The sequence below is a fragment of the Saccopteryx leptura genome, chromosome 8 (assembly GCF_036850995.1).
Source record: "Saccopteryx leptura isolate mSacLep1 chromosome 8, mSacLep1_pri_phased_curated, whole genome shotgun sequence".
In the NCBI taxonomy this organism is placed as follows: domain Eukaryota; kingdom Metazoa; phylum Chordata; class Mammalia; order Chiroptera; family Emballonuridae; genus Saccopteryx; species Saccopteryx leptura.
In genome coordinates this window covers 38,324,570-38,395,830 of record NC_089510.1, presented here as the reverse complement: position 1 = coordinate 38,395,830, position 71,261 = coordinate 38,324,570, and the positions used below count along the sequence as shown (strand labels likewise).

At 42.9% G+C, this 71,261-nt stretch overlaps 2 protein-coding genes, 1 non-coding gene and 1 pseudogene across 3 annotated transcripts; 3 read left to right on the top strand and 1 right to left on the bottom strand.

Annotated features, from left to right (window-relative positions):
- Positions 1-1,174: 1,174 nt before the first annotated feature.
- LOC136379510 (C-Jun-amino-terminal kinase-interacting protein 1-like) lies at positions 1,175-10,941 on the bottom strand (annotated as a pseudogene).
- A 3,081-nt stretch (positions 10,942-14,022) lies between these two features.
- On the top strand, positions 14,023-26,803 carry DPPA4 (developmental pluripotency associated 4). The gene is made up of 7 exons (XM_066347316.1): positions 14,023-14,093; positions 16,495-16,636; positions 19,877-20,037; positions 20,124-20,174; positions 20,402-20,666; positions 22,551-22,746; positions 26,057-26,803. The coding sequence occupies exons 1-7, from the start codon at positions 14,070-14,072 to the stop codon at positions 26,085-26,087; spliced, it is 870 nt and encodes a 289-aa protein (XP_066203413.1). The 5' UTR covers positions 14,023-14,069; the 3' UTR covers positions 26,088-26,803.
- An 11,281-nt stretch (positions 26,804-38,084) lies between these two features.
- Positions 38,085-38,160, top strand: TRNAV-AAC (transfer RNA valine (anticodon AAC)). The gene has a single exon. It is a non-coding gene; the product is annotated as a tRNA-Val (tRNA).
- Positions 38,161-49,088: 10,928 nt separating this feature from the next.
- DPPA2 (developmental pluripotency associated 2) lies at positions 49,089-67,415 on the top strand. The gene is made up of 8 exons (XM_066347619.1): positions 49,089-49,121; positions 51,519-51,666; positions 53,812-53,957; positions 54,046-54,099; positions 54,511-54,775; positions 57,829-58,024; positions 61,008-61,125; positions 67,340-67,415. The coding sequence occupies exons 1-7, from the start codon at positions 49,089-49,091 to the stop codon at positions 61,117-61,119; spliced, it is 954 nt and encodes a 317-aa protein (XP_066203716.1). The 3' UTR covers positions 61,120-61,125; positions 67,340-67,415.
- The last annotated feature ends 3,846 nt before the right edge of the window (positions 67,416-71,261 follow it).

The window sequence follows — 71,261 nt, the reverse complement described above, 5'->3', positions numbered from 1 at the left end:
ACTCAGCACTTTAAAAGTCCTAGCTTAAATCACTTCTTTAAAGATCATTATTTATTTAAGAGGAAAACTACAGAGAACAGCATCTCGTTTCTCTTTATTTTATTTTTATTAATTTATTTTTAATTCTAATTGGCATACAGTGTTGTATTAGTTTCAGGTGGTTCAACATTAATATACCTTACAAAGTGATCACTGCAATAAGTCAAGTCACCATCTGTCAGCAGACGGAGTTATTGCGATGTTATTGACTCTGTTCCCAACTCTGTACAGTACATTGCCCTACTTATTTTATAACTAGAAGTTTGTACTTCTTAATCCTGGTTGTCTTTTCAGCCCCTCCCTTCACCCCATTTTTCTCGAGTTTTCTAAACTTGGAGCCTTAACAAGTTGTTATTTTAAAATCTATCTCCTGACAACATGTTAGCAAAAGTATTTAAAACGATCTTTGAAAAATCACAGCAAAATGGTCACTTTATGAAAATGCGAATTTCACTGACAACAAATATAAAAATAACTACATTGGGAGAGGACTGAAAATTTAAGACGTATTTTCTTTACTAATGATAAATATGAATATTTATTGACTAATAGCACAAAAAATTAAAATATATATTTTTTAATTTTTTTTTAGATTTTATTTATTCATTTTAGAGAGAGGAGACAGAGACAGAGACAGAGAGAGAAGGGGGGAGAGAAGGAAGGAGGAGCAGGAAGCATCAACTCCCACATGTGCCTTGACCAGGCAAGCCCAGGGTTTTGAACTGACGACCTCAGCATTCCAGGTCGACGCTTTACCCACTGTGCCACCACAGGTCAGCCTAAAATATATTTTGTGAAATATTTTTGCTATGCAGGGCTTTAAAAAAGAGAGAAGAGTCCTGGCTGGGTAGCTCAGTTGGTTGGAGCACTGTCCCATACACCATGTTGGCAGGGTTCAATCTTGTGTTAGGGCACATACAGTAATCAACTAATGAATGCATGAATAGGTGGAACAACAAATCAATGTCTCTCTCTCTCTCCCTCTCTTTCTCTCTCTAAAATAAAAAAAAGTTTTAAGCAAAAAAACACAAATCAAAAAGAAAAAATAAAATAAAAAGGAGATAAGGGAGTCAGAGTTGTTACAAGCCATTGCTTTTTACAATGGTGACACTATAGCATGCCTTCTTCCTAATGTTCACACCGTGAAAAATATTCTACTCTTTGAGTCCATTTGGATGGTGTTCTTATGTTGGCTTTGAGTCTAGAGCAAGAGTAATTGGAGTTAATTAAGGAATTAAGCTCATTCATGCTGTATCATCCTGGCCTTTGTCAATCCACCTTGTTTATTCTTGCAGTCACATGGCAATCACCAGCACCACTCTGGGATACTTTGAATTTAATTCCCCTCCTAAAAACTAAGTTCTCTACTGCTAGTAATGTCATCTTAAGCATAACAATGCAATCAGTTAACTTCATCACATTTTCTTTGCTTTGTTCCTGATCAAGTTTATTGCTGCCCTAGGACCTTAGCACTGGATCTGCCCTCTGCCTAGAACGTTCTTGCCTCAGTGTTTTCCATTTAATTCTCAGTTCCTTCCTCAGAGAACCTTTGCCTGACCACCCAATCTAAAGTAGTCCCCCAGAGACTTCTATCAGGTTACCCTATTTATTGTCCCCCACCAATGGTCACTGCCAGAAATGATTTGGTTTCGTTTTTGTTTTTGTTTTTGTCTCTCCTGACACTAAGACAGGGCTTCCTATACTTGGGCTCTGTCTACTTACAACTCTATCCCCAGCACCTAAAGTTGTAACTGAGACATGACGGCGCTCAACTATTGCTCACTACTTTTCAGAAAGAGATGTGGAATTTTTGTTATCATTTCATCCATTTGTGATAACTGAAATAAACCAACATAACTCATTACTTTTTTTTTTTTTTTTTTTTGTATTTTTCTGAAGCTGGAAACGGGGAGAGAGAGACAGACTCCCGCATGCGCCCGACCGGGATCCACCCGGCACGCCCACCAGGGGCGATGCTCTGCCCACCAGGCGGCGATGCTCTGCCCCTCTGGGGCGTCACTCTGCCGCGACCAGAGCCACTCTAGCGCCTGGGGCAGAGGCCAAGGAGCCATCCCCAGCGCCTGGGCCATCTTTGCTCCAATGGAGCCTTGGCTGCGGGAGGGGAGGAGAGAGACAGAGAGGAAGGAGGGAGGGGGGTGGAAAAGCAAATGGGCGCTTCTCCTATGTGCCCTGGCCGGGAATCGAACCCGGGAATCGAACCCGGGTCCCCCGCACGCCAGGCCGACGCTCTACCGCTGAGCCAACCGGCCAGGGCCTAACTCATTACTTTTAATGCATCAGAGAGACAACAGAATTTTTTCACATATTATTACTTTTTTGAAAACTCGAAAATTATTATTCATTAATAATGAAACATCAAATGATGGAGGTAGAGTCCTGGCTGGATAGCTCGGTGGGGTAGAGCATCATTGTGAAGTGCAGAGACTGCCGGTTCGGTCCTGAGTCAGGGCACATACAGAAGCAGACAGATGTTCCTGTCTCTCTTTCTCTTTCCCTTCCTCACTTGCTGAAATCAATAAAGTAAAAAAGAAAAAATCATGGAAGTAGAATTGCAAACCTGAGTTTCTTCCCCCACTCCATCCTTCAAAATCAGAGAATAACAACAAAAAAAGATTGTTTATTTGATGCCATTTTAATCTCTGTCACTGTGACTAAAACTCAGATCAGATTCACTGTCTCTGAAAGATATCGGTCCTGGCCAGGGAGCTCCTCGGTTGGCTGGGGTGTTGTCCTGGCATGCCAAGGTTGCAGGTTTGGGGCACGTGCCGGAATCAACCAATGAGTGCTTGGATAAGTGGAACAGAAGTTGATGTCTCTCTCTCTCTCTCTTCCTTCCTCTCTCTAAAACCAACCAATAGCCTGACCTGGCAGTGGCGCAATGGACAGATCATCAAACTGGGATGCGGAGGACCCAGGTTTGAGACCCCGAGATCGCCAGCTTGAGCGCAGGCTCCTCTGATTTGAACAAAAGCTCACCAGCTTGGACCCAAGGTTGTTGGCTCAAGCACAGGGTTACTTGGTCTGCTGAAGGCCCACGGTCAAGGCACAAATGAGAAAGCAATCAATGAACAATTAAGGTGTTGCAACGAAAAACTAATGATTGATGCTTCTCATCTCTCTCCGTTCCTATCTGTCCCTATCTATCCCTCTCTCTGACTCTCTCTGTCACTGTAAATAATAATAATAATAATAATAATAATAATAATAATAATAATTAAAACCAACCAATAAAGAGAAATTTAAAAGATGTCAGACAATGGTGATATAGAACAGAGAGAGAGGATTAAAAAAATCTTATTGTGAAAGCCACCTTAATAATATTGATAGCTCATAGAACATTTTATAAATAAATTTATCTCAGAGGAAAGTATTTTTATAGTCATAAGAGACTGTAACTGGTTACCAATATATTGTTTTGTTTCTAAAAAACTATTTATATATTGTAGCCCAAAAAAAGGACCCCATACTAAACCTGGCCAACTACCTGGGGCAGAAGGGGGCCGGTTCTTACAAACACAGAGACCTAAAGTAACCATAGAATGGTCTGAAATGAAAACATTTTCACTAAAAGTGGGTCATGGCAGGTTGTCTAGTACCTTCCTTGACAAAGATCCATCCTTACCTTACCTGAGCCGGTCTGTTGTTTTTCTGCATCTACAATAACATACCTTTGGAATGTCAGAGTAATCCCTTTTTCTCCAGACCCCTCAGGGCACAATCTCCCACCAGAGCAGAAGACTGTGGAATCTCTCATTGTTATCTTGTTCCTCTGCATACCATCTCTGTGTGTTGTAAATGTTAATAGTTAACTATCCTGTGCCACCAATGTAAAAGAAGTATTTGTCTCTCCAATCTCAGGAATTTTCCCACTTTGCCTTCTCTTGCCTCCTGAATCTGCCACTAATGAATTTCATGTAACCCTCTCTCCATCTCCTCCTTTGATTCTAATGTATAAAATAAACTGCAAAACTGCGTTTCTCCCAAGCATTTTCTCAGTTCATTGAGATTTTGCTTGCTGGCAATTCTCATTGGTTTGGTTCAAATAAATTCAAAACTTCTCGACAGGTTTGGACATGTCTTCCCTAGACAGCATACTTTGCCTTGTATGCACTGCTGACAATCTGATAAACCGCAGCAATTTGGGGATGAAGACAAATTTGCTTTATTTTATATTGTAATCCACTGCCAAAGTTTATGTACCATTTAGGTTTTCTATAAAATGCCTACTTCTTATATTTCTAATCGCTTTCATCCCAGCTGCATATTCCACGTGTTTTTAAAAACATTTTAAATCTTTTTTTTTTTTTTTTTTTTTTTTTTACAGAGACAGATAAATAGGGACAGACAGGAACAGAGAGAGATGAGAAGCATCAATCATTAGTCTTTTTTTTTTCTTTTTTTTTAAGATTTTATTTATTCATTATAGAGAGGAGAGAGAGAGAGAGAGAGAGAAGGGGGAGGAGCAGGAAGCATCAACTCCCATATGTGCCTTGACCAGGCAAGCCCCAGGTTTTGAACCGGCAACCTCAGTGTTTCCAGGTTGACGCTTTATCCACTGCGCCACCACAGGTCAGGCTAAAGACATTTTATTTTTTAAACCATATCTGTGGCTTTCACATATAACATCACTTATTACTGGCTATTATATTCCTGCAGAAGGATGAAGAGATCATTTGCTAATTGGACTTTTGTTTACCTTGTTAGGTTTTTCACTGACTCTAATGAGCCAGATGTGATCCAGTTGTGAAAACAACGCTTTCTTAACCATCTGTGTGTTCATCTCTCCATTTCCTTCTCCAGCTGTATTGCTCTCTGCTTCCTTGTGCAAATAACAATGTTGTAATATTTCCCAAGAGAACATGCCACTTCTTAGCTTTTACTTCCTTGTCCACAAGGAACTTGGAGTCATATGCACTTACCCCTCCAGGATCTTCCGCATCTCCTTCCATGATACTAAAAGAATCGCAGTTGCAATACTGGCATCCTAGCTTGTAAGGGTAAGACAGCTCTGAGGCTGATTAAATCAACTGGGGTTATAGCCTGCTTCTAAATTCAGCTAGGCACCATGAGGAGCTTTAGCAAAGATGTTTACCTCTTCTGAAGAATGCACATAGATCATTTATGCAAACTAAGAGCAAGTCATGCTATACTAGTATTAATGAATGATGAAAGTATGTTTGTTTTAAAACTATTTCCACCAGCATCAAAACCCACTGGAAATATTTTAATGCCATTAACAAATGTTATACATAAATAATCATAAGCTTATAAATCAACTATACCAGTAGAGCTCATCTCTTTAAAATTAATTTAACCAATATGCTTATATTAGTTAATATATTTCCATTACAAATGCTCAAACTTAGAGGAAAAGAAAGTAACCTCTGATTCACTAGAAGAATAGAAAAGAAAAACAATTATTTATATAATAATAACTAATCTGTATTGATAACTATGTATCAGACCCTGTGTAAAGAGATTTACATTTATTGTCTCTTCTAATCTTCATAAGGACCCTAAAGTATTTTTTAGTTTAGTTTTGTTTTGTTTTGTTTTGTTTTTTACAGAGACAGAGAGAGAGAGGCAGAGAGAGGGATAGATAGGGACAGACAAACAGGAACAGAGAGAGATGAGAAGCATCAATCATCAGTCTCTCATTCCGACACCTTAATTGTTCATTGATTGCTCTCCCATATGTACCTTGACCATGGGGTACAGAAGACCGAGTAACCTCTTGCTCGAGACAGCGATCTTGGGTCCAAGCTGGTGAGCTTTGCTCAAACCAGATGAGCCCGCGCTCAAGCTGGCAACCTCAGGGTCTCGAACCTGGGTTCTCCGCATCCCAGTTCGATGCTCTATCCGCTGCACCACCGCCTGGTCAGGCAGGACCCTAAAGTAGACACTATTATTACGACCACTTAACAGAAAAGTAATCTGATAATTACTTTGACCAAATTCACATGGTAGATAAGTAATGCAGGCAAGATTCTATATAGAATATCAAGAAAATATTTTTATACATCCTGATCCTCAAATCATAAAGTCTATAAATAATAAACCACTATGTTGTGCACCTAAAACTAATATTTATATAATATTGTATGTCAACAATACCTCAATAAAAAAGGAGAAAACCAGAAAAATGAAAATATTCTTTGGGTTTTTTAAACTATGATAAAGTAGTATAGAGATGAAAAGCTATGGAAGCTGAATTACTTACGCCAATAGTTTTAATTATAACTTTTAAACATATATAAAGTAGAGAGAACACTATAATGCATCTTCATATACCCATTATGCAGACACTATACATATCAAACTTTTATCACTTTCTTTTGTCTGCCCTTTTTTTTTTTTGCAAAACTATTTTATTTATTTATTTTAGCTTATTTACTTCAGCATTCCAAACAAGGTCCACACATTGCATTTGTTGATTTTTTTTAAAGGATGTTATTTATTCATTTTAAAGAGGAGAAAGAAGATGGGAGGAGCAGGAAGCATCAACTCCATGTGTTCCTTGACCAGGCAAGCCCGGGGTTTTGAACCAGCGACCTCAGCATTCCAGGTAGATGTTTTATACACTGCGCCACCACAGGTCAACCTGCAAAACTATTTTAAAGTGCACCCTACATACCATATTATTTTACATTTATATATTTCAGCTTGCAGCTCCTAAAAATGTAGCTGTTTTTTTTACTGAAGAAATGTCAATATCCACCAAACAAAATTAAGAATAAATCTTTGGTGTTGGCTAATAAGGTAGGTCATGCATTTCCCTGTCTTAACTTGTTCTTGCAGTTAGCTTATTCAAACCAGGATCTAAATAAGGTTCACATATCACATTTGCTTGTAATGTCTCTTAAGTCTGTCTGAATCCAGTAGGCCACACAAACATTTTTCTCTCAGTCTTTGATTTGTCTTATAGCTAGCTGTGCTTGTGTTCTTCCCCGAGCCATCACTTAATGGATTTCTTTCTCCAGTGATTTTTGTAAATGGAAGTGAGCCCCAGAGACTTCATTAGATTGAGGATCACAGTTCTTAGCAAGAACACCTAGTATGTGGTGTTTTTTCACCTTGTGTCACATCAAGCACCACAATGTCTGATTGTTTCTCTATATTTATGTTCAAATTGATTAGAGGATTTATGTAGTAAATGCTGAATCCCTCCCCCATTCTAAATATCACCATCAGCCTTTCATCTACTGATTTTATCCACTGATGATAGTTTCCTTTTTTTTTTTTTTTTTTTTTTTTTTGTTCTGTCTAGGCAGGAAATGGCACTTTAGTGGCTGTGGCTAGGGTGACAGGACCAGGATGGTGCTACAACCGAAGCAGACAAAAGGCCCAGTCAGGAAGCCCCCTTTTCTGTTGGGGATAGGGTCCTGCTGTAGCTCTCTCCTTCCTCCATGGACCCCACGCCTGCTAGGGGACAGTGTGCCAGTGAGCTTGGCAGTGGAGCCATCCAGAGGCCACACAAATGACAGGGCTAGGAACAGGAACTACACCTTCACCTGCTGTCATTTCTTCACTAGAAGGTCCTGGGAAGGTGGCTGGGCACAGGCTGAGCTCAGGGCCTTTGGTTGGGATTAGGAGTTGGGGGCAGGTAGGCACTCACATGTGGCATGGACTTCATCAAAGTAGAAGCCAGTGGCCAGAGAGCCAGAGGCCCTGGCAGGGCAAGTGAGGTCCAGGAAGAGACTGAGCCCTCTGCTCCTGGGATGGGCATTCTTCTTGGCCAAAAGTCTGACTAGCTCCACACCCTGCCCAATCCCTTGGCTGCCCACTATGTCCTCCACAGATGAATCTAACCCTTTATATTACAATAAACTGTGTTTGCTTCTCCTCATAACCCCTACCTTTCCACCCTCACCAACGGTCAACAACCTCTGCTTCCCCATCCTCTGGTAGTGGCAGGGGCCCCTCCTCAAGCAGTGCCACCTCCTCTCAGCAGCCAGCTGTCCTGGCACTGGCCTGAGGGGAGGGCAGCACTGCTTCTCCAAGTACCTATCTTCTGTGGGGCTCCCCACAAGTTCCGTCAAGGCCTTGGTGTATTCTTCAGGCCCAAAGACATGCATGACAGGCAAACTGCTGGTGGGTGGATGCTTAATGAGAAACGCAAAGTACTTGTTCTTCGGATGGTATCCATAGAACAAGGTTTTGTTTTGTTTTGTTTTATTTTGTTTTGACAGAGACAGAGAGAGTCAGAGAGAGGGTCAGATAGGGACAGACAGGAAGGGAGACAGATGAGAAGCATCAATTCTTTATTCTGGCACCTTAGTTGTTCACTGATTGCTTTCTCATATGTACGTTGACCGGGGGGCTACAGCAGAGCGAGTGACCCCTTGCTCAAGCCAGCGACCTTGGACTTCAAACCAGCGACCTTTAGACTCAAGCTAGCTACCACGGGGTCATGTCTATGATACCACACTGGAGCCAGCGACCCCACGCTCAAACCGGTTACCGAACCTGAGTCTTCTATGTCTCAGTCCGATGCTTTATCCACTGCGCCACCGTCTGGTCAGGCAAGATGTTTTTTAACTGGAAAAAGTGGCTACATTTATTCTCCTTGACCTCCTGGGAGACACCAGCCTTGAGGTCTATCTTCACACTCCTCACTGCTGACCTCTAGGTGGCAGTAGAGGGCGGTCTAAAGAGCACCCTGAGCGAAGAGTGGTGGCAATTTTTACCTAAGGCAGCACAGAGAATGTCATTGGTAGGGAACCTGGACTGAGCCCAAGAACTTCACCCGAAACTCATCCACCCAGTCGCTGTTTTTGGTCAGGGCTGCCATATATTCAGGGTCCTTGGTGACCCTGATGGCAGAGCAGACAGGAAAGATGACCTGGACCCTTATACATATTGTAGGCCTCATACCAGTAGTCCTCAACCTGCAATTTCACCAGCATAGGGTCACCCATTTCCAGTTCAAGTTCGTCTTAATGTCTCGACCCAAGTCTGAATGTGGTCCAGTGTGTCTGCTCCTGCTCCTCCCGGTTGATGACACAGAAGAATACATTGGACTCTGCACTAGAGGAGCGTGAGCGGCCACTCAAGGAGGCATTCAGGCTCACCAGCTCCAACTGCGCATGCACATCCACCATCAGTGTGGATTTTGACCGAGTCCTAGGACAGCGCGCTGGTGTCTGAACTCAGCGAGGCCCATGGAGGCGGTGGTGGCTCCCGTAGGTTCCCCCGCCACCCTCCACCTTGAGGCTCAGCCCGCTCTGGGGGTGGGTGACAAGAAGCCCTCATCCTCTTCACTGAAGGAGCGGTGCGGGCGCCCTGCCTTTGAGGGGCAGGCGGCAGGGTCTGGATCCGAGCGACCGACTACCAGCTCTCAGCTGGCAGCAGAGGCGGTGGGCTCTGCGGGACGTGGGGGTCAATGCCCCAGTGTCAGGCAGATCTCAGTGGCCTCACGCATGTCGCCCTGGCAGTGTATGCGGTCTCCCTGCGAGTGGCCCAGGCCACGAGGGGGTAGCCTGAGGGCCGCTGGGAGGCGCCATCTGGGCGGCAGCACTGTGGCGGCGTGGCTGTGGGTGGGGCGGCCTGGGTGCGTGGTGGGGCCGGGCTGCTCGGCGGTGGCAGATCTTCGCTCCGGCAGACGTGTTCACGTGGGGTGTCTGCTCGCCTTCCTCCAGGGGTGAGGGTGACCGAGACACCCCAGCCTGCCAGCTGTGCTTCTGGCCCGGAGAATTGTTCAGCGTGCCCTGTGACAGGCACCTGCTGGAGAGGTTGAGCGCGGTGGGCCGCTTGGGCCCGGAGGAGTCCCCACCGCCCTGGCCCTGGCCGCGGGCCGCCAGCTCCTGGCAAGGCTGGGCCTCCAGCGGTCCTGTACCCCGAGCTGCGCCGCGTACTCGTCCTGATCTTTACCTCGTCCTTGGCGCGGGGAGTGTGCACCACCGCGTCTACCGGGTCCCTCTGCAGCATCTCTGCCTTCAGCCCCCCGCGCCGTCGGCACCGCCCGCCCCCACCTCCTCTCCCAGGCCAACAGCTGCGCTGCGCAGACAGAGGGGCGTCAAAGAGGACTAATTCTTTCTATTTAATTATATAAAGTTTAGATTAAAAGTTGATGAATTAGCCTGACCAGGAGGTGGCGCAATAGAGCGTTGGCCTGGGATTCATAGGACCCAGGTTCGAAACCCCGAGGTCGCCAGCTTGAACGTGGGATCATCTGGTTTGAGCACAATTCACCAGCTTGAGCCCAAGGTCGCTGGCCTGAGCAAGGGGTCACTCGCTCTGCTGTAGCCCTTTCCCCCCAGTCAAGGCACATATGAGAAAGCAGTCGAACAACAAAGGTGCTACAACAAAGAATTGATGCTTCTCATCTCTCTCCCTTCCAGTCGATCTATCTCTCTCTCTTATTTCTGTCACACACACACACACACACACACACACACACACACACACACACACACACAGATTGTACTAACAAAATAAGCTTATAAAAAGATTCCTGCGAAACGATAAATCCAGTTGTTGCTCTATAACTATGATCAAATTAGTAAGCAAACTATGCCAAACTAGTAAGTTTGGCAATTACAGTTATGCAATCAGTAACAAATCAAAGGTACATCATCAATCATGCTTTCACCTCTGGCCAAACTCGCATTATAATTAAAGAGCACGGTCCTCTCTGGCTGATGCACATCAAGGGTTAACATTTGAGCAAGAACTTCTCCTCCCTCTCACTATGCTAGGCTTGCCCTTCTGATTCTTGCTTGTTCAAGGCCAAAGAGGACAGCTTGACTGGGAGAATTTGTGGAAACTTATTACATGAAACAGAAATCCTAATTTATGTTACTTGCTAGTTTTAGTTCTTGTAACAACTGAATAGACTCTGACCTTCAGATGGGCCAGCTCCGAGAGATAAGGGCACTTCATCCGCTTATCTGAACAAACTTGTGCTAAATCCCCTCAGCCAAGGACCCTCGCCCCCTCCTTCTGATTCCTTTATTCTAGTTTTGAGTATCCCCTCCCCTTCTGCCTCCTTATAAAACCCCTTGCCTGCACCGTAAGGGTCAGATGAGTTTTGGAGGACATGAGTCCCCGTATCTTCTCAGGTGGCTAGCACTTGAATAAACCTCTTTCCTTCTCACCAGCACCTGTGTCATGTAATTGGTTCTCATGGCTACAGGCCACTGGATTTGTATGACAATTGTCATTTTTCAGGTTTCATCCTGACCAGGGATTGAACCCACAATCTTGGTATATAAGGATGATGCTTTACCAACTGACCTACCCAGCCAGGGCCAGCTAATCCATTTCTTAGTGATAGGTGCAATTCTTTTAGAATTGTGTTTCCCCAAAATGGTGGTAGATCTAAGAATTCCTAAATCATAATCTCCACACACACTCCATCTATTAATCCACCAAATATAGACTGTATCTTGTTCAGGATGAATTATCTCAATACTGGGTTTATACCTGATTAGAATTCAGCAATGTTGCCTTCAATTACACTAGAAAAGAAAGATGTCTCGAACACTTTATATAAACCTTAAGTGGTAAACCTTTCCTGGTTGTTGTCTGGGAGCCAGGGTAAAAAACTGATCAGTCAAAGCCCCACTCTGCAGCCCCCAATATTGACCTCCCAGATGATCTAGACCAGTGGTCCCCAACCCCCGGGCCGTGGACCAGTATACCAGTCCATGGGCCATTTGCTACTGGTTCGCAGAGAAAGAATAAATAACTTACATCATTTCCGTTTTCTTTATATTTATATTTAAGTCTGAACAATGTTTTATTTTTTTTTTAATTTATTTATTTATTCATTTTAGAGAGGAGAGGAAGAGAAAGAGAGAGAGAATGAGAGAGAGAGAAAGAGAGGAGAGGGGGAGGAGCTGGAAGCATCAACTGCCATATGTGCCTTGTCCAGGCAAGCCCAGGGTTTCGAACCGACGACCTCAGCATTTCCAGGTCGATGCTTTATCCACTGCGCCACCACAGGCCAGGCAATGTTTTATTTTTTTAAAAATGACCAGATTCCCTCTGTTACATCCATCTAAGACTCACTCTTGACGCTTGTCTTGGTCACGTGATACATTTATCCATCCCACCCTAAAGGCAGGTCTGTGAAAATATTTTCTGACATTAAACCGGTCCATGGCCCAAAAAAGGTTGGGGACCACTGCTCTAGACACTTGCTTTCCCCTCGGTACTTTCGGAATCGCTCCACACCTACATTTCCTTCTCTGCTCGGAGCTGCCGTGTACTTGCTTCCTATGTCCAACGTTTGTTTATACTGTGAGTAGACTATCGCTTCTACCAGTGTAAGAATCATCTTTTATTCATCATTTTAAGGCAAGCAATGAGAGGTAAGAAAGCAAAACAAAATAAAGGAACAAAGCAGACTGTAATCTGACAAAGGAAGGTTTGAATCCCAACAGTCACTGGTTCTTAACAGAGATTTCTTCACTTATCTCTAATCCCTGACGGTTTGGCAGTGAGGAGTGATCTGAAAAGAAGGCAGTTTTCAAACTATTTAGAAGGGGTGGAGCAGTAGGATCAAATCAGTCTGAACTAGACTTGACTTCTGGTTCTCATTGTTACCAATATAGTGCAAGATACCAATGTAGTACAAGATACCAATACAGGATAAGATACCAATACAGTGTTACACATATGTTGTCATCTATAAATTGGAAAACAATAAAATAATGGCTGTGAATTTTTAGACCAAAAATTTGGTAAATAACAAATACTCAATGAACTTTAAAAACTCTTATTAGATCGGGCCAGATAGCTCAGTTGGTTAGAGCATCATACTGGTTGCTAGCTCAATCCCCGGTCAGGACACATACAGGAACAAATCAATGTTACTGCCTCTCTCTCCTTCTCTCCCTTTCTCTCTATACAATCAATAAAATAGCCTGACCTGTGGTGGCACAGTGGATAAAGTGCTGACCTGGAATGCTGAAGGTGCTGGTTTGAAACTCTGGGCTTGCCCAGTCAAGACATATACTGGCCTGACCAGGCGGTGGCACAGTGGATAGAGCGTCGAACTGGCATGCGGAGGATCCAGGGTCGAGACTCCAAGGTCGCCAGCTTGAGAGCAGGCTCATCAGGTTTGAGCAAAGCTCACCAGCTTGGATCCAAGGTTGCTGGCTTGAGCAAGGGGTTACTCGGTCTGCTATAGCCCCACGGTCAAGGCACATATGAGAAAGCAATCAATGAACGACTAAGGTGTTGCAACGAAAAACTGATGATTGATGCTTCTCATCTCTCTCCATTCCTGTCTGTCTGTCCCTGTCTATCTCTCTCTCTGACTCTCTCTCTGTCTCTGTAAAAAACAAACAACAAAAAAAATATACTGTACAAGAAACAACTATTATTTGGTGCTTCCCACTCCTCCCCCCTGCCTTTCTATCTCTCTATCTTATCTCTAAAATAAATTAAAATTTTTTTAATTCTATTAAAATCAATAAATCAATATTTTAAAATTTTAATTTAATTTTTAAAAATCTTACTATTATTAGTCGTTGACAGATGGGAAGGTGCCAGTTAATAGCAGTACAGATGGAAAGCTGGAGTTTTAATTGGTTGAGTGACATACTTAAAAAATAAAATGCTATGTGGTATCAGTTTAGCTTTCTTCAAGCCACCGGTCTGGCCCTGGAATGCTACTGTTTCCCTGAGTTTCAGCACTAAATACCTCCATTCACATGGTTCAGAAGTCTCCAGCAACATTTGCTTTCCCTTGGAATTTTTCTGAAGTTTTCAACTTCCCAAGGTCTCCTGAGCCACACCTTATGTAATTATGTTAAAAAGCTCACACACAAAAAAAGGCCAGGCATGGTATTAATTCAGTCATATAATAGTCCCCGCAGGATAAAAATGTACACACATTTAGCATTCACAAATTGTGGGGGAGGGGATAAAAAGGAGGAGGAGAAAAAGATGCTTTTGGTTGGCAGGAAGTGGGAGGAGACTTTTTCAAAAGCAGTCTTGGGGCCAGGGGTCATTTCAGAAGTAAGAAGATCTCCTTATCAACCTCCACCTCTTTTCTGGATATGGAAAATGCAAAAGGCAAAAAGGTAAATACTCTTCATAGTTTTGTTTCTGTCTTTGTGCATTTTCAAAAGCATAGTATTCCTACTTTCGAAAGCAAAAATGTGCCTTAGAGTTTTCTTCTCTAGATTCTGTTCTTGAAAGAAATGAAGTCCTAGATATGATTACAGCCTGGTATGTTAGAGTGAGGAAACAATAAGAATAGGTTGTTCGTTTTGGTTTTGAAGAGATGCTTTATTCTGTCAGAAGAATCAAGTATCAGAGCTCAGAGGAAATGGTAACAGGAGAAAGTGGGAGGTAAGGAAATGACTTTAGGTAGAGGCAGTTGACTAAGCTGGGGGGGGGGGGGGAGAAATGAGATCCTTTCACTTGGTGTCCACTAACACAGGTCCTAAATAAACTAAAGGTGCAGGCTCTGAGCTCGCCTTTTTTCCCCAGGATTGTTAGAGCCAAGGAATGATTAGAAGCCACCCATCCTGATGAGCACTGCCGACGGAAACTAAAGGTGTAGAGGCTTAGTGCTGTGGGGGTTAAAAAAAGATGAATACTTTTCCTCCCACCTCCCGAGTTCTGGCTGGGCTAATAATCAAATTGACAGAGACAGATTAAGAGGAGAAAATAAAGCTTTAATATGTGTGCATAGCGAATTCATATGAGCATGAAAATTTCCAATGGCCGGGAGGCAACATTGACATTTTGGACCAAATAGATAAGGGAGAGAGATGGGGTCTTGATTTCAGACGTGAGAGTGGGCAATTATCAGGTAGTTGAGAAAGCGCTGAACTTTTATGGCAGGAAAATGCTTGCTAGGTGATGACTCAGACTGGGACACGAGGGTGTCTAGCCATCAGATCCCTGCCTGAAGCCCTCTTACTTATACTTAATTCAAATTAGGCTAAGGTGAACATCATAAAATCTTCTACCTGAAGCAGGTTTTTTTCATCTGAATCTCTTGGGAAGGAAAGGAGGGTGGGTTAAAAGTTCTTTCTGATGCCTTGTTTCTTAATAAACAGCTTAAAATCAATATCCCAAAAGGGCAGTTTCAGGGTGGCAAAAGTTTGGTTTATTCCAGTACAGAAGAATTGAACTACTCCAACAAAGAAACCTGACCACTCGCAGTCTCTTTCCTGGAACCGGTTCCGTTTTGCCCTCTCAACTTTAAGACTTCTGAGAGGCTCAGAAGTATTTTGTGAAAGCAGCTTTGCAAATGTAAAATTTCAATACGAATGTTAAACTGCTACAGAGTTGTAAAAATGCCATGCAAATGTTCAATTACCCTGTACAATCAAATGGAGGAACAGGCCTTGGTCAAATCACAAGCAAATGTAAAACAGCAACCAAGTGGGGGCGGGGATGAGAAGGCATGTGGTAGGGTTGATGCAGTCTGTAGAGACTCAAAAAGGGTTTGCCCGATGAACTGACACTGGAAGTGAGAGTCTAAAAGAGTAAGGTTTTTAAATGGAAATAGAAGTGGGTGGAGGTGGAGTCCAGGAATATCCCTTCAGGTCAAAGTAAGTGGGTTGGGAAGGCAAGGAATGCAGTGACTGAAACTGGGGCAATGGAGAGGAGGAGGGGCAGGAGGAGGAGGAGGAGCTGGAGGAGCTGGAATGGAAGGTACCGGCTGCTAGCCTGCATTAAGAACACTGGATTGTTTTCATTTTTCCCTGTTAAGAGCAATAAAACATTGAGTGGATATATAACATCTCTCTGAGAAATATTTGGGAGAGGGCAAGAATAAGAAAATGGAAGCCTGACCAGGTGGAGGCGCAGTGGATAGAGTGCCGGACTGGGATGTGGAGGACCCAGGTTCGAGACCCCGAGGTCACCAGCTTGAGCGTGGGCTCATCTGGTTTGAGCACAGCTCACCAGCTTGGACCCAAGGTTGCTGGCTCAAGCAAGGGGTCACTTGGTCTGCTGAAGGCCCGCGGTCAAGGCACATATGAGAAAGCAGTCAATGAACAACTAAGGTGTTGCAATGAAAAACTGATGATTGATGCTTCTCATCTCTCTCCGTTCCTGTCTGTCTGTCCCTGTCTATCTCTCTCTCTGACTCTCTCTCTGTCTCTGTAAAAAAAAAAAAAGAAGAAGAAGAAAAGAAAATGGGGGAAAAAATCTTGCTGGTGAGGTGAGAGTTAAGCATAATGTGGGTGGATAGAAAAGCGTCCTTCAAAGCAGAGCACAGTTTCCTCTATTTTATTTGTATCCGTATTTTCTATCTTTTTCTCATACACTCAAATTGGCCTTCTCCCATTTCTCTATCATTGCTTTGCTATCTTATAAATAAACCTGGGTTTTAAGATGGTACTCAATATACATTGCCACCAGAGTCCAGTGACTGACTGTCTTGGTATCTTGAGTGGGGGCTACCTAATGTGATGTGGTGGATTGGACACTAGAGGAATATCTGACCGGCCCCTTTATCCCCAGTGGAACTCCACAAAGAAGGCAAAGGCTTGCAAATCCCAACCAGTAGAAGCTGACGGGAAACATCGGGCTGCTGGGAAGGCAAGTACAGGAAAAACATCAGGGAAGGAGATCAAACGGAAAAGACCTATGGGAGATGACAAAGGTAAGAGGTGTACAAGCCCTCAAATCTCATTCCCTTGGATTTAAGAAGCATGAGGGCCTGACCAAGCGGTGGCGCAGAGGATAGAGTGTCGGACTGGGATGTCTGGACCCAGGTTTGAGACCCCGAGGTTGCCAGCTTAAGCGTGGGCTCATCTGGTTTGAGCAAAGCTCATCAGTTTAGACCCAAGGTCGCTGGCTTGAGCAAAGGGTCACTCGGTCTGCTGTAGTCCCACAGTCAAGGCACATATGAGAAAGCAATCAATGAACAACTAAGGTGCCGCAATGCACAATGAGAAACTAATGATTGATGCTTCTCATCTCTCCGTTCCTGTCTGTCTGTCCCTGTCTATCCCTCTCTCTGACTCTGTAAAAAAAAAAGAAGCATGAGGAATTTTTCTGGGGTAGAAAAGGAATTTTTGTTCTCTAGTCTGCAAGTCTTACACTTCCTTTGAAACTTAGCTTACATTCACCTTCCTGAAGCCGCCTTTCAGTTCCCTCTGTTAAAATGTATTACATTCCGTCTCCAAATTCCCACAATATATTTTGTTCTAACTTTCCTTTTGCTTTCACTCTGAGAAGGAGGAAGTTCTGAAGCGGCCAGAGAGTGAGAGAAAGAACCGTTAGCAGCTAAGACAGGGCTGCTCAGCCTGACCTGTGGTGGCGCAGTGGATAAAGCGTCAACCTGGAAGCACTGAGGTTGCCGGTTCAAAACCCTGGGCTTGCCTGGTCAAGGCACATATGGGAGTTGATGCTTCCTGCTCCTCCCCCCTTCTCTCGCTCTCTCCCCTCTATATAATGAATAAATAAAATCTTAAAAAAAAAAAAAAAGAAAAGAAAAGAAAGGGCTGCTCACATTCTTCCTATGTTGGAGCTTGGATTAAATTCCTGGTGGTTGTTTCTATAGATTATTTTAACCAGACACCATTGAACTCCAGGAAGCCCTGCCTTATCTTTACATGTGGGCTTTGTTACTCTGCGCTTATCCCAGTCCTCGCCCCATTTCACTTTCTACCCCTTTGCTGATAGCTAATGTACATTCTTTCAGGCATCTGACATCTTTCTTCCCCTTCCCTTCTACTGAATGTATAAAAACACTTGTAAACTCCCAAGTCACTGGGCATACATATTTTTTCCACCTTGCCAAGCTGCTAGTGATTTGGATTTTATGCCCTAAGACCTGTCTTCTTTTCATCTAACTTTTTTTCTTTTCTTTTTTTTTTATAAGTGGGAGACAGACAGATGGGAAGGGAGAGAGATGAGAAGCATCAACTCATAATTGCAACACCTTAGTTGTTCATTGATTGCTTCTCATATGTGCCTTGACCAGAGGGCTCCAGCTGAATCAGGGACCCCTTGTTCAAGCCAGTGACCTTGGGGTCATGCCCTATGATCCCACGCTCAAGCTGGCAACCTTAGGGTTTCAAACCTGGGTCCCCAGGGTCCAAGGTTGATGCTCTATCCACTGTGCTGCTGCCTGGTCAGGATTAGCTAGCATTTTTTGATTCATTAAAACCATTTTTTAAAAAAGACTTTCAGCCATGCCAAGATTTTTGTTTTAACACTCTGCTTGCAGTTAATTACCTCTATGTGCAATGATTTGGGGACAGACCAATGTAAGTTTGAAATCACATTCTTTAAACTACATTTCCTATTTTATTTTTTATTTTTATCTTTTTAAGATTTTTTTTTTAAAGATTTATTCATTTTAGAGGAGAGAGAGAGAAAAGGGGGCATGCGGGAAGCATCAACTCCCATTAGTGCCTTGACCCGGCAAGCCCAAGGTTTCGAACCAGCAACCTCAGCATTCCAGGTCAATGCTTTATCTACTGTGCTGTTATGCTTCTTTTTTTTTTTTTTTAAGTGAGGTGAGGAGAGATAAAGAGACAAACTCTCTCATGACCCTCCACCCAGTAACCCCCGCCTGGAGCCGACGCTCAAACCAACCATGTGATAGGGGAAGAGAGAAGAGGGAGAGGGGGGAGAAGAAAAGCAGATGGCCACTTTTCTTGTGTGCCCTTGACTGGGGATTGAACCCAGGATGTCTGCACGCCGGGCCAAGGCCATTTTTAAAGATTTTATTTGTTCATTTTAGAGAGAGAAGGGAGAGAAATGAGTGGAGGGAGAGGAGCAGGAAGCATCAATTGATGCTTCTCATATGTACCTTGACTGGGCAAGCCTGGGGTTTCAAACCGGTGACCTCAGCATTGCAGGTCGACGCTACGCACTGCACCACCACAGGCGAGGGTATACTTCCTATTTTTTTTTTTTATACTTCCTATTTTAAAAAGTGAGAGTCAGTTGTAATTTACACAAAATGATTAGGAAAAATGCCTAAACTGCTGTACCAGGCTAGTAATGTGGACTCGGTAAATGCTAGCAATTATTAGTGTCAATGTAATTGTGTTTGTTCTGGAGCTGTGTTCTGTCCTTTCCTGAATGGCGTGTGTAAGGTGCCGCAGGAGGCCTGTGTGCAGTGAGAACAGTGCTGCCCTAATGGGGTGGGCTGGCAGGTTTATGGGTAATCATGGTTGTGATTGTAACCTGGCTGACAGGTTTATCTGTTTTGTGAGAGAACGAGGCATCACTTGGCATTTATGATCTCAGGTCTAAAAGTTATAGTATTTCCCTGGATTGGAAGTACAATCTCTAGGCAATCTCCTTGGAGTCATGGGTTAAGGAGCTCACAATTATGTGAGAGTAGTGGGGAGTTTTAGGAGCTTAAACTGTGGAACTCAGAGATTATTAAGTCCTAGAGTTGAAGTTTTGTGGTCTTAGGTCTTTCTGAAGTTTTCAACTTCCCAATTTAGCTGTACAATGAGGACTATACGATGATGTATTTTTGACATTTTAAAAGGTTACACAGCCTGACCAGGCGGTGGCACAGCGGATAGAGCGTTGGACTGGGATGCGGAGGACCCAGGTTCGAGACCCCGAGGTCGCCAGCTTGAGCACGGGCTCATCTGGTTTGAGCAAAGCTCATCAGCTTGGACCCAAGGTCGCTGGCTTGAGCAAAGGGTTGCTCGGTCTGCTGAAGGCCTGCAGTCAAGGCACATATGAGAAAGCAATTAGAACAACTAAGGTGTCGCAACAAAAAACTAATGATTGATGCTTCTCATCTCTCTGTTCCTGTCTGTCTGTCCCTATCTAACTCTCTCTCTGACTCTCTCTCTGCCTCTGTAAAAAAAAAAAAAAAAGTTACACAAAAATTAATCATTACTAATTTTATCTCATTCTCCTTCAGCTTCCTCTGCACAGAAAGAGGCACAAGACAATAAAAGAGTGAGAATTCGGAAGAAGATAACAATTCCTCCACTGCCTTCTGTATTGCCACCAGTTAACCTGCTTCACCGAGACATCGTGAGGGCTTGGTGTCAGCAATTAAAGCTGGGCTCCAAGGGCTTGGTGAGGGCCCAGAGTGTTAGACAGAGCCCCTGGAAGGAAGGGGACAGACCTTGTTTCATTGTTAACTCATTTTTCTCTTGTCTTAGAAATGGGAAGCATATAAGAGGCTGTGTGAAAATGCTTACCCTAATCAAAAGGTGAGTAATCTGTAGGCAGTTTGGTAGAGTGGAAGGTTTTGTTATGCTAATTACCTATTTTAGTATGAAAAAGGGAGTAGAGGAATTATCCTAAGCTCCTCCTTCTCCCTCCACTCCTTCGAAGAATGCACAACATGGCCCAGCGTCACTTTCACCAACTTGCAAAGGGGAATAAACATGAGGCCGCACTTCTGATAGCACTTAAATCTCTTCACCCCTATTTGTAGGCTATTCCAGTCACGTCAAAGGATGCCAGGATGTTGTCGGAACCACGAAGAAAACTGGAGCTAGAAAAGGGGACAATAACTCTGGAAGGTTTCGATCTTCCTGACCTGATGGCTTCCTCTGAGCAGGGGGCGACTGCTCTCCTTGAGGGAATGGACAGTGTTGTCGTGACAACGTCCACCCCAGATGCTGTGTTTGCCTCCTGGAGCAGAATTGCCTCCAGGAGTGCGCAGGTGGAGACGGTGAAGTCACCACAAGAGGCCTCTGGTAAGCCCAATATCGAGCTGGTTCTGGTTCAGGTGAGGAAAGAAGTGTAATTGATATTTATCTCGACTCAACTTGACAGTGTACCAAAATCACCTGAAGGGCTGGTGATTCTGCTGCCACACACACACAGTTTCTGATTCAGGTCTGCAACAGGACCCGAGCACATGCATTTCTAACAATCTCCCAGGCACTGCTGATGATACTGGTCAGGGGACCTTCACTCTTGGAGAAGCGGTGCCCTAAATGACTGATGTTATCACAAAGGGAAAGCGATCGGTTCGAATTCATTTCTCTCCTCTTCACACAATTAAAAGTAAGGGCAAGCTCTGAAATCAACTGGCTGAGCTGAAGCCTTGGACCTTCTAACGTTTATTAAGTGAGTGACATTAACAGATTGTTTAAACTAGTTCCCAGATTCCTCACCGGTAAAGTAGGTTAATTATACCTACAACGCCTATTTTATAATGTTGTAAGGATTACTGAAGATCTAATTAAGGAAGATCCTAAAGTGGTGAGCTCAGTAGCCTTCTTGTTAAAGACTTGACACCCCTGAACTAATAGTATTTCAAGAAGGCCATTCTAGATGACTCTTTCTATTGAAGGAAAGCAGAATAAGTCATCTGCACATATACCTCTTTGCCATAAAAAGTTTCTCTAGCCTCACCTGTGGTGGCGCAGTGGATAAAGCGTCGACCTGGAAATGCTGAGGTCGCCGGTTCGAAACCCTGGGCTTGCCTGGTCAAGGCACATATGGGAGTTGATGCTTCCAGCTCCTCCCCCTTCTCTTCTCTGTCTCTCCTCTCTCTCTCTCTCTCTCTCTCTCTCTCTCTCTCTCTCCCTCTCCTCTCTAAAATGAATAAATAAATAAAAAATAAAAATTAAAAAAAAAAGTTTTTCTAAGGTGAAGGCAATTAAACAAACTAAACAACTCTCCCTTTTCTGCCTAAACGCAGGATATAAATTCTCCTTTTGCTGGAGACAGTTATCGACTGAGAGATGGCACCAGAGGATCCTGCGAGCAAACCTCACCTCGCTGGTCTCCTTCCATATATATTTACCTCCCCACATTGAATGCCTTGGGGGGCCTAAAACTGCTTTCCTTTGTCCTGTCACTTCTCTACAAATTTATTGTTCTCTGTAGATGCTATATATTAAGATGAATTCTAAGCTACCATTTTGAGTTAGTTTTTGTTGTGTTTTCCTTTATTAATTTGTCTCTCTGTTCAAGAGTCCCTGCTGGAAAGTCTGAGATGGGTAGAGGTCAAGTTTTGCCTCCCAAACACCACTATCTACCCGCCTGCAAGCTATCCCATTTCCAACTATAGGGTTTTATTTCTTTTTAAAGTTGTAATAAGATGCCTGACCAGGTGGTGGTGCAGTGGATAGAGCATCGGACTGGGATGCGGAGGACCCAGATTCGAGACCTCGAGGTCGCCAGCTTGAGCGCGGGCTCATCTGGCTTGAGCAAAAAAGTTCACCAGCTTGGACCCAAGGTTGCTGGCTTGAGCAAGGGGTTACTTGGTCTGCTGTAGCCCCACGGTCAAGGCACATATGAGAAAACAATCAATGAACAACTAAGGTGTTGTAATGAAAAACCGATGATTGATGCTTCTCATCTCTCTCCTTTCCTGTCTGTCTGTCCCTATCTATCCCTCTCTCTGATTCTCTCTGTCTCTAAAATAAAATAAAATAAAAACAGTTGTAATAAGAACTGTCCTGCATTACTTTCTAAAGGGAGCAGGATAGAGCCAGTCAGGGTAGAATTCCAGGGTTCATATCTGGAGAGCTAGCATATCTTGAGAAAGAATGGAAGACCATGATGCAGTTTTGAACATGACAGTTTAGTCTTGCTCTGTTCATACCCGCCTCTCTTTCCTTCCCCAGGTGTCAACTGGTGCGTGGTCCATGGGCAGAGTCTCCCTGCAGACACAGAGGGCTGGGCGCGGCTCCAGTTTTATGCCGGGCAAGCCTGGGTTCCTGACAAACCAGGGCGAGTGTGCGCACTCTTCCTGCTCCCTGCCTGCAACTTTCCACCCCCGCACCTGGAGGACAACATGCTGTGCCCCAAATGTATTCATAGGTAATTACTTAGTGCTTTTCTATGACCTAAAAGTGGGCACCAGCATTTTAGTTGAGGGAGCGGGGAAATGTAAATGTGTGTTTTTCTTAATTAGCCCTGTCTTTCAAGCATAAGTTATCACTATAAAGTTTCAAGAAAATTATTACCCATTAGTAGTATATTCCTAGGGGGGGGGAATTTATGACTACCATGACACTCACAATTTGAGAAAAACAAACATTTATAATTACTATATTCCAAGTATATGCACTGCACAGAAATAATGACTGGCAAAGAGAAAAAAAACTTCTTTTAAGTAGACTACAATAAACCATGTGGTGACTACGGAAGGGAAGCAGTGACTTAGATGGAAAGGGGTAACGTTATTTCTCAGTGTAGGGACCAGATACAAGGCTGTGAAAAAAATGAGGACAACACAGACACGGCAGAGTAGTTCAGTGTGACAGAATATGGTGGGAAATAAACCTCCATTTTCTCACAAAATGGGCACAATCATGCCTATCTAAAGATGGAAAAATTAGGTGAGTAAGAAGAAAAATGTACATCTGCAACATTTTGCAAAGGATTTCTAGCAGTCGGGGGACAAACAAGGAGTCAAGGCAGGCAGCTCGGCCCCTGGGGGATGGGCCACTGAAGGGTTTTAAGAAAGTAAACAAGCCTGACCTGTGGTGGCGCAGTGGATAAAGCGTTGACCTGGAAATGCTGAGGTCGCCGGTTTGAAACCTGGGCTTGCCTGGTCAAGGCACATATGGGAGTTGATGCTTCCAGCTCCTCCCCCCTTCTCTCTCTCCTCTCTCTCCCTTTCTGTCTCTCTCTCCTCTCTAAAAATGAATAAATAAAAAAAAAATAAAAATTAAAAAAAATGTTTAAAAAAAAAAAAAGAAAGTAAACAGACTGAGGCTAATGTCGCCAAGGAGGGAAGGGTGTCAGCGTCATAGAAAACTCTTATTGGGCAATTCAGTTTTTCATATGTTTCGCAGGCCTGGTACCTTCTATAGATGCCCCCCCCCTCCCAAAATCTGGCTTCTCTATAACAATTTGGTGGCTTTTAAAATATTGGTAAAGGTAATCGTTGCAGTGGGACTGAGGACAGCTTCAAGGAACAGCACTATTCCATGGGGACAGGTTAAAGGAGGCTGGAAAGAAATGAGGAGAAAAGCCGTAACTTGAAGCTAATAGGGAGAGCTTGCCTGGGGAAATTTTCTTAATTTCAAGTGAAGCTTGAAGAAGGTACAAATATACTTACTTCCTCAGATGATATAAGAGATTCAAAGCAGTGACAGATACAGAAAATTTGGTCTTGGTTGAAGACGGGGAAGAGAGAAGAGGAGACTATAGTCGGAAGTATTTTCTGGAAGGCAGTGGAGAATTGGAGCGATAGGATGCTTAAAGAAAATGTTCACTACAAAGAAGCAACATGGGAAGAAAAGAATCCCCTAAATAGGCCCTGGCCGGTTGGCTCAGCGGTAGAGTGTCGGCCTGGCGTGCGGGGGACCCGGGTTCAATTCCCGGCCAGGGCACATAGGAGAGGCGCCCATTTGCTTCTCCACCCCCCCCTCCTCCCTCCTTCCTCTCTGTCTCTTTCTTCCCCTCCCACAGCCAAGGCTCCATTGGAGCAAAGATGGCCCGGGCGCTGGGGATGGCTCCTTGGCCTCTGCCCCAGGCGCTGGAGTGGCTCTGGTCGCGGCAGAGCGACGCCCCGGAGGGGCAGACCATCGCCCTCTGGTGGGCGTGCCAGGTGGATCCCAGTCGGGCGCATGCAGGAGTCTGTCTGTCTCTCCCCGTTTCCAGCTTCAGAAAAATAAAAAAAAAAAAAAGAATCCCCTAAATAGAGGGACATAGTGCAGCCCAGTCTCAGCTCCTAGGGATCCTGTCCCCACCCCTCAGTTTTGAGGAATCATCCTGGGCTCTGTCTCCAGCTTCTCACTGTCCCATGGTGCTGCTACCCTCCACCCCGTTGGTTCAAGGTTACTGAACAGCACACATTGGCATAACTGGTAGAGGAGAGCAGTCTGAAGAGGGTGGGCCATGGCATAGTGAGTAGACTTGTGTTTTCCCTTTTTTGTCCTGCTTCCTGCCACAGTTCTATGCCAAGCAAGTTACAAGTAAAGTCATTTCACATAACTCTTTAATGACATACTAATGCCTCTGGGCAAATGTTAAAGGAAGCATTCTAGAGCATCTCTTGCCTGCAGAGATGCCCACAGCAGGCTGGAAATGCCGTTCCTAGAGAACTCAGTCACATGCTTTTTACTCCACTATCCTAAAGTTTAAAGGCAATTTTATTGGCATTCCAGCAGTGGGTTTCTTGGAGGGGAGACAGAGAGATGGACTTCTGTGTGTGCCCAAACAGGGATCCACTGGACGGCCCACTCTGGGTCGATGCTCTGCCCGTCTGGGGCCCTGTTCGCAATCAAGCTAGTTTTAGTGCCCGCAGTGAGGCTCAAGGGCACCATCCTCGGGAGCTTCTGTGCTCCAATCAGTTGAGCTACAGCTTCAGGAGGGGAGGGAGGGAGGGGAGGAGGAATGAATGTTCGCCTCTCCTCTGTGCCCTGACCGGGAATCAAACCCGGGATTTCCACATGGGGGGATCAGTGCTCTATACTGCTGAGCCAACCAACCAACCAAGGCCCTTTTTCTGGTTTTTTTGTTTGTTTGTTTGTTTGTTTCTGGTTTTATTTCTTGGGGGTTTTTTTTGGTGGGGGGGTGGCAGAGGAGAAGTGGCAAGCATCAACTCCTAGTAGTTACTTCTTGTATATGCCTTGACCAGGCAAGCTCAGGGTTTCGAAGCAGCAACCTCAAGTGTTCCAGGTCAACGCTTTATCCACTGTACCACCACAGGTCAGGCTCTTGTTTGGTGGGGTTTTTTTGTTTTGTTTTGTTTTTGTTTTGTTTTGTTTTTTTTTATTTTTCTGAAGCTGGAAACAGGAGGCAGTCAGACAGACTCCCGCATGCGCCCGACCGGGATCCACCCGGCATGCCCACCAGGGGGCGATGCTCTGCCCATCTGGGGTTTCGCTCTGTTGCAATCAGAGCCATTCTAGCGCCTGAGACAGTGGCCACAGAGCCATCCTCAGTGGCCGGGCAAACTTTGCTCCAGTGGAGCCTCAGCTGCAGGAGGGGAAGAGAGAGACAGAGAGGAAGGAGAGGGGGAGGGGTGGAGAAGCAGATGGGCGCTTCTCCTGTGTGCCCTGGCCGGGAATCAAACTTGGGACTCCTGCATGCCAGGCCGACGCTCCACCACTGAGCCAACCGGCCAGGGCCTCTTGTCTGGTTTTAAAAGATGACAATCATTTCCTTTCCTTTATAGGAATAAGGTATTAATGAAAAGCCTCCAGTGAGATTATAATGCCAAGAAACAGTTACAGCTATGATTGTAATTAATGGCCGAAAGGTGACTACAGTCATGTCCGTGGTGCCTCTGACAGCTGGACTCCGGGCTGCTTCACACTCTCCACGCTTCCTGCTTAGGGGGCTGCAGGCTGGGGGGAAGCACATGCTACCCCCCCACTCCCCAACAATGCCTGCTGCTTTGTCTGGTTGGATACAGACATTTATGTTTTCAAATGGAAAAGTATCTCACAAATGACATTCATCGCAGTCAATACGATGAGAAAATTACTCACACTGTCGAACGGTTACCCTTCTGAAAGAGCTGTGCCCTCCACAGCGCTTTTGTGTAGGAACCTGAAGTGAGCACCGAAGGGAGTGAGGAGACCACAGCGCTCCGAGCTGGGTCCCTGCCGGAGAGTTCCGGCTCCTTTAGGAAACTGCCGCCTTCTACTTCTAAGTTTAATAACTTACAATCTGTAGACTATCTTAAGCCAAAGGAAAACCTGTTCTCTCTTCTTTACTCCCTCCCAACGAACATTTCTAGTATACAAAATACTTTCCAAAGTTTTTGTAACCTGAGATATCTATGATGTGTCTCTGGGATAAAAACAAAGGTCATTTTGCCAGTATTATTTCTAGTATTAACTTTTGTGTATTTTTGTTGTTTAAAAAATCTTCAAGGTAAAAAAGACTTCAAGTTTACTTCTGAGTCATAAGTACATAATATATTTAAAATGCATATGTAAAATAGTTCATCTACTGTTTTTAAGAGGCATGCAAATCATTGTTCTTAACTCAGTAAGATTAAGCCCAAAAAATGATTATTAGTGATTATTTTTAGTGTAATAAATGATATTTTATTCATTATTGTTGTATGTATACTATTTTAATTTTGTTTTCTTTAACTTCCCTTTTATTATGGGATTACTCAAGTTGCTATTTTATTTCCTCCCTCTTATTAATTTGGGAATTTCACTTCACTTTCCAATTCTGTTTATAAATAGCTCTCTGTTCCAAACACATTAAAGTAAACTTAAAATTCTCTCTGTATAAAATAAGTCCTATTCTACTACAAAGATTGTTTATTTACTTCTCTTTACTGCTCCTGGCAAAATAAAATCTCTGAAGTCACATTTCCCCACCTCTCTCTAAAATCCACAAACCTCCCCCCAAATTACTATTAAGTTTTAAATACCTTAGTCACTGTCTCTATCCCATGTTCTCAGAATATAATTTTAAGAAAAAGACAATTTGGAGCCGCATGCTCTGTTCCTCCATTGAATCCCACTACAGAGGGGCCATTTTTCTCATCTGGAAATTGAAGTTAACAGTTGTAAAGATATGTCTGTTCCCATAAGCACATGAGTGTTTGTGACTGCACAGGATGTGAGGTGCAATAGGAATGTAATTGCAGTGGTGGGATTCAGCCGGTTCGCATTGGTTCTGCAGAACTGATACCTATTTTTTTGTTGAGTTCAGCGAACCAGTTGTTAAAGTGGCACTTTTAATCAGTTCTCTCTAAAGTGGTCACCTAGGCAGCTGCCCAATGTGGAAATCACAAATTTACATTCCTTATTGTTTGTTTTTTGTGGACAGAGAGGGACAGATAGGGACAAACAGGAAGGGAGAGAGATGAGAAGCATCAGTTCTTTGTTGCGGCTCCTTAGTACATTGATTGCTTTCTCATATATGCCTTGATGGGGGTAGGCTATAGCAGAGTGAGTGACTCTTTGCTCAAGCCAGCGACTTTGGGCTCAATCTAGTGAGCTTTGCTCAAACCGGATGAACCCGCACTCAAGCTGGGGTCCCGAACCTGGGTCCTCCATCTCCCAGTCCAGCACTCTATTCACTGCGCCACCGCCTGGTCAGGTTCCTTACCATTTTTGAACTTTCATCTGCACAACAGCATATTCTAAGCGCCATAGGTGAAAAAAAATTTCAAGTGAGGATGACAATACAGAAGCAATATGGAAATATCTTAGGTAATGGTTTTATTGTTTTTTGTCAGGTATGAATATTTTTTTATTAATATTTTAAATTGTAACAATCTAGTTTTGTTTTGTATATACCTCTTTTACTCTTATTTAAGTATCAAATGCATGAAATAATAAACTACCTTATCGGTATATCATTTTTATACTTAAAACAGTCATTAGGGCAGAGAACCAACCAGTTAAATTGTTTGAATCGCACCACTGGTAATATGAGAAATCTGGGGCCAGCCCTCCTTGGCTCCAAAGGGACTTAGAAACTCCAACAGTTAGTGCTGAAGTAACAGCTCTGTAGTCACGGGTCCTGCCAAGACTTTGCTGACTGAGGCAAATGAATCTGCCCATAAAAAGTCTGAACTCGCTTGACAGGAAGGAAAACTGGAAGTGGCCACATCTTCAAATTTCCCTAAGGAGCAGAGATGGGAAGGAGAAGAGAAATGGGATATTTTTGAAATACTAATTTATTAAATTGGATTAATTTACCTGGAAGTGCATCATGTAAATTTCTGCATTTGACATATAGATGGGGCATATAGACAAAAATTGATTATGTCTATCTTAGCCAAGTATTCACACTTATCGCCAGAAATGGTACAAGCACAAATGTGGAAGGGGTATAGTATATGACTGATAATATTCTTGTCAAAAAGATCTAACAGAAATCTAAAGGAAGCAAAAAGTTCTGATTATACCTATTTTATCATAATTAAATGAATTACTTGTTTTTTGTGGTAATTACTTAGATATATCCATATGGTAAAAATCTGCAGAGCTATGCACCTAAGATGTATATATTTTACTGTATATAGGTTATATATTACTTTTTTAATTGCCTGCATTTGAATGATACAGTATAATTATTGAGTAAATTTTAATATAAAATGAATATTAGATGATAATACAATGTTAAATGTCTTTGTTGTAATAGCTATATTATGGTTATAAAAGATTATATCCATGTGTATATAATCTTCAACATTGGTTTATGATTATTGAGTATTATAAATAAATACATATAAAATATATGGAAAGAATATTGCATTAGTCATCGATAATTTGTTAATGAGATATAGAGTATATGGGTGTTGTACCAACTTTTATGCTTAAAAATTTTTTTTTAATTCTTTTTCACAGAGACAGAGAAAGAGTCAGAGATAGGGATAGACAGGGACAGACAGACAGGAACGGAGAGATGAGAAGCATCAATCATCAGTTTTTCATTGCAACACCTTAGTTGTTCATTGATTGCTTTCTCATATGTGCCTTGACCGCGGGCCTTCAGCAGACTGAGTAAGCCCTTGCTCGAGCCAGTGACCTAGGTCTAAGCTGGTGAGCCTTGCTCAAACCAGATGAGCTTGCGCTCAAGCTGGCGACCTTGGGGTCTTGAACCTGGGTCTTCCGCATCCTAGTCCAACACTCTATCCACTGTGCCACCACCTGGTCAGGCTGAAAATTTTTATTTTTTAAAGAAAATTTTTAATTAAAACTTTTTTAGAGAGAGAGGGGAAAGGGGAGGAGAGAGAGAGAGATAAGAACACAGACCTCTTCCAGTATGTACACTGACTGTGGATCAAACTGGCAACTTCTGTGTTTCCGAACGACACTAGCCAACTGAGCTATCCAGCCAGGGTTGTTTGATAATTTTTAAATAAAAACTTCTATTTTAAAATAAAATACCCAGTTTACTTTTCAAAAAGGTGACCTCCTATTTAAAATCACAAGCTATTTCTCAACCCCTATCAGCATCATTTATCTTTCACACTGCTCTAGCTTTCTATATGAATGATAGATGAAAAGGACAAGAATTACAGAAGGAAATGGACTGCAAGTTACTTAGGAATTAATATTTTAAAAATCAGTCTTTGTCCTCTCTGTCTCTCTAATGTATTACTACATGGTTAATAGAAGACAGCTACAATCTGATACAGTGACCTGACGTATAAGTGGGGGCTACAAAACAAAAAGATGGCAAGCATGTATATTGGGTGAGATGTTAACGATCTGCAAAGATTAAAGGTGCATGAAGTCCAAGACCTAGGTTTCAGGATCAGTCATGCTATTTCAGTTGTTGATTGCAATGTTAAGTTTCCCCAAACAGAATGTTTCCCTGGCCCACCACGCTGCCTCCCATTGGAGTGTCTGGAGACACTATGCGGCCAGGGCTAACAGCAGAATTTGAGTATTGACAGCAAGTTTATAAATTAAGAATTTGCTGCTCAGTACAAAGGTGAGAATGTGAGTCCTTTCATTAACTTTTATTTCACCCTTACTTTCTACAGAAAAAACTAATTTGAGAGACTGTGGGAACAGGCATTTAAAATAGTCGTTTGTTGGGAATGCTGCAATGGTATATTCATTTATTGAATCATTTTGTCTAATTTTGGTATAATACAAGGTAAGAGAAGGCAGAAGGATAGTGAGCAAGGGTAGGACATTTTTCTTAAACTACTCTGTTCTGCCTTTGCACTCTGTTCTGCTTCCACCTTTATTGAGATAAGTTACATTTATTTATATATTTTTTTATTTAGCAAGACAGATAGGAACAGAGAGACATGAGAATCATCAACTTTTAGTTGCATCACTTTTTAGCTGTTCGTTGATTGCTTCTCATACATGCCTTGACCCCTTGTTCAAGCCAGTGACCTTGGGCTCTAGCCAGGAAATTTTCAGCTCAAGCCAACGACCATGGGACTGTCTCAATGATTCCCCATTCAAGCTGGCGACCCCTGCTCAAGCTGCAAGCCTTCACTCAAGCCAGATGAGCATGTGCTCAAGCCAGTGACCTTAGGTTTTGAACCTGAGATCTCAGCTTCTCAGGCTGATGCTCTATCCATTGCATCACCATCAGGCAAGATAAGTAATTTTTTTTTTAATGATAGTAGTCACTTTTGGATGCCAATCATAAAAATTGTTTGCAGAATATGCTCACCTCAGCAGAAGTGGTCCAAAAATTTTCATATTCAAGAAGAGGTTTGTTATTGGCTAGTTCAGCAATGCCTTGGCACAAGCCTAAAAGAGAGAAGAAGAGGGAAGTAGCCACAACTCTTAACATGGCTAAAAGTTTTATGATAAAAAACTCAGACTATAGTCAAGAAAAAGGTGAATACACAATACGATATACAGATGATGATATAGAATTGTACACCTAAAACCTATATAATTTTATTAATGTCACCCCAAAATATTCAATAAAAATGTAAATAAATTAATTAATACAAACAACAAAAAGGATTATGAATGACAACCAGCCTGACCAGGCAGTGGCGCAGTGGATAGAGCATCGGATTGGGATGCAGAGGACCCAGGTTCGAAACCCTGAGGTCACCAGCTTGAATTCAGGGTCATCGGCTTAAGGCCAAGGTTGCTGGCTTGAGCAGGGGGTCACTCTCCCTGCTGTACCCGCCCCCCCATCAAGGCACATGAGAAAGCAACCAGTGAACAGCTAAGGTGTCGCAATAAAGAATTGATGTTTCTCATCTCTCTCCTCTCCTTTCCTATCTGTTCCTGTCCCTCTCTCTCTCACTAAAAAAAGAGAAAAATAAAAATAAAAAACATGACAATACTGCCACTTCTAAACCCTGGACCCAAAGCTACTCTAGTAAATCTGGTAATAGTGCTGGTCTGAAAGAGGAAAAAGCTCAATTTGAATTAGCCTCAAATAGAAAAGTGATGGAACGAGCCACTTACCATTTAACAGTCTGTAGGTTGGAAAATGTTTTTTTGTAAGTGATCTCTGTTTGCTGAAGCTCATACTCTACTGTTAGACATAATGTTGTTACTAAGTTGATTTCTAAGTCAAGTGATTTGGCCCTGTTCTTTTCCCATCATTGAATGTAATTATAGTTTCAGAGGGAAGTATAAAATGTTGATATGCTCAGAAAAAGAAATGCCAGAAACTGGTCAATGGCACCAACTTGAATTTCTTCACTATGTTCACGCCTATGCTATAACTCCCATCTGCTACCCCAGCCACTGTGTGTAGAAGACACTCTAAGGTAGGGCAATTCTTACTGCTATCACTTAAGGATGCTGCATCGACCATGCTTAAACTTCCTTAGAATCACCTTGCAGGTGAAGACTCTTCCTCCCCAAACCACCTTGCCTCTCCTTCGCAGGGCTCGGATTTACATCATGTTATAACAGTTCTCCCAGCCTCTTGGCTGCCTTCTCATTTTGCTTCACAGTGGTGTCTACAATAACTCTCTTGCACACTTAATTCCATCTTGACATCTGCTTTTTGGTGCACATAAACAAATACATAGGGTGACAGGAGCAGTTAGAGAAAACCTGATAACATGAAATTCTGGAGCTGGCTCACTGACCTGCTGGTGAACATAAAAGGACAACATTCTGAGTGCTATGTGAAGGATGCGTGGTCCCTGATACACAATGGTGGTGCAATTATTGAAGACTTCACTGGAGCTGACCTGAAAAAATGTCCCGGTGTCAGGGAATTCCCTTGTAAATGCAACAATTAAGAATTTGGGAAATATAGGGTCTACAAAGTAGTGGAGTTGGTTGGTTATTGGTATATATATGTTCTATTAATAACCATCAACAAAACAATGAAAACCTGGGGCCATTAACAAGCATTGAAAGACTAATTATTGCCCTGGTCAGTTGGCTCAGTGGTAGAGCCTCAGCCCAGCCTGTGGATGTCCCAGGATCAATTCCCAGTCAGGACACAGAGGAGAAGCAACCATCTGCTTCTCCACCCCTCATCCTCTCCCTCATCTTTCTTTCTCTTCCCCTTCCTCAGCCATGGCTCAATTGGTTTGAGTACATCGCTCTAGGCACTGAGGATGACTGTGAAACCTCTAACTCAGGTACTAAAAATAGCTCTGATGAGAACATTGGCCCCAGATTGGAGTTGCCAGGTGGATCCCAGACGGGGCACATGCAGGAGTCTGTATCTATCTCCTCTCCTCTCACTTGGAAAAGAAGAAAAAAGACTAATTGTGAGATGTGAGAGTCAGAGACCCTCTAAAAGTTCACTGGGTCCTTATTGTGTTTCTAGAACTGGAGTCCCCAAACTATGGCCTGTGGGCTGCATGTGGCCCCCTGAGGCCATTTATCCAGCCCCCGCCACACTTCTAGAAGGGGCACCTCTTTCATTGTTGGTCAGCGAGAGGAGCATAGTTCCCATTGAAATACTGGTCAGTTTGTTGATTTAAATTTACTTGTTCTTTATTTTAAATATTGTATTTGTTCCCATTTTGTTTTTTTACTTTAAAATAAGATATGTGCAGTGTGCATAGGGATTTGTTCATAGTTATTTTTTTTAATTTTTTATTCATTTTAGAGAGGAGAGGGAGAGACACAGAGAGAGAGAGAGAGAGAGAGAGAGGAGAGACAGAGAGAGAGAAGGGGGGGAGGAGCTGAAAGCATCAACTGCCATATGTGCCTTGACCAGGCAAGCCCAGGGTTTCAAACCAGTGACCTCAGCATTTCCAGGTCGATGATTTATCCACTGCGCCACCACAGGTCAGGCTTTAAATTTTTTTAAATTTTTTTTTTAATTCACATAGTTATTTTTATAGTCCGGCCCTCCAATGGTCTGAGGGACAGTGAACTGGCCCTCTGTGTAAAAAGTTTGGGGACCCCTGTTCTAGAAGAATGGACACAGCTGAACAGCAAACAGAAGCTCTAATAGCTAAAGTTGCGGAGCTACATAGACTTATATATTTAGCAAAAGCAGGTGTTGTGCTAAAGTATGCAACCCGGTTGGGAAAATCGTGGACCCTGAAACATTCGGTGAAGACATTGGAATGGATGCCCCGTCAGAGTGTCAGCTCTGTAGATCCCTATGAATTCTCAGAACTTGCAGAGGAATTCTGTGGTTTCCTAATAAGAACTAGCACTACTTTTGTGCTGGAAGATGTTGTACAGGCTCCCGCCCCTCAAGACTCTTCATTATTATGCAAATAACAGAGTTAAATTCCAGCATAATACAGCTGGGGAAGTGGTGAACCTGGGTAGGGAGAAGAGAGTATATACACCAGAGGCTCTGCAGACATTAATCAGCATGTATTAGCAGGAGGTAGGGAAGTAATTTTCAAATTAGATTTTGAGAGGAATTGATCAAAAGAGCTAAAACAACACTAGATAAGCAAGAATTCACTGAATTGGGGAGCACTTTCTCTTTGCATGGGATTTAATATCCTAGCAAGGATCCCTTGAGATGGGACAACTTTATTGCTTGGCTGATTCTTTCTTTCTTTCTTTCTTTGTTTCTTTCTTTGTTTCTTTCTTTGTTTCTTTCTTTCTTTCTTTCTTTCTTTCTTTCTTTCTTTCTTTCTTTCTTTCTTTCTTTCTTTCTTTCTTTCTTCCTTCCTTCCTTCCTTCCTTCCTTCCTTCCTTCCTTCCTTCCTTCTTCCTTCCTTCTTTCTTTCTTTCTTTCTTTCTTTCTTTCTTTCTTTCTTTCTTTCTTTCTTTCTTTCTTTCTTCTTTATTTTTTACAGAGATAGAGAGAGAGTCAGAGAGAGGGATAGGTAGGAACGGACAGACAGGAATGAATGGAGAGAGATGAGAAGCATCAACCATCAGTTTTTCGTTGTGGCACTTTAGTTGTTCATTAATTGCTTTCTCATATGTGCCTTGACCATGGGGCTACAGCAGACCGAGTATTGAGCCAGCAACCTTGGGTCCAAGCTGGTGAGCTTTTTTGCTCAAACCCAGATGAGCCCGCACTCAAGCTGGCAACCTCGGGGTCTCGAACCTTAGTCCTCCACATCCTAGTCCAACGCTATATCCACAGTGCCACGGCCTGGTCAGGCTGCTTGGCTGATTCTTAGAGGTCCAGAAAAAGTGGCCACCAGCACTGGGCAAAGTAGGAATTGCCAAGCTCCCCTGGAAGAGGGTAGAGGAGGGAATCAAGAGGCTGAGCCAAGTGAGGCTTCAGGGATGTGAGATAGGACACCCACCAGGAGTTGTTCCTTAGATGGACCCAGAGGACCCAGCATTCACTTAGGCCATTAGAAACGTGCTAGAGAGGAGGCACAACTGCTGAGAAAGTCATCAGTCCTCTGCAGACAGGGCTGGTGGTAAGTGAACAGTCACAGAGCTGGAGTTGTTAATGTCAATCTGGGGATGATGGTCCTGAAGTAAATGGTGGAGCTCAACCAGTAGAAACGGGGAGGTTGCAATTAACAGGAAAGTTGGAGAGCAGCCTTACAGGGCTCTGAAGCATGACATCCCCAGCAGCACAGGAAATGGGCAGGCAACAAAGATGCACATGTATATGTATAGATATTTACATATTTTTAACTTGAATGTAAATACTTTTATTTCAATATTTTCCCAGTTGTATTGAGATATAATTGACATAATATTGTACAAGGTTAAAGTTTTTATTTTACATATGTATGTATTGTGGAAACAAATGTTTCTTATTGTTTACAATCCAAAGTCAAAAATAGAAGAGAAAGAGGCTGAGGGCAATCACCCTAGCTAAAAGTCACTATTGGCCTGACCTGTGGTGGCGCAGTGGATAAAGCATCGACCTGGAAATGCTGAGGTCGCCGGTTCGAAACCCTGGGCTTGCCTGGTCAAGGCACATATGGGAGTTGATGCTTCCAGCTTCTCCCCCCCTTCTCTCTCTCTCTCTCTCTGTCTCTCCTCTCTCTCTCTCCCTCTGTCTCTCCCTCTCCTCTCTAAAATTAATAAAAAAATAAATAATTTTTTTTTTAAAAAGTCACTATCTCTGATTCTGTTTCCAGACCTGAGCTGATTTTCACATGCAGAACCTACTAAGTGATGAGCTGACTGGTTTCCTGGGAGGAAGGCTTATGTACCTCATGACAAGTAATTTTTATAATGATTCTCCCAGTCCTTCCCCAAAATGATCTATAGTCATTTTTATTTTTTTTTGAGAGAGAGAGTATGTTTATTAAAGCTGGGGACAGTGAACCAAGGAAGGGCTTAGGATAGAAGAGGCAACAGGAGCGAGCTAGGTGGGACCACTTTGGCTCACTGGTAAGTCGGAGAAATTGGGACCCTGGAGACAGGTTAAGGGGGTAAGCCCAGAACAAACTGCTGCTACTTGTTGCTCCCCTGGTTGCAAGTCTCATGGAGACTCTTAGAACATAAGGAGAGGCCTGCACTGCGGTGATGCAGTGGATAAAACCTCGATCTGGAATGCTGAGATTGCCAGTTTGAAAGTGTGGGCTAGCCCAGTCAAGGCACATATGGAAGTTAATGCTTCCTGCTCCTCCTCCCTTCTCTCTTTTCTCTCTCTCCTCTCTAAAAGTTTTATTTTGTATGTTTATTTTTTAAAGAACTTAAGGGAGCCTGACCAGGGGTGGCACAGTGGATAGAGCGTCGGACTGGGATGTGGAGGACCCAAGTTCGAGACCCCGAGGTTGCCAACTTGACCACGAGCTCATCTGGTTTGAGCAAAGCTCACCAGTTTGGACCCAAGGTTGCTGGCTTGAGCAAGAGGTTACCAGTCTGCTGTAGCCCCACGGTCAAGGCACATATGAGAAAGCAATCAATGAACAACTAAGGTGTTGCAATGGAAAACTAATGATTGATGCTTCTCATCTCTCTCCGTTCCTGTCTGTCTGTCCCTATCTATCCCTCTGACTCTCTCCCTCTGTCTCTGAAAAAAAAAAAAAGAACTTAAGGGAGAAAAAAACATACCTGAGAAAGAAATGGGGAAGAAAGGCATGGGTGTGTTCCAGAGGGAGCCCACCTACAGTAATTTAATCATGTGACTCTATGGAGGGGCAATAAGATATTTTGAAGACTATTGGGACACAAGGTCTGAATTAACATTGATATTCAAATTATAATCACAACCTATCTCCCCACCCTGCTTTTGTTGAATTAGAAGCATAAAGCATTCAGGTAGTAACTGGAGTCCTGACTAACATGTAGCTCAAGTAGATGCCTTTGTTTTCTGAATACACCCTAGGGATCATTTCCCCAGTCTTTGAATGTATAATTGAAATTGTTATTCTTTTTTTGTGTGTGTGTGTGTGTGGCAGAGACAGAGAGAGTCAGAGAGAGGGACAGATAGGTACAGACAGGAAGGGAGAGAGATGAGAAATATCAATTCTTCATTGCGGCTCCTTTAGTTGTTCATTGATTGATTTCTCATGTGTGCTTTGATGGGGGGGGGGTACAGCAGACCATGTGACCCCTTGCTCAAGCCAGCGACCTTGGGCTTAAGCTGGTGAGCTTTGCTCAAAACAGATGAGCCCACGCTTAAGCTGGCGACCTCGGGGTCTAGAACCTGAGTCCTCTGCATCCCAGTCCGACGCTCTATCCACTGCGCCACTGCCTGGTCAGGTGAAATTGTTATTCTTGACAGTTGAAGTAACCTCCACTTGAAGTCCTTGGTCTATGGGGTAAGAGCTATCATAGCAGGAAGATCAATTCAAACCTTTAGAAATTGCTTATCTCGTGTACATAGATTCTAAATTCCCTAGTTCAGGGGTCCCCAAACTACGGCCGGCAGGTCGTATGCGGCCCCCTAAGGCCATTTATCCGGCCCCACTGCACTTCTGGAAGGAGCACCTCTTTCATTGGTGGTCAGTGAGAGTAGCACAGGAGGCATATGTATCCTGTTCTCCTGGAGTACTGTATGCGGTGATGCCGCAAAGCATGGCGTCGCTCACAGTACAGTACTACTTCCGGTGATGCAGGACACACGTGTCACGGCTCCAGAAGCGCGTCATATCACTTGTTATGGCTAGCAGTGACAAATATAGAACTGGACATTGACCATCGCATTAGCCAAAAGCAGGCCTATAGTTCCCATTGAAATACTGGTCAGTTTGTTGATTTAAATTTACTTGTTCTTTATTTTAAATATTTTATTTGTTCCGTTTTGTTTTTTTACTTTAAAATAAGATATGTGCAGTGTGCATAGGGATTTATTCATAGTTTTTTTTATAGTCCAGCCTTCCAACAGTCTGAAGGACAGTGAACTGGCCCCCTGTGTAAAAAGTTTGGGGACCCCTGCCCTAGTTAATAATTAAGATTTTGTAACATCAAGAATGGGTAGGCTGGGCCCTGGCCGGTTGGCTCAGCGGTAGAGCGTCGGCCTAACGTGCGGAGGACCCGGGTTCGATTCCCGGCCAGGGCACACAGGAGAAGCGCCCATTTGCTTCTCCACCCCTCCGCCGCGCTTTCCTCTCTGTCTCTCTCTTCCCCTCCCGCAGCCAAGGCTCCATTGGAGCAAGGATGGCCCGGGAGCTGGGGATGGCTCTGTGGCCTCTGCCCCAGGCGCTAGAGTGGCTCTGGTCTCAATATGGTGACGCCCAGGATGGGAAGAGCATCGCCCCCTGGTGGGCAGAGTGCCACCCCATGGTGGGCGTGCCGGGTGGATCCCGGTCGGGCGCATGCGGGAGTCTGTCTGACTGTCTCTCCCCGTTTCCAGCTTCAGAAAAATGAAAAAAAAAAAAAAAAAAGAATGGGTAGGCTGGAGGTAATACAACCAGTTAAAAATGTCAATAACTGTTGGCCCTGGTCGGTTGGCTCAGCGGTAAAGCGTCGGCCTGGCGTGCGGGGGACCCGGGTTCGATTCCCGGCCAGGGCACATAGGAGAAGCGCCCATTTGCTTCTCCACCCCCCCCTCCTTCCTCTCTCTCTCTTCCCCTCCTGCAGCCAAGGCTCCATTGGAGCAAAGATGGCCCGGGTGCTGGGGATGGCTCCTTGGCCTCTGCCCCAGGCGCTAGAATGGCTCTGGTCGCAGCAGAGCATCGGCCCTGGTGGGCGTGCCGGGTGGATCCTGGTCAGGCGCATGTGGGAGTCTGTCTCTCTCTCCCCATTTCCAGCTTCAGAAAAATATAAAAAAAGATAAATAAATAAATAAAAACAAAAAATGTCAATAACTGTTAAAGAAATGCTGTAGACAAGAATTTCTTTCTTTTTTTTAATTTAATTTTATTTATTTTTAGAGAGGAGAGAGAGAGGGAGAGGGAGAGAGAGGAGAGAGAGACAGAGAGAGAAGGGGGAGGAGCTGGAAGCATCAACTCCCATATGTGCCTTGACCAGGCAAGCCCAGGGTTTCGAACTGGCGACCTCAGCATTTCCAGGTCGACGCTTTATCCACTGCGCCACCACAGGTCAGGCCAGAATTTCTTTTATAAGACTTTATTCATTTTTTAGAGAGGAGAGATCGAGAGGGAGGAGGAACAGGAAGCATCATCTCTCATATGTGCCTTGACCAGGCAAGCCCACGGTTTTGAACTGGTGACATTAATGTTCCAGATCAATGCTTTATCCACTGCACCAACACAGGTCAGGCCTCTAGAGAAGAATTAAAGCAATGGTAGTAAAATTACAAGTCAAGAAGAAACAAGTTGATGAAAACATAAAAGGGAATAGCCTGGGTTTACTTAACTTGGCCTGATTCCCCATCCTTCTTCATCCATGATCCTCACATAGCAAGCAGGTCAATTGCTCAGGGGGCCAAAAGTTCTTAACAACAACCTTCTGCCATGACAACAGGACAACGTGAATTGAGCTTTCCAACTCCAATATGTGTAAGACATTCCATTTGTTTCATAGAAAACAGATTTTTTTTTTAAAGATTTTATTTATTGCCTGATCAGGCAGTGGCACAGTGGATGGAGTGTCAGACGGGGACGCAGAGGACCCAGGTTCGAAACCCCGAGGTCGCTAGCTTGAGTGCGGGCTCACCAGCTTGAGTGTGGGATCATAGACATGGTCTCATGGTCGCTGGCTTGAAGCCCAAGGTCACTGGCTAGAGCCCAAGGTTGCTGACTTGAGATGAGGGGTCACTTGCTCTGTTGTGCGCCCCCCCCCATCAAGGCACATATGAGAAAGCAATCAATGAACAACTAAGGAACCGCAACAAAGAATTGATGCTTCTCATTTCTCTCCCTTCCTGTCTGTTTGTTTCTGTCTGTCCCTCTCTCTGACTCCCTCTCTCTGACTCTCACTGTCTCTGTCAAAATATAAAAAAGATTTTATTTATTCATTTTTAGAGAGGAGAAAGAGAGAGAGAGAGAGAAGGGTGAGGAGCAGAAAGCATCAACTTCCATATGTACCTTGACAGGACAAGCCCAGGGTTTTGAACCAAGGACCTCAGTGTTCCAGGTCAACACTTTATCCCTTGCACCACCGGAGGTTAGGCAGGAACAGATATTGATGAAATGCATTCCTATGCAAAGGACAGAATGAGAAAGGATTGGTTTGACCAGCCAAGGTTACAGCTAAGGACACAAATTTAGGCTATAATTAAATCTGCAACTCTTATTGGAGAATCTACCACCAAATGAATTCCCTGCCCAGTCATCAAAAGTTGCCCTCCCCATCTCCTTCTCTGAGACTTCCCCTCTCTCCTAACCCCATCCTCTGGGTTATACAAAATGAATGACAGACGTTACTAGTCTGGATTCTGAATTTAAGATTTCCCTAATAGTGACTGTTGTGTGTAGGTTTAATCTGATTGCAAGCCCACTTTTTTATGACTTAAGTGAAGTTGTTTTAATCCATTGGTTCACGACAATAGCAAAGACACAAAAATATATTATTCTTTAGCAGTAAAGTTTTGTTGACATAAGTAAGATAAGGATGTCATCATCCTACATCTGTTGTCATTGATAAGCAGTCAGCAACCCAGCAGCTAAGGGGCTCCACTGAGAGCTTATGAGATAAAAAACAGTTGGGAAGCAGCTATGGCAAGGGTCCACTTAAACTAAATACTGAGAGTTTGTGAGAGCTATTCTATTCCAGAGTTTAGTTTGGGAGAAGGGACTTTCCTTAATTTAAAAACCCTCAAAAGACCATTAGAGCATTCTCTTCTCTCTTATCACCACACAGATGGTGGTGATAAACCACCCCTGCATCCAGTTGAAAGACATCAGCCTGCCTACCAGCACTAACGTCTTTGTTCCCTAGCAACATCCTCCAGCAACAGGGACTTTTACTTTTGCCCTGGAGGCTGATGCCATCTCTCCAAAGTGGCTACTAGCATAAAAAGGCACATCTCATATTAAATGTGGGCTTTATTTCTTTTCCTTCCCTTGCCTGGAACAATTGTATGATTTCTTTGTCGGGCTGTCTGGAGTATATTTTTATTTTACCCATTAAGAGATGCTTTATCCACTTGCTTGATCTGTAGTGGCACAGTGGATAAAGTATCAACCTGGAATGCTGAAGTCACTGGTTCAAAACCCTGGGTATAAAGCCAGTAGCTGTGGCCACCATCACAGCTGCCTGGCCCATGCAGGTTTCGCATTGGATTTGGACAGTCGGTAAAGAAACAATGAAGCCAAAAACTGATAGGCCATTACCTTTAATCCTAGCTTGCACCTGGTGGGCAAGTAAAAACATACACTGGGCTCCTAAACCCACTCATTCAGTGCTCACAAAGCTACTGACTTATCCGAGTTTCCTACAATCAAAGGTTTCTAGCTCACTATCCTTATTCACCTCTGTTCCCCATCTCCTTCTCTCTGCACAAACTACACAAACTGACTTCTCTTTTAGCATTCTGCCATCTTGGCTGCTTCTCCTCTCCTCCACGTGGCCTTTATCTGTTCTTCTTTCTCTGCTTTCTCCTCTAATGCTAATCTCAGGAACCAAGAGAAAGCAAGCTTCTGGTCTGCCTCACTTTATAATATAGAAATCAAAACCCTTAATCCAATATACAAACAAGAAAGTCTCTGATACAAAGTCACTTATCTGAGGCATAATGGGATTCCTCATGAGAGTGCACCACCCTACATCATGCAATCAGTAAAGGGGGTGGGGAAAAGGTTAGTCTTAAAACTAAGCCTTAAACTATAACCACCCTGCCTGCTTACGGCTTGTCCCCCACACCCAATGCAAACTATAAGCAAGCAAACATATATATCATATTTAAAAACTTACTCGAACAACATTCCACACCTTTTGCTCGTTTACAATATAAAGCACAGGTATTACTGCACAAGGAAATTAAGCACATTACACAAATTACAACAACATGACAAATCATTCAATTTCAACAATTACAAAGGTACATTTCACCAGTTCTGAGCACTTTGCCAAAAGCACAAAATGTCCTCGGCCTTTTTTCTAGCCATGGGAAAAGCTTCCTGGGACAGGGGAGTGCTTCCTGCAAAGCCGTCCCCCACCCCCATCAGAGTATTTCACATTGTCCAAAATCCATAAGTCCATCCAGCAAAGGAGCCAGTGTTCACTCCAGTCATAGTCCAGGAATCAGTCCATGCACATGGGGCCTTAGCCACCCCCCTCATCCCTACCATCCTGGCAGGTCTTACACTGTCCCAAGGAGGAGCACGTGGCAATGGCAGTCAGCATTTCCATCTCTGCTCCAGAGAGCATGATGGCATTCACCCCTATGTCCCCAAATCGCAGACCTACTGAAAAGCCAGTAGCCATGGCCATTATCACAGCCGCCTGGCCCATGCAAGTTCGCATAGGATTCAGACGGATGGTAATAAAACAACAGAGCCAAGAACTGGTGGGCCATTTGCTTTAGTCCTAGCTTGCACCCAGTGGGCAAGAAATACACAAAATGGGGAAACACTTCCCTTTCCATTCAGGGCTCCCAAAGCCACTGACTTATTCGAGTTTTCCTAGGATCAAAGGTTTCTTCCTCACCAGTCTCATTCACCTCTGTTCCCCATCTCCTTCTCTCTGCACAAACTCTGCACAAACTGGCTTCTCTCTCAGCACTCCACCATCTTGGCTGCTTCTCCTGGCCTCTTCACGTGGCCTTTCTCTGCTCTCCTACAGCGTGGGTATCTCCTGGAACGTGTAATCACTCTTCTCTGGGAACAACGTGATCTCTCTTCCTTTTAAAACCTTTTGGTACACCTGACCAGGCGGTGGCGCAGTGGATAGAGCGTTGGACTAGGATGTAGAGGACCCAGGTTGGAGACCCCGAGGTCGCCGGTTTGAGCGTGGGCTCATCTTGTTTGAGCAAAAAGCCCACCAGCTTGAACCCAAGGTCGCTGGCTCCAGCAAGGGGTTACTTGGTCTGCTGAAGGCCTGCAGTCAAGGCACATATGAGAAAGCAATCAATGAACAACTAAGGTGTTGCAACGCGCAATGAAAAACTAATGATCGATGCTTCTCATCTCTCTCCATTCCTGTCTGTCTGTCCCTGTCTATCCCTCTCTCTGACTCTCTCTGTTTCTATAATAAATTAATTAATTAATTAAATTAAACTGAACCCCAAACGCAAGTCGGTGTAACATGATTTAGAGTAACTTGTTGCACCTAATTAAGAGCCTTCTCTTTATCAGGCACTGTGCTGAGTGCCAGGAGAATAAGATGAGAACTTAAGAGTGTCATAGGCTGGTAAGGGAGATATGTCAGTCTGTGAGAGATACGTCAATCTGTGATCAGCGTTTATAGCATATCCTTGAGCAGCAGCGCAGAGGGGCGTCTACTCAAAAGGGGGTTGGGCCAGACGAAGAAGGCAGCAGGAAGCAGCTGCAGCAATCTGAATAACTTGCATTGATGGAGCCTCTGTTCTGAGCTAGACACAGTGCAAGGTTCTGGATAGACCGAGGGGGGCCCGAACATGTCTGCCTGTTGCCCTCTGAAGCCTGCTTTTTTTTTTTTTTTTTTTTACAGAGACAGAGAGAAAGTCAGTGAGAGGGATAAACAGGGACAGACAGACAGGAACAGAGAGATGAGAAGTCCAATCATCAGTTTTTCGTTTGCGCATTGCTACACCCTAGTTATTCATTGATTGCCTTCTCATACGTGCCTTGACCGCGGGCCTTCAGCAGACTGAGTAACCCCTTGCTCGAGCCAGTGACCTTGGGTCCAAGCTGGTGAGCTTTTGCTCAAACCAGATGAGCCCATGCTCAAACTGGCGACCTCAGGGTCTCGAACCTGGGTCCTCCGCATCCCAGTCCGATGCTCTATCCACTGCGCCACCGCCCGGTCAGGCTTCTTTTTTTTTTTTTAATAAATTTTTATTTTAATGGGGTGACATCAATAAATCAGGGTACATATATTCAAAGAAAACATTTCCAGGTTATCTTGTCATTCATTTCTGCTGCATACCCATCACCAAAAGAGAGATCGTCCTCCGTCACCCTTTATCCAGTTTTTTTTTGTACCCTCTCCCTCCCCTTCCCCCTCTCCTTCCTTCCCCCCCCCCCCACCCCCGTAACCACCACACTCCTGTCCATGTCTCTTAGTCTCGCTTTTATGTCCCACCAATGTATGGAATCCTGCAGTTCTTGTTTTTTTCTGATTCACTTATTTCACTCCGCATAATATTATCAAGATTCCACCATTCTGCTTTAAGTGATCCGATGTCATCATTTCTTCTAGCTGAATAGTATACCATGGTGTATATGTGCCCCATCTTCTTTATCCAGTCTTCTATTTTTTTTACAGTGATTAAAAGCCTTTAAGCAAACTCTTGGCCAATACAGCAAGAATCCATAAAAGAGTAGTGTCCTTAACATGTTCACCAAGTCCAAGTTGGCCCCATCACCATGCCAAATCCCTGAGAAATGCAACCCAACCACAGTTCAGTCTGTTAGGAGCTGTCACAGGGAGCAGGAGTCCAGGAAAAGTCCACACAGGAAAAGTCCACATGGCACTGGAATTGTTGTCACCATTCTATACTTTGCAGCTCATGTCCAAGTCCCAATGACAGCTGCTTCTAGCTGGTAATAATTCAGGTAGACTGGAAAAGCCATTTGCAGCATGTGTGGATATGGAGCTTCTGTTCTCCTCTGCCTGGAGAGTTGAGACCAGGGTGCTTTACCCTGGAGCTCTGTGACTGTGGCATGGTAAAGAGAACCTTGGGATACACTAAGCTGGGTGGCAAAGGTAAATTCATAATACAAGTTTGCAAAAGGGGGAAGGAGAGTTCTACATTAGGAGTAGGTCCCAGCCTGAAATATGAGTGGGGCATTGAGGTAGGAGGGATAAAGGAAACACTATATACTAAGCAAAGCAGCAGAAAATAGGACTATCAACACCCACAACAGAGATCTTTTTAACTGGGGAAATAAAGATAAAGAAATAAAATCCCAAACCTAGACAGAATTATGCAATCCCATGAATTTCACGAAGGAAAAAACAGAGAATAACAGGAGCAAACTCTTTTAAGGACGCTCCAGGAAGTTGGCTAATTATCACAAAACCGTCAACAGTACTGTATTACAATATATAAATGTTTCATATTATCATGTTGTACACATTAAATTTGCATAATGTTATGTGTTAAACATACTTTAATTAAAATATGTATAGATTTAAAGAATGAGGAGTCACAAGAATGAAGAGGGGGTAAAAGAATGTTCTTGTTTTTAAAAAACAGTTTTAATTTTTAAATTAAAAAAAAAAAAAAAGCCCTGGCCGGTTGGCTCAGTGGTAGAGCGTCGACCTGGCATGCGGAAGTCCCGGGTTTGATTCCCGGCCAGGGCACACAGGAGAGGTGCCCATCTGCTTCTCCACCCCTCCCCCTCTCCTTCCTCTCTGTCTCTCTCTTCCCCTCCCGCAGCCGAGGCTCCATTGGAGCAAAAGATGACCCGGGCACTGGGGATGGCTCCTTGGCCTCTGCCCCAGGCGCTAGAGTGGCTCTGGTCGCGACAGAGCGACGACCTGGGCAGAGTATCACCCCCTAGTGGGCGTGCCAGGTGGATCCCGGTCGTGCGCATGCGGGAGTCTGTCTGATTGCCTCTCCGTTTCCAGCTTCAGAAAAATACAAAAAATAATAATAATAATAATAAAATAAATAAATAAATAAAACCATCCCTGAATCTGATCGAACCCACTAACAATAAATGCAAAGGATAGAAAAACAGGCTAAATAGAGGAACAAATGGAATTAGTAAAATCCAAATAGGAAACTTCAGGAAATTTACATAGTCCTTTAAACAATAAGAAGAACAACAAAATTATAGGGAAAAATAAAAGATAAAGGAAGAATTTATAGAGAAAAGAAAATTTAAGGCACATATCAACAAATCACAATATGTAGACCAGGCCCTGGCTGGTTGGCTCAGTGGTAGAACATCGGCTTGGCATGCAGGAGTCCTAGGTTCAATTCCCGGCCAGGGCACACAGGAGAAGCGCCCATCTGCTTCTCCACCCCTCCCCCTCTCCTTCCTCTCTGTCTCTCTCTTCCCCTCCCACAATATGTAGACCGTATCAGGATCTTAATGTAAACAGTTGTTAAACAAGAAAATGAGAGAAAATATATGAAATAATTGGATATTTAAATACTGCTGCTATTTGTCAGACTGAGTAGTTTGATACTATTAAATAATTATTTAAAATTATTTTCAGATATGAAAAAGATATTGTAATTAGAAAAAAGTTTTCTGCCCCCTCCCACCACCCGGAATTTATAAATAAAATGACAAGAGTTCTGGCAGTTCCTTCAAAATAGCCCAGGGGAATAGATGGTGGTTTAGATTAAATGAGATGGGCTAGAAGCAATAGTTGTTGAAGTTGGGTGATAGGTTCATGACGGTTCGTGATATTACTGTCTGCTTTTTACGTGTTTGAACTTTACAGCATAACATTTTCAAAAAGAAAAAGAAAAAAAACCCAAGATAGCAAATAAGATCATTATACTGTAATAAATGCTAAGAAGGAAAACAACGGCAATGAAATAGTTTTCCCACTTGAGGTTCTGCCCTAGCCTAAGGCACCGGGATCAGCTCTGCTACCAGGTCAGCTCCTTCCCAAATGACTGGGGAAAGCCCACCGCGTCTTTCATGGCTGTATTTCCATCCATGGATTCACTTTCTAACCTGAAGCAAAGGAGCTGAGATTGCACCCTTTATCTGCCTAATCCAAAATCACTTGGTCACACCTTGATCTGGTGTAGGCTTCTAGACTTTTAAGTGCATTTACTTTAGTTAATTCTTTACCCTGAAGGCTTGTTGAAGCACAGATTCCTGGAGGTCTGGGGTGGAGTCTTAGAATTTATTTTTTCAATTATTCAGTAAACTGAAGCTGAGTTCTTGCAGACCACATTTCCAATCTATTGATAGTACACATACACTAAATTACACTAATCTGGGCTCCCTGGGTCCTCAGACTAATGAATCAAACCATTTTCTTAGGGCAGAGAAAGCCCTGTGACTCCACTGGATGCCAGTGCTGCTATAGTGTTTGCTAATGTCCTCTTTAGTAGCTCCTGCTCCTTAGAGTGACGCAGAAAGGTCTGCGACAGAGGGAGAAAAGAGACAGGAAAATATGTGTGATTTCTTCAGGCTCATCTCTTGTCACCCCCTGCCTCTAACATTATGAGCCAGCAATTCCTATGTGCCAGTAGTTATTTTTTTTTTAATTTTTATTTCAGATTTTATTTATTCATTTTTAAATCTAAAGGAGAGAGAGAGAGAGAGAGAGAGAGAGAGAGAAGGGGGGAGGAGCAGGAAGCATCCACTCCCATCTGTGCCTTGACCAGGCAAATCCAGGGCTTTGAACCGGCGACCTCAGTGTTCCAGGACTTTATCCCCTGCGCCACCGTGGGTCAGGCAGCCTGTAGTTCTTTCTGCATTCATTAGTCCACTTTCCTTCATGTTTTGGCTTTTGTTGCTCTTATTCTGAACAGCCAAACCCTTTCCTTCTACCCAGCTCACTGGTATTGCAAGCTTAATATTTATGTTTAGAACTAAATACAAGAAATACAAAAATCAGTCAATGAGTGCACAAATAAATGGAACAACAAATTAGAGTTTCTCTCCCCGTTCTCTCTCTCTCTCTTATATATATATGAACTAAATCCAAGAAGGATATGTTAGTTAAGCCCTACAGTTTTGTTTGTTTGTTTCTTTTTTTTTTTTTACAGGGTCAGAGAGAGTCAGAGAGAGGGATAGATAGAGACAGACAGACAGGAACAAAGAGAGATGAGAAGCATCAATCATTAGATTTTTGTTGCGACACCTTAGTTGTTCATTGATTGCTTTCTCATATGTGCCTTGACCGCGGGTCTTCAGCAGACTGAGTAACCCCTTGCTCAAACCAGCGACCTTGGATTCAAGCTGGTGAGCTTTTTGCTCAAGCCAGATGAGCCCACGCTCAAGCTGGCGACCTCGGGGTCTCAAACCTGAGTCCTCCGCATCCCAGTCCGACGCTCTATCCACTGCGCCACCGCCTGGTCAGGCTGTTTTGTTTTTTTAAGCCCTACAGTTTAAATCTAATCTCCCAGTGAATAACACACTCATAGGCATAAATCAGTTATAAAATAATTTTGAATCTTTTTTTTTCTATTTCTGCCATAATAGCATCATTCAATCCATCACTGCTATCATCTGAGAAATGTTTATAACTATTTATTCCTTGTAACTTGCAAGAGTTTTCACTTCCAGTTTTCTCCCAAGTCTTTATTCCCTAAGGATAAAAATTTATTTTTTATTCTATTTTATTATATATTTTTTATATTTTATTTATTGATTTTTAGATAGAGGGAAAAGAGAGAGAGAGAAGGGGGAGGAGCAGGAAGCATCAACTCCCATATGTGCCTTGACCAGGCAAGCCCAAGGTTTCGAACCGGCAACCTCAGTGTTCCATGTCGACGCTTTATCCCACTGCACCACCACAGGTCAGGCCTATTTTATTATTTTTTAAAATCTCCACTTTATTCTGTAATTGATTTTTGGAGAGAGGGGGTGGGGTGGGGAAGGAGCAGAAAATGTCAACATGTAGTAGTTAGTTGCTTCTCGTACGTGATTTGATCAAGCAAACCCAGGGTTTTGGATGGGCACCCTCAGCATTCCAGGTTGACTGCTTTATCCGCTGTGCCCCCACAGATCAGGCAAAAAAAAAAATTCTCTTTTTAAAAAAGTACGAGTGATATTAATTACCCAGTAATTCAGAGCTTATCTAATAGACAAGACAGGGGATAACACTGATGAAATGATCACAAGGTCAGGTAATGGGGTGGGGCAGGATGAGGAGGAAGAAAAGCTCTTTGGAGAAGCAGGAAGTAGAAGGAGACATTTGCTTATAAAAGGAGAAATTAGACTAGGAACCTCAGGTTAAAAGGAGTAAACTGCGGGTATTCTCCATGCTGCTGGCTGTGCCCTCCTCAGAGTGCTCCTGAGAATGGCGAGCTCGAGTTCTCTCAGCAGCGAGAAGGTAAGTTTAATTTGAATAGACTTAGTTTAACACAGATTTACTTTTCAAAGCCTTTCTGGAACTCTCGTTTCCCTCTTGCTACGAATCTTAATTTCTGGATGTAAGAATTCTCCATCTTGGAATTTCCTCCTCTTTGCGGTAGATTACTACTTTTCTTTATGGGATTGTGGTTCTGTGTTTCTGGGTGAGAGTGAAAAGGAGAAGATTCCTTGTCATAGTGCAGAGAAAGAGTTTTATTTTGCAAGAAGCATGTCATAACTGGACGATATAAACATGGTAAAGGGGTGGAGAGTCACAGTAAAACGAATGTAAGAAAGGATCATGTGTGTGAGGCCAGAAGGTGAAGTGACCAGTTAGTTTTCTTCCTCCAGGAGTAAGAAGTAAGGTATTCACAATGGACTTGTTATGAAATGGGTTTCCAAACGAGGCTTGGGTCACTTTGGATTGGAGGAGAGGATAAATTTTGTGAGTAGTTACAGCGCTACTGTACCAGGCTAAGAGGACTGAATTTGACCAGCATTAAATGTATGATTATGGGCAGGTCATACAGTTGCTTTGAGCCCCCATTTTTCTCTAGAGTGAAATAATAGTTCTCCAATAATGTCAATGTTTTTTTTGAAGCTGACCATTGAATGTGTGTGAAAGTGCTTTGAAAAAGTGTTATACAAATGCAAAATTCCTACTTGCAAGCTAGGAGTGTGAGAGCAATAGAAAGCCATTGAGATAATTTAAATAGTTAAAGAAAGTGGCTGCAGCAGATCCTGCCTGGCTGCTGTGCAGAAAACAGTATTACAATAGCACTGGGATGAAGTTTGTTTACCCTTGTGTTGACAGGGAAACTAAATTCAGAGATTTACTCAAGCATGTTACTCAGTGACATTGGCTGTTTAATTTCTGAGACTCAGTTGCCTCGTTTGTAAATAGGAATGGGAAAACTAATAAATTGAAGTATGCTATGAGGATTAAGTGAAATGCAGAAAGCCCCTGGCACAGTGCATGCTTACTGTACAAAACCTATACATAAAAAAAAAAAAACCCCATACATGTTACTTCCTGTCTATCCACTCCACCTCTCAGTCATCAGATCGTTAAAAAAACACTGAGTGCCTAGTCTGTGCTGGGTGCTGTGTTAGTTACTGTGATTGCATGGGAGTAAAACATATATTAATCTCCGCTTAGGTCCCGGGACTGAAATAAGGCCAGTATAGCTGTAACTTAGAAAACTCTCAGGCAGTGGCAGCTGGGGCTAGACTGTGCAGGAAAGTGTAGGCTGCAGGGGAGAGCGGTCAGTAACCTGAAAAGCAATGAGGAGCCATGCAAGGTTTTGGGGGGTGTTTTCTTTAATATATATAAATACATATATAGAGAGGGACAGACAGACAGGAAGAGAGAGAGATGAGAAGCATCGGTTATTCCTTGTGGCACCTTAGTTGCTCATTGATTTCTTTCTTATATGTGTGTATTTCAGCTGAGCCAGTGACCCATTGCTCCAGCCAGCGACCCCACGCTCCAGCTGGTAACCCCACGCTCAAACCAGGAAGGACCTCGGGGTTTCTAATCTGGATCCCCAACATTCTAGGCCAACACTTTATCCACTGTGCCACCACCTAGTAGGCCATGGGAGCATTTTAAGCAAACAGGAGAGCAAATCTCAAGAAAGAATGGAGCCCAACCAGGCGGCGGTGCAGTGGATAGAGCGTTGGACTGGGATGCGGAAAAACTCAGGTTCGAGACCCTGAGTTCGCCAGCTTGAGTGCGGGCTCATCTGGCTTGAGCAAAAAGCTCACCTGCTTGGACCCAAGGTCGCTGGCTCCAGCAAGGAGTTACTCGGTCTGCTGAAGGCCCCCGGTCAAGGCACACATGGGAGCAATCAATGAACAACTAAGGTGTCACAATGAAAAACTAATGATTGATGCTTCTCATCTCTCCATTCCTGTCTGTCTGTCCCTATCTATCCCTCTCTCTGACTCTGTCCCTGTAAAAAAAGAAAAGAAAGAATGGAGTTAGAATGGACTTTGGAATAACAGATTTTTGCATCTGCCAGTGAGAGTTAATGATAGCTTGAATTGTGAATCATGTGATGGATGATGAGAAGGCAGGAATGCAGTTTGTACAGCTTTAGGGGATAAAATGAAACAGAAAGCCACAAGGGAAATGGATTCCATAAACCCCTTCCATTTCCTCTTTATCACTCATTTGTAAATCTGTTTTTGTCCATGTCCTTTTTTTTTTAAGCATCTAGTAAACGGTCTACCAATCAACATCAAATTTGAGTAAATCTCATAGTCTTTATTCCACCCATCCTCTCACTTTCTTATTCATTAGTTGTGATGTGAAAGTAAGAAGTTTAACTGTGTGCATCAGATGAGAATCGAGGATTGACACTTCCCTTTCCAGGATTTCTTTGAGGATGAATTAGATGGAGAAAGTGTGGTTCTCACATTGGTTCCAGTTAACGAGGGACGTGATGAAAAACATCAAATGGAACCAAGCGTTTCTTCAACCTCAGAAGCGAACCTGAAGCCAGTTAAGATGAACGATAAAGGTATGAAGACCGGGATTGTTCAGTTTACGGCTCTGCCAGCCCTGGGAAGCCCAAGAAAAAATATTTTTCTTTTCTATTCTTTGACCATACAAGGCCCAGGTTAAATCTTACCTCAATTACCTATGGTAAGAGGTATTTCAAACTCCCATGTTTATCATTTGCTAAGCAGCATGTACTACCTTGCTTCTAAGACAAAAAAAAAAAAAATTATTGGCATGTGAAATGCTTGGATGCTTTTTTAAAAATTTATTTTTAAATGTGTTTTTAGGAGAAAGGAGGGGAGATATTGAGGCACACACACACACCCCAACTAGGATCCACCCAGGAACCCTTGTCTGGGACTGATGTTTGATTACTGAGCTACTTTTTTTTTTTAATTGAATTTTGAAGGGGGGTGAGGAAGAGAGAGAGAGGAAGAGTGAGAAAGAGGAGGGATAAGCAGAAAGCATCTACATATAGTAGTTGTTTCTTGTATGTGCCTTATTTTTAAAGATTTTATTTATTCATTATAGAAAGGGGGGAGAGAGAGAGAGAGGAGCAGAAAGCTTCAACTCCCATATGTGCCTTGACCAGGCAAGCCCAGGGTTTTGAACCGGCAACCTCAGCGTTTCCAGGTTGACACTTTATCCACTGCACCACCACAGGTCAGGCTCTTGTATGTGTCTTGAGTGGGTAAGTCCAGGGATTTGAACTGGCAGACTCAGTGTTCCAGGTCGATGTTTTTTCCACTGTGCCACCACAGGTCAAGCCTGAACTACTTTTAGCACCTGAGGCCCACGCTCTGACAAATTGAGCTATTCTCAGCTCCCAGGGCCAATACTCAAACTAATTGAGCTGCAGGAGGGGAAGAGAAAGAGAAGGGGGAGAAGGAGAGAGGAGAACAGATGGTCGCTTCTTCTGTGTGCCCTGACTGGGAATCAAACCCGGGACATCCAAATGCTGGGCTGCACGTTCAATCTACTGAGCTACCAGCCAGGGCTCATTGGTTGATTGATTCTTGTATGTGCCCTGATGAGGGAAACCCACGACTTTGCCATATGGGGATGACACCAACCAACTGAACTACTCAGCCAGAGTGGAAGTGCTTTGAATAGAACATAGTCTTCTGGGACAGCTAGATATGAGTTCAAATTTCTAGCCCATTAAGCTCAATCTTTTCTTCATTTTGGTTAATACATATTTGACATACCTCTTTCAAAGACTAATTTTCTCCAGCTTTATTGAACTATTGATACATAACTAATTTTTTTTTTTTTTTTTTGGTGGCAGAGACAGAGTCAGAGGAATAGATAAGGACAGACAGACAGGAAAAGGAAAGAGATGAGAAACATCAATTCTTTGTTGTGGTTCCTTAGTTGTTCATTGATTGATTTCTCATATGTGCCTTGACCAGAGAGGCTAAGCAGACCGAGTGACCCCTTGCTCGAGCCGGCGACCTTGGGCTCAAGCTGGCGACCTTGAGGTCTCAAACCTGGGTCCTCGGCATCCCAATCCGATGCTTTGTCCACTGCGCCACCACTTGGTCAGGCCACATAACACTAATTTTAAGGTATACAATGTGATGATATCCAGGAACTCTTAATATCATGACCCTTTATGTTCTCAGTACTTTCTACAAAGGCATTGAATAAGTATTTTCAGAATGACTTGAAAGGCCAATGATAAGGACCTGAAGATGAATTAGGCAATGACAAGGTACAGCGAAACAGTGAGCTGAGACTGGTGTAGAGAAAAATAAGGCAGGCTGACAAAATGGGGAACTTGTTGGGTGGGGTACTTTCTTCTTTTTCTATAGGTGCAAAATCTAGACACTTTGGAGGAGCAATCCAATATTATATTCTATTTAGGTGGTGCTGATGGCCACAAAATAACAAACTAACAAACAAAAACAGGTTGCTGTAAGTAGTGGAAAAAACATGGAATTTTGAATGTCAAAACCTATGTTTGAATCCCAGGCCTGCCATTTCAATGGAGATGTGATCTTGGGCAAGTACTTTAATGCTTGAATCTATTACCTAACTTGTAATTTGAGGTATGTATATGTGCAAATTGAGTTATAAGAAATAAAGTGAGGAGTTTGTGAAATTATAAAGAATCTTACAAACTTTATTATTACTATGGTTTCTTTATTTTTTTCTCTCTCAGTTTATCTTCCACAAACAAATGAACAGTTCAAAGCTTGCTCTAAACCAATCCCTCCCTTGCCAAAGAAATTGCCTTCAATTAATAAAGTGCGTTGGGACACTTTGCGGAACTGGTGCCAACAATTTAATTTGAGTACCGACGGCAAGGTGGGTACATTGGTGGGAATCTCTGCTGCTCGAAGCAAATATTGAAAAAGTTGTCAACCTTTACTCTCTCCCCTTTTAATTTCCCTAGAAAACAGACATTTATCTGAGGCTCAAGGAACATGCTTACTCTGAACAACAACAAGTAAGTAAGAAGTATGGAGAATGTATTGGTGAGTTCTGACTGAACTGTTCTTCCGCGCCCAGCTTCTTTATATACGATGTAACTCTAAGGCAAGGTTTCTCGACCAAGACTATTGACATTTGGGACCAAGTAAGTTTTTTGTTGTTTTGAGGACTGGTCTGTGTGTTTTAGCATGTTTAGCAGACTAAACATGCCTAGCTTCTACCCATTAGATATTAGTAGCCACCCCCCTCCTCCACTCCAACACAGTGTTAGCAATCCAGTTTCTCTCCATTGGGAACCACTACTCTAAGGGAACTAACATTTCTAAATAAACCTGCCCCATGCTGATCGACCTGGGTCAATGTATAAAGAATGAGAATGGCAGCAGCACTTCACTGAATGGATACTCATCGTGAGTCCCACTTGCAGAGTACTGCTGAAACACCACAGGAGGCCGCGCTGCAGTCATGTTCCAGGGAATGCGAGACAGCCACCAAGAGAGCAAGGAATGAGAAAAGCTGTAAGACGAGTAAGAGAGGAGAAGAAGGGACCAATATAGTCGAAGTGGTAACTTCAGCTCAGGAGGCCATGTTGGCAGCGTGGTCAAAAATTGCTGCAAGAGCTGTGCAGCCTAAGGCTGCGAATTCATACTCCGTTCCCGTTTCCGCAGAGAACTTTCTGCTGCAAACATCTGGTAAGATCGACTTGAAATTGTGAGTACCGTTCCAGAGAATGATTAACTTTTATTAGTCCAATGCTGAAGGGTAATACAGTACAAGGAAAATAGTTAAAATATCTGTAGGCTCTGGCCAGTTTATCTTAGTTGGTTAGCACTTCATCTGGAAACACCAAAGTCACGGGGTCCATCCCTAGTCAGGTCACTTATGGGAAGTGACCAATGAACACAAAACTAAAAGTACAACAACAAATCAAGGCTTTCTCTCTCTTTCCTTTTCCATCCTCCTTGTCTCCCTTTTTCTGTCTCTCTATATCAATCAATAAAAAAAATATATATATTTGTAGATGAGATACCAGGTTCACAGAAGGTTTGACTTTTGATTTTTGAGTTTTACCTGAATGGATTTCTAAGCCAGATGGTTGAATGGTGACCCTTATCACAAAGCAGAAGTCCAAGAAACATAATCTGATGATGTGGTAACCTATAGCCTGAGTGAGGTCTTTCAGCTTTTTCTGTCCTTTGCCTCAAGGCTTTCATAGCACAGTGAATAAGAATGTGGGGATTTGGCCTGACAAGGCAGTAGCTCAGTGGATAGAGCATCGACCAGGGACTCTTGAGGACCTAGATTAGAAACCCTGAGGTCACCAGCCTAAGCGCAGGTTCACCAGCTTGAGCACCAGGTCTCTGGCTTGAGTTTGGGATCATAGACATGACCCCATGGTCACTGGCTTAAGCCCAAAGGTCAGTGGCTGGAGCCAAGGGGTCACTGGCCCAGCTGGAGCCCCCACGGTCAAGGCACATAAGCGAAAGCAATTAATTAACAACTAAAGTGCCACAATAAATTGATGCTTCTTATCTCTCTCCTTTCCTGTCTGTCTGTCTATCTCTCTTTCTCTTTTTCTTACTGAACAAAAAGGGGGGGGTATGGAATTTGAACAGCCTTGGTTCAGATCCTTGTCTTACAACTTCCTTGCTATGTGGCATTGGCAAGTTACTTAAATAAGCCCTGGTGTCCTGATTTATAAATTGAAGATTACAACTATTCTGCTTCATGGAATGATGGTGAGGCTTAGGAGATATCAGTTGGCACATTGAAAGTAGGCAGTAATGGCCTGACCTGCGGTGGCACAGTGGTTAAAGCGAAAACCTGGAATTGTGAGGTCACTGGTTTGAAACCCTAGGTTTGGCTGGTTAAGGCACATACGACAAGCAACCAATGAACAACCAAAGTGAAGCAGGTATGAGGTGACACTTTGCATTCCTCCACCCTTCTCTCTTTTTTCTCTGTAAAATCAGCAAAATCTTTAAAAAGGGAGGGGGGGCAATAAGGATTAAAATGTTTGGGGCCCCTATCCTCTTAAGAAATCTTGAGAATGACTTAACCTCACACCTTCTCCTTTCTCCTCCTCCTTTATATTGTAATTTCATCTCCAGCAGACCCTATCTCGGGTCAGTACAAAGTAACCCTCATTCTTTTTTTTTTTGCTTGAGTTCTTTTTCTCTCCATCTCATTTCTAAGTGTTCTGGATCCTCTTTTATCCAGGCCTTACTTGTATGTATATATAGTAAGGCACAATGTTCACTACGGACGGAACCCGGACGGAACCCAGCCGAACGGAAGACGGAAGCTGAAACTGGTTTACTGTCTGCCCTCCAAGCTGCACTCCCTCTTATGAAAAGGAATGAGGGCTTTTAGCTAATTACCAAAAGCGCTGCCCAGCCACAAAGCTGTCCCTGGATGACTGCTTGCCCAAAGATCACACCTCTTTCTGATTTTAATTAATGTGCCATCTGAGCCAGTAACATCCACACTTATTCATCCATTTAGTCGCTCACCATTTAGCAGTTATTAAACCCCTCCAGGACACTGGGTACATAGTGCTAAACATAATCATCTGCTATTGTTTTACAGTCTGACTGGGGAGATTTTTTTTTTTTTTTTTTTTTTTTTTTTTTACAGAGGCAGAGATAGACAGGGACAGACAGGAACGGAGAGAGATGAGAAGCATCAATCATCAGTTTCTCGTTGCGCGTTGCGACTTCTTAGTTGTTCATTGATTGCTTTCTCACATGTGCCTTGACCACGGGCCTTCGGCAGACCGAGTAACCCCCTGCTGGAGCCAGGGACCTTGGGTCTAAGCTGGTGAGCTCTTTGCTCAAGCCAGATGAGCCCGCGCTCAAGCTGGCGACCTCGGGGTCTGGAACCTGGGTCCTTCCGCATCCCAGTCCGACGCTCTATCCACTGCGCCACCACCTGGTCAGGCTGACTGGGGAGATTTTATGGATGTTTAAGCTCACAGTGACTGCTCCTTTCAAACACTGATATCTTGGTTTTTATTCTCCCCAATTAGATGAGAAAGAGAGAAAGACGGAGACATCGATTTGTTGTTTCACTTATTTATGCATTTATTGGTTGAATCTTGTATGTGCCCTGACTGAGGATCAAACCTGCAAAGTTGGAGTATAGGGATGATGCTCTAACCATCTGAACTACCTGTCCAGAGCTGGTCCTTAGGGCTTTAAACAAAGAATCTTTTGTCGGCTTTGTTCTTTGTTTTTGTTTGTTTGTTTTCTAAAGCACTACAATGTTGTACCTAGGTGGATGGGCTATGAATTAGACTACCTGGATCCATGGCTTGGTTCTGGAAAAATTGCAATATATTTTTAATGAGTTTATTTGAGCCAAACTGACCACATATGCCAGATAGCAAGATCACAAATGCTATTAAAAAAATTATAATATATAACACCACAAGCCTCATTTACCTTACCTGTACATAAGAAAAGTAAATAGAAGGTAAATATTAGTGTTCTCAATAAATATATGTAAACCACTTAGCAATATTCTAGACACAAAGAAAATATTTTAAAATTTGTTATTCCTCTTACTCTATAATTTGTGAAGTTAGAGTATAGTGTCTTTAACTATATTTTTCATACTTCTCATTTAGTTGATCCATCAATCCATCAAAGTTGATCTTATACAAGACTGTATAGAGCTAAGAAGTTGTATTGGGGCATGGTCACGTGGTCTTGGTTGCTTATATTTGCCTCTCTCTCTCCCCCAGGTGTCAGGTGGTGTGTGGTCCATGGCAGACCTCTCCTGGCAGACAAACAAGGCTGGGTTCGCCTGCAGTTCCATGCAGGGCAGGCCTGGGTGCCTGACACTCCCAAGAAGATGATCTCTCTCTTCCTGTTACCAGCCTGCACTTTCCCACACTCAAACCTAGAGGATAATATGTTATGCCCTGAATGTGTTAAGAGGTAACCGTTAGGGCCTGGCCGGGTGGTTCAGTGGATAAAGCGTCATCCTAGCGCACTGACATCATGGGTTCAATCCCCTGTCGGGGCATGTGGGAAAAGCAATCAATGAGTATACAACTAGATGGAACAACTAAGTGGAACGATGAGCTGATGCTTTCTCTCTCTCCCTTCCTCTCTCTATCTCGACCTCTCTTTCTCTCAATCAATGGGAAACTTAAAAATAAAGAGATAACCCTTACGTATCTTTCTGTATGGCACACTGAAAAGGAGATGAGGTTCTGAATGATTTAATGGAAGAAAGCAAAGGGAAAACAAACTGTTTTCTTTTTTTTTTTTTTTAACAAACTGTTTTCTTAATTTGGCATATAAATCAGCAAAAAAAAAGGAAAAAGAACTTGGTAGTGGGTTACAACTCAGATAAATGTGGATTCATAGCAATCTTATTTTTCTTTTTAAATGTGAAGAGGGAAGGTAGGCAGACTCCCACATGCGCCCCAGTCAGGATCTACCCGGCAACCCCTGTCCTGGGGTCAACACTCAAACCGACTGAGCCACTGGCTATGAGAGAGGAAGGGGGAGAGAAGTAGATGGTTGTTTTTCTTGTGTGCCCTGACCAGGAATCGAACCTGGGATGTCCGTACGCTGGGCTAACGCTATCTACTGACAAAATTGGCCCAGGCTTCCTAGCAATCTTAATGAAGTATCTGACAAGTTAGATTATTAATTGTCTCAGTTTTAAAGATCTGTTTTAAGAAAAAACATAGTTCTTAATTTTTTTATTTTAGAGAGGAGAGGGAGAGACAGAGGGACAGAGAGAGGGATAGACAGAGAGAGAGAAGGGGGGGAAGGAGCTGGAAGCATCAACTCCCATATGTGCCTTGACCAGGCAAGTCCAGGGTTTCGAACCGGCGACCTCAGCATTTCCAGGTCGGTGCTTTATCCACTGCGCCACCACAGGTCAAGCCAAAAACATAGTTCTTGACATGTCAGATACTTAGTTGGGGATAAAAGATTACTTAGGCAAAATGCATTTAGCATGCTGAAATGGAAAGAGACTGTGAAAATGTATGGCTAGTATAATGAAGTGGCTTAGGGGAACTTCAGAAAGGGTTGCACATACTGAGGAAGAGCTTTATCAGTTGGAAAGTAGTAATTTGAGCATTTTGGTAGTGAGAACAGCCCATACAAATACATAAATATAAAAGAACATGACATACTTAGAAATAACAAATAGGCCAATGTAACTGAAGTTTGTATTGACAAATAACTGGGAAAGGGAGGAGCAGATCAGTGATGGGTTTGTATATAATTAAGGTCTCATATTATCTTATGGGTAATAAATTTTCAGTCACTTTTGGGACATAGACTCCCTTGAGAATATAATGATAGTTAAACATCCACTATTCAGAAAAATATATATTAGCCTGACCAGGCGGTGGCGCAGTGGATAGAGCATCAGACTGGGATGCAGAGGACCCAGGTTCAAGACTCCGAGGTCACCAGCTTGAGCGCGGGCTCATCTGGTTTGAGCAAAATTCCACCAGCTTGAACCCAAGGTGGCTGGCTCCAGCAGGGGGTTGCTTGGTCTGCTGAAGGCCCAGGGTCAAGGCACATATGAGAGGGCAATCGGTGAACAACTAAGGTGTTGCAACGCACAATGAAAAACTAATGATTGATGCTTCTCATCTCTCTCCGTTCCTGTCTATCTGTCCCTGTCTATCCCTCTCTCTGACTCACTCTCTGTCTCTGTAAAAAATAAAAATAAATAAAATTAAAAAAAAAGAAAAAATATATTAAGCATACACATAAGCACTGCTTTAGATTTTATAGACTAGAACTTCTAATGTTCACCTACTAGTACAAAATTTAGCTTTTGGTGATGGATTCGGGTGGAGGTGATATGAGGTGACTGAGTAGGGAAGCAAAAGTTTTTGGGGTTTTTTAGAAAGTGCATTGAAATCTTGTAACAAACTAAGTTGGAGGGTAAGTAAGAGTACTATAATTCTGAAAAGAGAATTTTTGACCATGGCCAAGAATTGAAAGAGGAATGAGACAAATTTATGAGCTGTAGGAGTAAAATGAACAGGGTACTATCTTAATAGATAGAGGAAAGGTGGAAGTCTGTCCAGTTCAGTGGTAAAGAATATGATATGTGGGACGTTCTTGATACGGATCTAAAAACCTGAGATAAATATGAGTTAGAGAGGAACATTTTTGGGATTCATTAGAACTTAAATTGTGCATCAGAGTATGTAGGAATAAAAAGGGACTTAGCAAAGAGCCCTAAAGAGTCAGTATATCGACGGTAGGTGAGTAATGGGGACTAAAAGTAGTTAGAAGTTGGGAAATAAGTGAGAAAAGGAAGCAGTGGGCAGTGTCTGAAGAAAACGGTTGGCAGTGAGATGAGATGGTCATTTATGATTATGAACAATGCAGTTGAGAATGTCAATTTAGGACATAATTGGTGGCTTTTCTGAATATATATTGAGAGGGTCAGAAGAAGCAGAAATATGATTGTGACAAGTTAAGGTAGAGCATGTGAAAGGCTTCGACAGGACATTGATAATTTCTATAAACCTACGTGTGAAGGAGGAGATAATATGAGGCAGTAATATCAAGGGAACTTCTTTTCTTTCTTCCTTTCTTCAATCTTCTTTCTTTTTATTTTTTAATGGGAAAATCATGAGCATGTGCAAACCAAGGGGATATGGGGAGAAGCTGTGGGAAGGAAAGAGTGTAAAGGTAAAGAAAGTGGAACCAATTGTAGCATACAGAATGTGAGGCCTGATATTCAGTGGACAATCTTGTTCCTTTGTTTACTACATAACATTCTTTCATCCATCATTCTTAGGTGAGGATGGGGGTGCTCAGTCCTCGGGAACTCTAGAAGTAGATTCCTTATATTGGTCATTTCCAAAGGGTTGGTGTGGAATAGTTATCTTATTCTAAGAGTTTTTAAAAACTCTTCTAATTTGTTTTATAGGAATAAAAGGATGATGAAAAGATTAATTACAGTGAAGAAGAAGAAGAAGCAACCTGGTTTGAACATGTCCACAACATTTCTTTTGGATGGATCATGTCTCAATAAAGAATAAATAGTGGTGAGCTTACAGCAAAATTGACTTGTATCCCATTGATTGCTGTTCTGTGTCCTGGGCATCCTCAGTGTTACCTCATGCCTCAAACGCAGATGTCACTGTCTGTACCTGAGGTTTGCCAAAAAGTGACTGTCACTGCTGCTTCAGATATTTAGCTGTATAGAATATAATTTTGTTTATTTTAATTACTACGTAATTAAAAATTACTATGTAGTAAATTTTTTTCCATTAATATGATATATACAGCAAGGGGAGAGAAAAACATCAACTCGTCCCACTTGGTTGTTCTATCTAGTTGTGTGCTCATTGATTGCTTCTTGTGCAAGCCCTAACCAGGGATCAAACCAGTGACCTTGGTGCACTTTATTTACTGAGCCCCCTGATATTTAAAGTGATCAGTAAAAATGCATTGAGATACTTTTTATTGCCCTCATATTTTACTTTTTTTGTCTTCCTTTCTTATTTTCCTTCTGTTTTTTTTAATTTATTAATTTATTTTTTTAAGAGAGAGAGGTGGGGAGAGTTAGAGATGGACAGAAACGTTGATCTGTTCCTGTATGTGCCCTGACCAGGCATCAAAACCTGCAACCTTTGGGGGTGGTGACAATGCTTTAAGTAACTGAGCTATCTTGCCAGGCCTTCTCTTCTTTAGTTTTTGAATTTTCCATTGATTTGAGAAAGAGGAAGATAGAGAGAGGTAAATGCAAGGGAGAGAGAGAGAGAAAAGCATCAACTCATTGTTCCACTTAGTTGTTCAAATTAGTTGTGTACTCACTGATTGTTTTTTGTAGGTAACCTGACCAGGGGGTCTAACGCCGCAATCTCTGTCACACTAGGTCAACGCTTTATCCACTGAGCAACACATTTAGGGCCTCTGTAGTTTTAATGTAATCTTTTTTTTTTTACCTATTAATAGAATGGATAGCCATTAATAGAATTTAAAAACCCATCTGAATGCAGAAAAAGCATTTAACAAAATCCAACCACTTTTTCATGGTGAAAATATTCAATACATAAAGAACAGAATGGAGCAACATTAATATGATAAAAGTCACTTGAGAAACCCACAGCTAATGCCTGACCAGGCGGTGGCACAGTGAATAGAGCATCGGACTGGAAGGCGGAGGACCCAGGTTCGAAACCCTGAGGTTGTCAGCTGTACCCCTCCGCCCCCGTCAAGGCTCATGAGAAAGCAATCACCAAGGTGATTGCTAAGGTGCCGCAACAAAGAATTGATGCTTCTTGTCTCTCTCCCTTCCAGTCTGTCTGTTCCTCTCTCTGTCACTCTCTGTCTCTGTCACAAAAAAAAAAGAAAAAGAAAAGAAAAACCCACAGCTAATATATTAAGTGGTGAAAGGCTGAAAGTGTTTTCCCTGAAGTTAGGAATAAGATAACGATGACTAGTTTTACCAATTCTATTCAAGATGGCACTGGAACTTCTAGTCAGAGAAATTAGGCAAAAAAGAGAAATAAAGGTCACCTAAATTGGAAAGGCAGGACTCTATATACAGACGACATTACATCTAGAAAATTTAGTTATCATTCAAAAAACTTAGAGCTAATGAACAAAACCAGCTAATTTGCAGAATATATAAATCACAAAACCAACTGTATTTTATATGCTATCAATGATCTGACAATAATTTCATTTCTAATAGCATCTAAGATGGGTTGGGAAACCTTTTGGCTGAGAGAGCCATGAATGCCATATATTTTAAAATGTAGTTCCGTGAGAGCCATACAACAACCCGTGTACATTACACATTATCCAATAAAAGTTTGGTATTGTCCCGGAGAACAGCTGTGATTGGCTCCAGCCACCAGCAACCATGAACATGAGTGGTAGGTAGGAAATGAATGGATTGTAATACATGAGAATGTTTTATATTTTTAACATTTTTTTATTAAAGATTTGTCTGTAAACCAGATGCAGCCATCAAATAATTTATACAGATAATTTCAATGTAGAAACACACTTGTACGTTGTTGTTGTTTTACTATTAGCTTATGCATTTTATTGAATTTTATATATTTTATTTAAAAAGTTTTGCACAAAAAACCTGACCAGGTGGTGACACAGTGGATAGAGAGTTGACCCTGGGATACTGAGTAACCAGGTTCAAAACCCCAAGGTCAACAGCTTGAGCGCAGGCTGGCTCATCTGGGTCGAGTGCAGGCTCACCAGCATGAGTATGGGATCACCGGCTTGAGCGTGGGATCATAGACATGAACCCATGGTCACTGGTTTGAAGCCCAAGGTCCCTGGCTTGAGAAACGGGTCACTGGCTCAGCTGGAGTACCCTGGTCAAGGCACATATGAGAAGCAATCAATGAACAGCTAAAGTGTTGCAACTATGAGTTGATGCTTCTCATCTCTCTCTCTGCCTGTCTTTGTTTCTGTCTCTGTCTCATTTAAAAAAAAATTGTAATATCTTTTTAGTTTCTTTTAATCAAAGATCTTTTTTATGATATTGTCTTTGAAGAAAAATGTCTGTTTTCTTATATAATATACCATATTCTGGATTGTTTTCTTATGGTGTTCTTTGACTCTAATTTTTTGTATCCTAGAGACTTAATTAGATTCAGATAAAACATTTTTAGAATACTTTATAACATGAGACAAAGAGCTTCATATTTCATTGGATGAGAAGGTACATAATTCAGATTGCTTTATCATTATATTAAAAATGTATGACTTTATTATAGTCATGACCACTATTTCTTCAAGGTCTAAGTGCAGTTTACACATTCTTCGTACGGTGATACTTTAATACCATGTGACTGTCTTACTTACCCCTTCTTAACAAGTTTTTTTTTTGGGGGGGGGGTTTACAGAGACAGAGAGAGGGACAGATAGGGACAGACAGGGAGGGAGAGAAATGAGAAGCATCAATTCTTTGTTGTAGCTCCTTAGTTGTTCAGTGATTGCTTCCTCATATGTGCCTTGACTGGGGGGGGGGGGGCGGCTACAGCAGAGCAAGTGACCCCTTGCTCAAGCCAGCGACCTTTGGGCTCAAGCCAGGGACCATGAGGTCATGTTTATGATCCTGTGCTCAAGACAACAACCTCAGGGTTTCAACCTGTGTCCTCTGAGTCCCAGTCTGATGCTCTATCCACTGCGCTACTGCCTGGTCAGGCCCTAACAGATCTTCACCCAATGAATTTTAGTATCCTATGTGTGTTAATGTCTAAATTAATTATTACATTGAAGGTTTAAACTCCTATCAGTATTCATTTTTTAGCTGGATATCTGTAAAGAAGGGAAACTTTTTAAAATACCATAATGGCCTCATGAATTTAAAAAATATATATATTTTTTAAATAATTGTTTTTTTTTTCAGAAACAGACAAAGAGCCAGAGAGGGATAGTTGTTCATTGATTGCTTTCTCATATGTGCCTTTACCATGGGCTATAGCAGACTGAGGAACCCCTTGCTCAAGCCCGCAACCTTGGGTTCAAGCTGGTGAGCTTTGCTCAAACCAGATGAGCTCATGCTCAAGCTGGTGACCTCGGGGTCTCGAACCTGGCATCCCAGTCCAACGCTCTATCCACTACACCACCGCCTGGTCAGGCGAATTTAAAATATTTTTTAAATTTACTTTTTAATTTAAAAATTAATTTTGGCCCTGGCTGGTTGCTTAGTGGTTAAAGCATCAGCCTGGCATATAGATATCTCTGGTTTGATTCCCAGTCAGGACACAGAAGAGAAGCAACCATCTGGTTCTCTCCCCCTCTGTCTCCCCCTTCTCTCCCTTTCACCCCCTCTCAGCCAGTGACTCCATTAGTTTGAGCATTGGCTTGGGCACTGAGGATAGCTCAGCTGATTTCTTTTTCTTTTTTAGCGAGAGTAGAGGAGAAACAAACAGACAGACAGATGGGAAGGGAGAGAGATGAGACGAATCAACTTGTAATCACAGCATTTTAGTTCATTGAATTATTTCTCATATGTACCTTGACCAGGAGGTTCCAAGTTGAGCCAGGGACCCCTTGCTCAATCCAGAGACCTTGGGCTTCAAACCAGCAATCTTTGGACTTTAAGCCAGCAGCCATGGGATCATGTCAATGATCCCATGCTCAAGTTGGTGAACCTGTGCTCAAGCCAGTGACCTTGGGGTTTCGAACCTGGGTCCTCAGTGTCCCTGGTCAACACTATCTACTGCTCCACCACCTGGTCAGACTCTACCTGTGTTTTTAAACCTAGCTGCCTGTAATTTCTCATATTTCTCTTCATTGTAAAGGGCAGGCAAGAGAGATTTTATGGTCCCAAGTAAGCACTTAATTTCACCCTTTCCACTTTTATTGCTTATCATTTTGAACTATCTGCTTGAGAATACGAGTGTTTGTGACCTGCAGTGTATTTCGTAGAATTAAAGTGAGGCCACCCTGAACTCAGGCTGTTGATGGATCATCAGTGTATTATAGGGAGCACAAACTGGCAGGGAGACTAGAACAAGAAGATCAAATGTCACCTGAAAGCCTTCCCAGTGAGTGCTTAGCTGTGGTCTCAAGGTAAAAGAGACTTCAGGCAAAGTGCTATGTTTGTCTTGTAAAAGCGTCTCAAATTGAAAATGAGTATGGTTTCAGAAATGTGACATTATTAATCTATAATACTAATCATGCAGTAGTCAGGAAAGAGATAACAATGAAAACACCTTACCTTCTGCTATTTCTCATTTATTGTACAGAGGCAAATTACTGGGTATATGGCCAAAATGATAAACTGCCTAATATTTTTTTTAACTTTTTTATTTATTTATTTCAGAGACAGAGCGAGAGAGAGAGAGAGAGAGAGAGAGAGAGAGGGATAGATAGGGACAGACTGACAGGAACAGAAAGAGATGAGAAGCATCAATCATCAGTTTTTCGTTGCAACACCTTAGTTGTTCATTGATTGCTTTCTCATATGTGCCTTGACTGTGGGCCTTCAGCAGACCGAGTAACCCCTTGCTGGAGCCAGTGACCTTGGGTCCAAGCTGGTGAGCTTTGCTCAAAACAGATGAGCCTGTGCTCAAGCTGGTGACCTCGAGGTCTCGAACCTGGGTCCTCTGCGTCCTAGTCTGATGCTCTATCCACTGAGCCACCGCCTGGTCAGGCTGTCTAATATTACTTTAAAGTGATTTTACTTCTTTTTTTTACTTGAAAGTAGTTTTAGATTTTTAAAAACAGGCTCCTCTTTCTTGGTTTGTTAGCTGAGTCACTTAAAAGCATTGTCTTGAAACTATAAGGTTGCTAGTTCAATTCCCCCGTCAGGACACACATAGGAAACAACCAAAGAATGCACGACTGAATGGAACAACAAATGGATGTTTCCTTTCCCACTCCCTTCTTGCTCTCTTCCTCTTTCAGTCTCTAAAAATAATACATTGGAGTGTTGTTCCAGAACTCAGAAGTTGTTAGTTCAGTTCTCCAGTCAGGGCACATACAGGAGCAGTTTGATGTCCTTGTCTCTCTCTCTCTCTCTTTCTTAAAAATAAAAAGTCTTTTCTAAAAGCCCACAAACACTTTCTTGTTAGCAAAATGTAATTTTTCAAACTATATGCTTCAGAGTTAAGGTTTATACCTACTTTTAAAAGTTGAACTAGCCCTTCAAGTTAGACAATAGTATATGAGGTAATGAAATGTACAGTTGCCTATTCTGCAAATAAATATGTCATTGTGACATCTCAAGAACCTTTCCCATCTTTATGATTGAAGATTGAGGTCTCCAATACCTGTCTTCTTCAGCATCCCTGAACCTTAAAGACCTAGTGAAAAGAATATTAATGTTGGAATTACCGTAAATGGAACAGTGATCAAATTCTGGTTTCACCACTTAACAAACATTGCTATGAGTTCTTTCTCATCAGTAAAAGGCTGATTGTTTTGTGAGAGAATGTCTGTGAAACCCCTTCCAGAAAACAGATCTTTAATAAAAGATAGCTATTACTGTAAGTAGACAAGAGAAAGTGGAAAAGGAAGGAGAATCTATGCCATTATCCAGCAGGAACGTCAGGAAATTCTGAAGGGTTTACAGCAGGAACTGAGATAACACTTTTCCCTAGTACCTTCTGTAGCAATTTCCTCCAAAGAGTCCTGATTGTCAAAGAAATAATCTTGAGCTTTCTTCCTCATTTAAGTTGCCAGCTTGAAATCTCTTTATCTGCCTCTGCCACTGTCTTAATAGGAAGCTCATGTCTGTTCATAATCTGTTATTTTATTTTCAAATTTATTTTTCAGATTTCCCAGTGGAAAACATCTAACGGCTGGAAGCAGAGAAGGCCTTTTTCTTGGCTACTCCGAGCTTACGTCCCTCCCACCTTGTCCTGTGATCGCCACTCACTTCTCCGCCCACCCCACTTCCTTCAAAGCCCTCCCCACATAAAAGTTGAGAAGTTGCCTCTTGTTTTTTGAATTCTTACTGTCTATACTGCCTTTTATTGCAATTTAACTTTGCATTATGGGTATCACTTGTCTTTTCCAAAAGAATGTTTTCTCAAGGCAGTGATTGTACTGTTATATTTCTTGGTGTCCAACCAAGATTCTAATATCTGTAATTTATGTTCCTTACAGAATTCTATAAAAGCAGTTTGTGGGTTCAATTACCTCTTCACCGATAATTTTGATAATGCATCTGAAGAATTAGGACTTTATTATCCCCAAACCACACAGGTCTGCAGTTCCCTCAGCTATTTCTGCCTCAAATATTATTTTCTCGAACTGATTATTCTACAGTTAAATCATTCTATATCAGGAGTGCCCCCTACTGGGCAAGCAGCTGATAAATTAGATGTGCTATCTGAAATTTCAAAAAGTAATTTCTCAATACCAAAGTTTCAGTCTAGAAAAATAGAAGGTGCTTAAAACAATTATGTAAATTAGTGTTTTTCCTCCTAATCTGACTGTGGCCCAATGGCTTTTAATTACTTTTATAATATATAGAACACTGTTCAAATCATGTCTTTGAAACACATGGATTATTCTTTAATTTTTTTTTTTGGCTTCAAAATTTTACTCAAAGCCAGGATCCCATTCTTACTCTGCACTTTTAGTCCCTTAAGACTAGTCAATTAAGAGTGCTAAATATTCATTATCATTATTAATCATTTTAAACATACCAGTGGTCTGATATCCTCTGGGAGATGGGTGTACTGATTTTGAGTGTTTCTCATTCCAAGTCTAGTACAGAACCCTTTCCTAGGGCCATATCCTTCAGCTCTGTTTTCACACACCAACACTAAAAGATTCCTGTTGATGAAATGATGACTTTGGGATTTAGGTACAGATTTTTGGCTACATAAATCACTTGAGACCTAACATCTGGATATGGTTCTCTTTAAAACAAATTTAATGGATTGATTTTTGAAAGGAGAAGAGGGAGAGAGATGAATCTGCGGCTCCACCCTCCATGCATTCATTGGCTAAGTTGCAGTGACCCGACTGGTATTTAACCCAAATCCTCACTTCATGGGGAGGACACTCCAACCAACTGAGCTACTTGGCCAAAGCTTGTGCCCTTTCTCAAGAACTGGTTGTAATCATACCAGCATAAAAATATTCAGTGACTAGCACTAGATTAAATCAGAAAAACAAGAGCCTGCCTGGTGATACAGTGAATAAATAGAGCCTTGACCAGGGACATTGAAGTCCCAGGCCCGGAACTCTTGAGTCACAGGTTTGAGCATAGGCTTATCTGGTTTGAACACAGGCTCATCAGCTAAAGTGCAGGGTTGCTGGCTTGAATATGGGATCATTCACATAATCCTAAAGTCACTGGCTTGAGCAAAGGATCACTGGCTCAGCTGGAGCTCTCTGGTCAAGGCACATGAGAAAGCAATGAGTGAACTAAAATATTGCAACTACAAGTTGATGTCTCCTGTTTCTGTCGCTTGCTAAAAAAAGGTTTGACCAGGTGGTGGCACAGAGGATAGAGTGTCAGACTGGGACGAAGGACCCGGGTTCGAAACCCAGAGGTCCTGGGCTTGAGCGAGGATTCACCAGATAGAGCGCAGGTCTCTGGCTTAAGCATGGGATCATGGACATGAGCCTAAAGGTCACTGTCTTAAAGCCCAAGGTCGCTATCTTGAGCTCAAGGTCACTGGCTTGAGCAAGGGGTTACTCGCTCTGCTGCACTTCCCCTCACCCTGTCAAGGCCTGCAGCAATGAAGAGCTGATGCTTTTCATGTCTCTATTCCTGCCTGTCTTTCTGTTCCTCTCTGACTCTGTCTCTAAAAAAAACAAAAACCTCAGAAAAAAATTTACCATCTCTAGTAGTGAACACTCACACTGTCTTTCGTATCATCCCCATTTTACTAATAAAAAAAAAAATGAACTTTAAGAGAAGTTCAAGTAGTTAAACCTAAATCACCCAACTGTAAACTTCAGAATCACACTTTAAACCCCAAGGCAACATGGACTCAAATTTATTTCTCTTAAAAGCTATGCTGGAAGAGAGTTTATCTGTGAAATAAGTTACTGAAATTAAGATACCTCCACAGGCCCTGGCTGGTTGGCTCAGCGGTAGAGCGTCGGCCTAGCGTGCGGAGGACCCGGGTTCGATTCCCGGCCAGGGCACACGGGAGAGGCGCCCATTTGCTTCTCCACCCCTCCGCCGCGCTTTCCTCTCTGTCTCTCTCTTCCCCTCCCGCAGCCGAGGCTCCATTGGAGCAAGGATGGCCCGGGCGCTGGGGATGGCTCCTTGGCCTCTGCCCCAGGCGCTAGAGTGGCTCTGGTCGCAACATGGCGACGCCCAGGATGGGCAGAGCATCGCCCCCTGGTGGGCAGAGCATCGCCCCTGGTGGGAGTGCCGGGTGGATCCCGGTCGGGCGCATGCGGGAGTCTGTCTGACTGTCTCTCCCTGTTTCCAGCTTCAGAAAAATGAAAAAAAAAAAAAGATACCTCCACAATTGACATGTACTATACAAAGTATTCATTTTTAAAAAGAGAAAGGGATATATAACTATATATTTGGAGGGAGAAAGAAGCATTTATTTGCTGTTCTACTTGATCAGTTTTTTGGTTGATTCCTGCATATGCCCTGACTGGGGTTGAACTCGTCCTAGCATATTGGAACAGGCTCCAACCAACTGAGGTACCTTGCCGGGGCAAAGTTGAATAATTTTTTGATGATTCCTCCACATTCAGCATTTAATTAGCACAAAGCCCTCTCTTCTCATTTGTGTTCTAATTCAGATCTTAGGGTATCTATAGATAACTTGTTGTTTGATATATCTAATTTATTTACTGTATTAGTTTAGGAGATAATGGTAATCACAGTAACTGATTATTCATTGTCCCTTCTGTAAGGGAATATTTAAAGTATTATGTTACAATGATAACATCTAGCCACTAAAAACATTGAGGTGAATTAATACAAACCTACTGCCACCCCACTGCCGGTACCACCACCTTCACCGTCACTGTTAATAGCAAACATTTATATGGCATTTTGTTCAAGTCATATGATATTTTAAACACTTCGTGTATCTTTTTTTTTTTTTTTACATAGAGACAGAGAGAGGGAAAGACGGACAGACAGGAACGGAGAGAGATGAGAAGCATCAATCATCAGTTTTCCGCTGAGACACCCTAGCTGTTCATTGATTGGTCTCATATGTGCCTTGGCCGTGGGGCTACAGCAGACCGAGTAACCCCTTGCTTGAGCCAGCGACCTTGGGTCCAAGCTGGTGAGCTTTGCTCAAACCAGATGAGCCCGCACTCAAGCTGGTGACCTCAGGGTCCTGGGTCTTCCGCATCCCAGTCTGACGCTCTATCCACTGTGCCACTGCCTGGTCAGGCCATGTATCAATTTATTTAGACTATAGGTAATCTATGAAAAAAAAATGCAAGAAACTGGTCATTGTGGTGCCTCCAAAAGGGAGACTAGGGCAAGTGGAGTCTGGCCTTGGAACTTAGGTCTTTCTTTGTTTTCTTTTTTTGGACTTAGTTTTCATTGTTGATAGATACGTAAATTCCAAACTGCCCTCTTGATGTTCCGCTTATCTGTCAGACCTCACCCTTACTGGACTATTGACCCTGAGACAGAGGAATTCCAAAAAGCTGAGAAGCCGCCCCAAGGAGGGGCTCCGGACACACCAGGACTTTTGATTGAACACCCACATGCTCGAAGCCCCGCAAGGAGGAGCATTCCGGACATACCAGG

What these genes read in the sequence shown, in the direction of transcription:
- DPPA4 (XM_066347316.1), top strand. Translation starts at nt 14,070, where the DNA reads ATGGAAAATGCAAAAGGCAAAAAG. An exon ending in AAAATGCAAAAGGCAAAAAG is followed by an intron (nt 14,094 to 16,494) that starts GTAAATACTCTT and finishes CTTTATCCCCAG; the next exon opens with TGGAACTCCACAAAGAAGGC. An exon ending in ACCTATGGGAGATGACAAAG is followed by an intron (nt 16,637 to 19,876) that starts GTAAGAGGTGTA and finishes ATTCTCCTTCAG; the next exon opens with CTTCCTCTGCACAGAAAGAG.
- DPPA2 (XM_066347619.1), top strand. Translation starts at nt 49,089, where the DNA reads ATGGCGAGCTCGAGTTCTCTCAGCAGCGAGAAG. An exon ending in ATTTGAGTACCGACGGCAAG is followed by an intron (nt 53,958 to 54,045) that starts GTGGGTACATTG and finishes TAATTTCCCTAG; the next exon opens with AAAACAGACATTTATCTGAG. An exon ending in CTTTCTGCTGCAAACATCTG is followed by an intron (nt 54,776 to 57,828) that starts GTAAGATCGACT and finishes TCTCTCCCCCAG; the next exon opens with GTGTCAGGTGGTGTGTGGTC.